The sequence below is a fragment of the Nyctereutes procyonoides genome, unplaced genomic scaffold (assembly GCF_905146905.1).
Source record: "Nyctereutes procyonoides isolate TBG_1078 unplaced genomic scaffold, NYPRO_anot_genome, whole genome shotgun sequence".
In the NCBI taxonomy this organism is placed as follows: domain Eukaryota; kingdom Metazoa; phylum Chordata; class Mammalia; order Carnivora; family Canidae; genus Nyctereutes; species Nyctereutes procyonoides.
The window spans coordinates 79,033,123-79,105,211 of NW_026575140.1; the positions used below are offsets into that span (position 1 = coordinate 79,033,123).

Genomic DNA, 72,089 nt, shown 5'->3' on the forward strand with positions numbered 1-72,089 from the left:
TTATTTGGAAATTTGTAAGATCTGCAAATTTATGTACCATCTCAAAACCTAACTCATACCAATTGAGTCAGGATCTACATTTTGGCAAGATTGCCATAGGATCTGTGTGTATATTAAAGTGCGAGAAGCATTGTTTTAGGTTATTGTCTCCTGGAGCTGAAATCATCATTCTTCATTCTTCTTATCTTCCTCTGAACCTCTTTGTTTGCTTCTTCTCTGCACCAGAAAGTGTTCTGGGAAAGATGGGAAGCCCATCTTTGGAAACAGCTTCTCAAGAATAACTTTCTTGGATGGAAGATAAAACTGTATTTTGCATTTCAGTATTTTGCCACCTATATAGACTCAGAGACTTCAGACAGTGAAAGCTGCAGGTCTGATAGCTTATTTCAACAAATTGTATTATGCTTTTGTGTTTGCAGGAAAGAAATGTTATAAAGTCATACCTTAATCCACATAGACATGAACAATGCTAACAGTGTGTACATGTTAGCGTTGTTAACAACGTGAGCTCGCAATGCTAACATAGGCAAAAATAATAATAATAATAAAAAGAAGTATCTACTTTATCTAATCGTCCAGCAAATAGTAAGTTTTGGTTTTTAGGAGTTAAAACTTTTTAGGTTGTATTTGACCACTTTCCAAAATGATCTACTATACTGACTCAGACCTGATTCAGATCTCAAATACTTTCAGGAACTCAAAAGTAATTTAATAGCTTACAACGTGTTTTTAAACATGTGAATGCCCCACACAGTGCTGTTAAAACTATCACAATCAAAAGTATTTTACAGCTTGGGCAGCAGTGCCAGGTCAGCATTGCCCAGTAGGAATACATGCAGTCATATGGGTAATTGGAAATTTCAGAAGTCCCTTTTTTTAAAAAAGTGAAAACAAAGAGTTGAAGTCAGTTTTACTACTTCAGTTAACTTGATATATGTAAAATTTTCTCATTTCAACATGTAATGATATAAAAATTCCTTCTTTAAGGATCTATGTATTATGTTATAAAATTCTAATGAACTATTTTATCTTCTTTTTTGGTACAGACCTTTGAAGTTCTTAATGTGTTTTATACTTACAGCACTTCTAAAATCACACTAGCCACATTTGAAATGCTCAGTAGCCACATGTGGCTAGAGGCTACAGCATTGGGCATCACAGATCCAGAATTTTTTTTCTTAGTCTGACTTGTCAAATTTCCGTGACCCCTTTTTAACTAAGGAAATCATTAGCCAGAGTTGGCAAAAAGAGCACTGAGCTATGAGTATAAGATTTAGTTCAACCACTGCCCTGAGACTTATGGTGTAATATTTGACTCATAAATTCTCTTACAGTTTCATATTTTAATCTGTAAAAAATAAGTGATACTTTTAAAATTGTGCAAATTAAATAAGACATAAGGGTAAATACATTCTGTGCCCTGTTAGGAGTATAAATTTATAAAACTCATATTTTAGATGCTGGTGATTTCACAGATTAATTCACAGATTAGAAACAAGTCTTCTTAGATGAGGTAGGTGAGGAGGCAATGCACAGCTTCTGCCCATGAAGCCCATGGCTTCTGCCCTTTGTTCCTGGGCTCAGTGGCATGCAAACATCAGAACCTTTAGAGCTCCTGAGGATAATCAACAGTCGATGTTAGAACATGTTTTAGTACCTATGCATTTGAACATTATAACTGTGAAACTCACTCTCCTCCTCTGAAGCCTCGTGCTGAGTGCCTCTTCTTTTTCCTATCCTTTTATGTTAGGGATAGAGATGGGATAATTATACCTTTTTCTCCTTAAGTGTGTAAACAGCCACAGCAAACAAAGAGCAGGTTTAAATGAATTTGTGACTTCTAGTCTCAGTTCAAGTATTATATGTCTGGAAAGATAAAGTAATCCTCTTGGGTTTCTTACCTCCTGAGGTTCAGCATATTTGTCTGTTTGTAAGAACTGTCTCTGCACTGGCCTATCATCCTCTTTTCACATAAGTAAACTTAGCCATTTGATGTGGTCTAGGGTAATGCAATTAGTATGGCCCAACATTAGGAATTATTTAGAATATAATGCTAAAGAAATGGAATAGATTTTTTAAAAAGGTTATTTTCTCACAGAAATTCTTTTAATAGAAATATATACAGAAGTAGACTTTTAGTTTATATATATATATATGTGTGTGTGTCATATATAAAAGATTTATTTAACTGAGAGAGAGTGCTTATGAGTGGGGGAAGGGGTGCAGAGAGAGACTCTTTCAAGCCGACTCCCCGCTGAACACAGAGCCCAATGTGTGGCTCTATTTCATGACCCATGAGATCACCACCCAAGTCAAAACCAAGAGTTGGACGCTTAACCAGCTGAACCACTCAGGTGCCCCTGGAACTGTATTTTAAGCATAGCACTTTAAGTGCTGTAAAGATACCTGTTAACAGCCCATGAATCATCCATATTGTGAATGTTTAGTAAAATAAATCTCAGATAATCCTATTATGATGTGCTGTGTGTGGAGAGAGAGAGAGAGAGAGAGAGAGAGAGAGAGAGAGAGGGAGAGGGAGAGACTGCCTCATCATGAAAGTAGTTTATTTTTGGAAAAAAAAAACTATTTGTTGAGCACCTAGCTGGTTGATGCAACTCTTGATCTTAGAGTTGTAAGTTTGAGCCCCATGTTGAGTGTAGAGATTACTTAAAAATAAAATCTTTAAAAAAAAGCTATTTGTAACTTGTTATACAAATATGTGGAGATGCCTGATTGCAAAATGCGCATGAATAAACATAACCCAAAGGCAAAGAGAAATGTTCAGATTATCTGCTATTCTTCCTTGTAATGTGGATAAGTCAAAGCTGACTCAGGAAAAGCAGTGTTTTTATAGTTATAGCAGGAGTCCCTTCCAATGTGGAATGTGATCATCTAGGTGATTAACTGTGTGTTCTACTTTTTCACTGTTGAATCAAAGCTGAGCTGAGGCCTTATATATAACCAACCGTTATTTGACTTAGAGTAATCATTCCTGATTCATCAACTTCTTTCTCTGATGAGCCCAGCAAATCATTGATCCTCATTTCCATACACGTAATTATATTATTTATTTTCCATCATTGCATGTGGAATCAACTGGAAAGATGCTACTGGGTACAGGTTACCCTAGGAGAGCATTGTCTTTAATTCTTAGGCAAAGGATACAGGATTTGGGGTATTGGGATCAAGTAAAATAACTGATGTGATAACCAATTTAGATGCTCCTTTGGAGATAAAATTATAGATTTAGCTGACTGTGTACCCAATTACTCTTCCTTGCCTCCTCTGGGGAAGTTTCTATAATGAAATAAAACATGGAGATCAAGAAGCCACACAGAAATGTAAGTGTAAAGACAGAGAATGATTTGGATGCATTTCTATTCTTCCTTTTCTCACTCTCCTATCATTAAACACTAATATTCAGGGCGTTGTCACAACCCAGAGAAATGAGAAAATTATAAAGTCAGACGAGCTAGAATAAAGCCAGGACACTAGAGGTTGTTTTGTTACTTTTTGGTTTTGTTGTTGTATGATTTTTTGTTTCGCTTTTTAAACCCTTCTAAGCTAGAGTTCTTTTTTAAATGATTTTAAAAAGCATTTTATTTTATTTTTTTTAGAGGGATAGTGCATGTGGTGGGTAGCAGAGGGGGAGAGAGGAGCAGAGGGAGAATGAGAAAGAGAATCCCAAGCAGGCTCCATGCCCAGTCAAAGCCCTATGTGGGGCTCCAACTCACAACCCTGAGGATATAACCTGAGCCAAAATCAGGAGTTGGTGCTTAACTGACTAAGCCACTCAGGTGCCCTAAAGCTAGAGCCTTCTGAGGCATTTAGTTAGGGCACTTAGGTTAGGGCAGAACCACAGGACCCACTCACAGCCTTATACACTCTTGCTATCATTATCATTAGCACTAGAAATACCCTAATTGGGAGAGTTCCTGCCCCACCACTACCCAATAGTGGGAGCAGCCTCCACCAGGCATTGCTACGGAGTTAAGGTCAGGGGGTGAAGACGTATTTTAACACTTTGCACGTTGTACTTTGCCAGGTGTTGATCCAACAAATGCTAATGGTGCAGCAATGTCTCACAGAGAGCTGTACTAAAATTAGATTTTTGGGTTTTGCTCCCTCCGATATCATAAAAGGAGATGGCCCAGAGTCAAATTTCACTGACTGCTCCATACTTCAGATTTTATACCTCTCTGAGGGTGGATAGAGCTTATTTTACTGGGTCAAACTCATCAAATCAAGTTTGTGCTTTTTCTCCATTTGAATTCTTCAAGAATTCTTGGTCTTGATATAAATACAAACTAGAAGATGGCCCCCATTATATCATCTTATGCGTCCAGATGTGTCTGCACTGCCCATTGCCCACAGACATTTGATGCAAGTACACACACACACACACACACACACGCACACACACAGGAGGTGAAGATAAGGTGAATGGACTTGATATTTGTTGATTACTGATCCAGACATTTGGTAAACATTATCCCATTTGCTAGCAGTAAGTACTCAATGAACTCCATATTATCCTTGAGACTACAAAGCTCAGCATGATTGTGAAATTTGCTCAAGGCCACACAGCTGGTAAGTGGCAGATCCACAAAGAAGCAAATCCACAAAGCCTTATCCCAGAGCTCATGTCTAGAAGGTGGCTGCTTATATTTGGATTTAGATAAAGAGAACTTTTAGTGTCTCCTAGAGGATTTAGCCACATCATTGTACTCAAAAAGCAAACCAGAAAAAATAAGAAAGAAAAGCAAACCGATGTGGAGCAAAGATTTCCCTCAGTAATAAAGCTGGCACACGTGGCTAGAAAAATATCTGCTAATCTTTTTTCTCAATGACCTCTTTAAAAAATACACCAGACTCATTATCTGCATAAATATTCAGGCAATTCATGAAAAAGAAGCCCCAGAAGTAAAGCCCCTCTCATTTTAGGATTCCTGGACAGGTAGGTTTCTTGTACTCCATCTCAAAGACTCTGATCTCTGTGGAAAGGGGCCAGAAGGATAAGGAACACATCTGAAGACCAGGTACTGCAACATTCCCAGGCAGTCAGTGCTATGACTACAAGAAATTCTTAAATGTTAGTCTGTTGAAGAATCTTTCGGGAACTTGGCAAAATGGGTCCCCTCCCACCCCCCGTCTACACTTCTGATTCCATAGATCTGGGGTTGAAAAAAATAATCTTTGATTTCAATAAGCATTCCAGAGGGGCACAGAATCAAAAGATCCTGGGCTTTTTCTCCATTTGAAAATGTCAAAACGTCATCACCCACTTCTGTACTTCAGAGGATCCTGTCCTGGAAGCCCAGGCCCAAACCAACCTCAGGAGGACATCCCAGTGAAGAAGAGAATAGGGCAGCTGAGCGACAGGAAAAAATCATCTGAGTGGAAGTTTAGACACAGACCATAAACACGTGCTGTGTAGATAATATCTGCTCATAAACACCACAATCACTACCATCAGAGCCAACAGGTAGAAGGGGAAATCCCACTTTTATACATGTGCTCCAGGGTTTCATATGGATTCTTTATGTCTTTCTCTTTAGGAAGATGTCAGGAATTGCTGTTTCAGCACAGGGAATAGCATACAGTGTTGCCTTGAATACATGTTCCAAGGACAGGCATCAGACAAGCCAGGTCCTCAGGATATGAGGCCCGTTAGCATATGGTCTCTCAATTCCAAACTGCAGTATTTCTGGTGGAGTTCGGGGAAGTAGCCACCTTTCCCTTTAAAGTGAAGGAAAACTCTTTTTCCAGCTGAGAGTCCCAGAACAGTATAAAGAATTGCCCATTAATTCTTGGTCCTGGGAGACTGAGGCTCACAATGCTCTTGTTCTCGAAATTCTTGTTTGGATCATGGAGATGCCTAATCAAGCTAATAAGTGACATAGACACTGATTTAGATACATAGTTATTCCATTTTCCCTTATAGTCTCTGGAGTTCATTTTGTTTAGGAAAAGTTTTAATTGCCCCAGATGGGACTATGTTCAATTATTTACAAGTGAATACTGTAATCATGAATGCTACAATATTATACTTTCTACTTTCCAGGATACCTTCATGTGAGAGAACATTTGTGCACAGGTACACAGTCCCCAAAGGATTCCAATTTTTTAAATTATAACTGGACCTTACATTATTATCTGTCTTATGAGTGACATGATTCATGATTTGTGCCATATGTTTCTTTTGTGGATGCTTCTAATTTGATGGCTAATATGCATGGAGTGGATATTCAGAGAAAGAGAAAACTCACGTGGGCTCATTTTGAAGATATTTTAAGATCCATTCCTGTTATTGACTAGCTGCTATGTGGCCTTTGTGCAAGTTATCTAAGTAAGAGTTCTTATTGATAAGATAGACATAATTCTAATATGTTCTATCTGAATTTTAACTTTTTTTGAAGGTCGAATAAGTATACACAAAAATGTTTTATAAAATATAAAGAGATTATACTAATATATCTATTGAGTATTTTGGGAGAAATAAGGAGGGCAAGAAAGGCAACACTGTGCCAAAGGCAATCACGTGCATGATCCCCTAACTCCTCTGATTCCACCCATTTTTCAAGATGGCTGCCAGTATAATCCATGAAAACAAACTATTACAGGAGAATGTTATCACATACTTTTGTATATCAACACAGTGGACTACTGTGCATTCATTTAAATGATCATTTTACAGAGTTTCTAAGTGCTCATGCTATTAGCTGCATATGGTACATTTTGTTTGCAACCATTTAGAACCATGTTGAACATGCGTCATTTAACCAGAAACCAGAAGGTAACAAGCATAAGGAAATTAGTTTCTGTGGTAAGATAATAACATTTATGGATTTTTTCCATACATATTCTTTCACATGTTGCTCTTTTCTTTTTTGATTTCAATTTTTCCTTTCTTTTTAGTAATAATTCAAAATACTTTGTTTCTCATAATTTAGATGTCTTTGTCTTTAAAAAAATATTTATTTATTTGAAAGAGGAGGGAAGGGCCTGAGGGAGAGAGAGAGAGAGACAGGATCCTGAAGCAGATTGCCCATTGAGAGCAGAGCTTCACACCGGGCTGGATCTCAAGGACTCTAAGATTGTGACCTGAGCAGAAATCGAGAGTTGGCCTCTCACCTGACTGAGCCACTTAGATGCCCCTCTTTGCTTTTTTTTTTTTTTTTAAAAAAAACAAACTTCTTTTCTAAAGTTTCTAAGTTATCAGAGACTAAAAAGTTTTGCTTTTCCAAGATCTATGTTTTTAACTTGCTCTTGCAGTTAGAGAAGTAGAAGGGAATCGCACTTGATTGTCATACACATCCGTGGTTAGAGAGGATTCTTTCCCCATTGGGTCCTCTGATACATTTCATCTGCAGCAACAGTCTGCCAAAGAAAGACCAGTTTCTCATCCCTCAAGAGAACCAAATGATGGCAAAAAAATCACAGTGGAGGGGTTGAGATGGAGGAGAGAAGACAGTGGATGAACTGTGGAAGAAAGAATTTGTATTAACAACTGAGGGGAGAAAACATCTAATAGGTAAAACGTAAAAATGCACTGGTGATTATATAAATAGAAATCATGTATCTGGGGGTAGAGATGAAGAACATAAACAGCTAAGTCCTCCTTTTCCAATACATTTCTAACACCATAGGTCAGATCTTGGAGGTGCTGCTTCCCTTACTCACATGTCCCTCTCCCAGGACACTTCAGGGTGGAGAAAGGTGGAAGCTAGGGTATGTCTAATCAATGTCAGGGCATCATGAATTTCAGTGGAAATTCATCTCCCTGACAAATCTTGAATACTGTGTGACAGGTACTATTTCAAACACTGAGGATTCTATTAGTGACAAAAAAAAATATGTCTTATAGGAACTTATGGTCTAGGAAAAATACACATATATACAAAATATTTTAACATTATGTGACAAATAATTCCAAAAGTATTCACAGGGTGGAGCAGAAGTACAGAAAGGAGACATTAATTGTTATGTATAATATGTATTCAAAGGCTTATTTCTATTAAAAAAATGAGACCCGAATGTGAATGAATGATTGAATGAATGATAAGATTCCCTTCCAATACCAACACCACAAAGATATTGTCCAGTCTAGTGAGAAAGAAGGTACTTACCTACTCTTTGGTCAGATTTCAGCCATGCAAATCCTAATTACTGAATGAAGACACAGATCTTCTCATTTCCTTTCTCTACAGTTTTCATATCCCACACAGAGATTTACTATCCCAAACATGAAGGTTACTGCTTGAGACATGGAGCAAGAAGAAATAAAATCATCTCATTTAAACTTAAAGTTCAAAAGAAGAAAGTTAATTGCCCACTAAAAAAAAAAGGCCAGTTAACTGAGGGTTGCTGGAGGAGATGGAGGTGGGGGGATGGGGTAACTGGGTGATAGACATTAAAGAGGGCACATGATGGAATGGCCACTGGGTGTTATATAAGACTGATGAATCACTGACCTCTACCTCTGAAACCAATAATACATTATATTTAATTAATTGAATTTAAATAACATAAAATAGGGATGCCTGGGTGGCTCAGTGGATGAGTGTCTGCCTTTGGCTCAGGTCCCAGTCCCAGGGTCCTAGGATTGAGTGTCTCTTTGGGCTCCCTGCGGGGAGCCTGCTTCTCCCTCTGCTTGTGTCTCTGCCTCTTTTTCTGTGTCTCTCATGAATAAATAAATAAAATCTTAAAGAAAATAATATAAAAGATTAAATTAAAGAAAAAATGGTCAGGATACAGTGACCTTTCAAATAAATAAATAAATAAATGGCCCATTAGGGGCAGAATGGGAAGTAGAGTGCAGGTCTTTTTTTCCTGCTTTATAGCATCTTTTGCATTGATTCACACAGACTATTCAAGAGGTTCCTCTTTCATTCTTCTCCATAATTTACATATTGCAAAGAACTAATTCCATAGTGATGTAACAGAAAACTTGGTAGAATTTCTTTTAAAAAATATTTTATTTATTTATTCATAAGAGACAGAGAGAGGCAAAGACACAGGCAGAGAGAGAAGCAGGATCCATGCAGGGAGCCTGATGCGGGACTCGATCCCAGGACCCCGGGGTCATGCCCTGAGGTGAAGGCAGATGCTCAACCACTGAGCCCCCCAGGCATCCTCCTGGTAGAATTTCTAAAGTTTTTTCCTAAGAGAACAAAGGGAAGATATGCATGGAAAAGTTTTACATTTTTCATTACTATTCATAGATGTATCTTAGATGCTATTATATTTTCAAAGGCCCTAAAACTGCTTGAGCATTCAGAAACTGAATACAGGTAGTAACAAATCACCTTTGTTCCATAATTCTTCACTTTGAGAATGTTTCACACACTACATTGCTCAACATTTCTGTACTTTCTTCAATTTCTTGATGACAAATAAGTTTGACCTTTTATATATATATATATAAATATATATATTTAGTGACCATTTGGATATTCTCTTTGTGACGTGTCTGTTTCATATGTTTAACACATTTTCCTACTGGAAAACTTTTCTTTCTTATATTTATTTATAGCAGTTCCTTATGTATGCTGGATATTAGTCCCATGTCAGGGATGTGTATTTTCAAATGTCTTCCTTTATCCAGCAATAGGCTTTCTCTTTGATATGAATATAACTAAGGCTCTCTAGTGGAATGAGAGTATAAATGCTTCTGGAGGTCACGAAGGGAACTTCCTTAGTATAATAGCCCACAAATGCAGGAACAGAATTCTGCTGTGGTTTCTTGTCAGAAGGAAATAACAAAATAGCAGTCTAACAAAAAGTGAAATTACAAGGGTGGTGAGAAAAAGCCATATCACTCAAGTCTGAGTACTTAGATCCCTCTGAGCAGAAACTGAAAGAGGTATTGACAGGTCAAAAAGGAAAGACCACCACAAATGAGGCAAAATTCTGAGTCCAGGTCTCTGATTGTCACACGAAGTGGGGATTATAAATTCAATTTTGCAAATCTTTGCCTTCAGTCATCTCCTCACCAATTCTGAGAAGCCTGGTTTGAGGTCTTAGAGTAGGTTACATAGGGTCCAATGGACCTGGGGTCATTCAATGGATACACTTTTATATGCATGCTTCAAGTTTGGTAATACTTGCCTTTAATAACATTTTTTGCGGCTTATTGTAACATATTATAGCAATGGTAAAGCATACTGCCTTGTGATACTGGAGTTTCTTTGTCAGTAGTCAATCCTCTTGGAGAACATGAATGACAGTGGTTAGAGCTCCCCATTGGAAGGGAAGAAGCTCCTTTCTGTGTAGGCAATCCTGAGAAGAGGTCTGATGGAGGAAAAGTGATATGAGAATGTGAGAAACATAGCCAACAGTTAAGCCTTCTTTTGTCACATCCCTGTACAGGGATATGCACACCCATGTTTCAATGGTCATCCCCAGGCTGGTAACCCCTAATCTGTCTTCAAGTTCCAGAACTAAATTCTATCTATTTTATGTGCCATAGATTCCTTAAACTGAACCCAAACCAGTTTTTACTTACTAGTTTCTTCCTCACCAGACTTGTGCTTCCACCCACATTTTATACCTTACTTAACGGCATCATTGACTACTGTTGTCCCTAGCTGGGCACATTATTTCTTCTTTGATCTGTATCTCACAAATCCATCACATCTCACAAGTTTCTCTAATCTGGTTACATCTTTATATCTTTGTGTCGTTACCTATTAAAGTTTAAAAGAGATGTAAACCTTTCAGCCCAGAATCTGACTCATAAGGATCTATTGCATTGATATAAAAGCATCAATATGTAAGAATGCAATAATATAAATTATCATGGATGCCAGTAACCTTCTTGGTCTTTCTGCTACTGGCCCCCAAGGGTCAAAGGTCAACCCATAGGTGATTCCATGGCAGTTGGCAGCCCTAAAAGCAAGGTGGCCCTGATATAGGAGTGGGCAGGGATAGGAGCTTATTCCCATGCTCACCAGAAGTGATGGAACTGAGGCTTGCAGTTTCTGAGAGAAAGGAATCGTCCTGGACACAGAACGGAGATACCAGCCCAGGGACAGCCTGCATTGCATGGCAAACTGAGCTTTCTTGCTCCATTCGAGATGACTCCAGAAATCTGCTCCAGATCCAGAGCTCCTGTGGCGGTTGGCTAATGTTTCTTTTGTTGCAACTACATCTCAGTTCAAATTATGCTCAAATCTACTTCCCACAAACACTGGCAGGTGTGACTGCTAGGTATACTCCCCAATAAACTGTCTACACACAATTCTCTGCCTTAAGAGTTGCTGTCCCAGGGAGACTAAATTAATGCTATGGTAATTGCTTACATATCATTTGTCATGCCAAGAACTCTTCTTAAATGCTTTACATCTCTAAACTCCTATAATCTACAAACTTCTTATGTAGTAGGACAAATTATTATCTGTAAGATCACAAAACTGTTTGGTGGTAGAGCTAGGATTTAGATCTAGGATCGTGAGTCCATTTTCTGTTTTCTTTTCTTCTTTTTTTTTTTTTTTTTTTGAGAGAGAGAATGTGAGTGGAGGGGCAGAGGGAAAGAGAGAGAGAGAATTTCAAGTAGACTCACCTCTGAGCATGGAGGCTGATGAGAAGCTCCATCTCACAACCCTGAGATCATGATGTGAGCTGAAATCAAGAGTTTGCTGCTCATCCAACTAAGCCACTCAGGTGAGCCTTGAGTCCATTTTCTTAACTACAAAGTGTCCCTTGTAAAATTAAGTATATTGAGCATTGTTTCTAAAAAATTTAAATTAATTAAAAAATATACCAAGATATGTACAGAGGTCTAGAAGAAAGACAGCATAGCATGTTTGAGACAATGAAAAAAAGCCAGTTTGTAGACTGCAATAAGGTCAAATAGGCAAAGAGAGGCCATTAGGTATAACTTTTATCTTAGTTCAATAAAAAGCTTTTTTAGGGAGGATTTTAATATAAGTCTTTTGACTCTGAGATTACTGCATACCATGGTTTTCTACACAAGAAATCAGTAAATGTTTTCTCTGCCATGTTACAGATTAAATAGTCAAGAAATAATAGTCTGTGCCTTATAAATGATATTAGACTGCAATGCTTCAGTGTTCCAAGCCACTTCTTGTGGTTTTGAGGCACTGGTCTATTTCCCAGAAGCCCACCTAACTAGACTTCTTTAGGCTCTCCAAATGAGGACACGAGTTTCTCCAAAACATCCTAAGTTTTGAGTGGTCATTCCCTTTTGTGATGCTAGCTGGCTGATTACTCCTTCAATGATCTTGAATTCCTTCTGCTCTTCACTGATCCCTGGCTCTAAAACTGGGCCTCTTCAGCCAGGCATGTTTAACTTCTTTCAAGGCCTCTAGTTATCACCATATCTGGCAGCTCTGTCTAATATGTGATATTATATCTTGCTCTATAAAGGACAACTCACTCAGAACCTGTAGTCCCCTTGGTCTTTCCACTGTACTAGTCACCAGGGTCAAGGGTCAAGCCAATAGATGATTCCATGGCAGTTGGCTACCCTGACAGCAGCCTGGCCCAGATACAGGAGTAGTGGGAGTGGGATTTATCTTCTCTGTTTTATAGGCTACATCAGCTCCACCACTTCCAGTGCCTCAGCAATTACTAAGAGTTTAGACTTTGTTCTTCCCTTGTGAAGAAGTAATCAAATAAGAGAAGAGAGATGTGAGATATTGGTGGTGGTCTCAGCTTGAAATCCCCACTCGCAATGGCAAAAGTATCACCCAGAGGTATCCAGGCCACCAACATGTTCTTCTCCTCATGGGCCTTAATCTTCTTGACGCTAGGAAACCTCAGAGAAGAATGGGTTGAACTGACATTGGAAACAAAGAAAAATACAATAAGCCACAGTCCTTGGATATGTTGTACTACTCTTTGGCCAGAAGGTCAGAACTATCCTAGAAAGAGGTGGGTGGAATGGGAGGGTTCATCTTTCCTTGGCTTCCATTTGTCTCATCAGCTTACTCATTGTTCTCTGGGGCAAATTCCTCAGGGTACACTGTGGCCAGTTCCATAATCAACAGTTAAGACCAACTCCAAAATCTCACCATTTTGCATATTTTTGGGAAAAGTTTAGAAGTTCACAGACTTAATTGCTGGACATTTGAGAAGTGTTGGCAGTAGCAGCAGGGTGGGTCAGCACATCTAGGACATGAAGGCATAAAATAAAGGTAGCTGGCGACAAGGAAACTATCTTGTATTGCCACTAGAGGAGGACAGGATGAATTAACAAGAAATCTGTTCTGACAAAAGAATAGAAGGAAAAGAAGCTTATAGAGACAGCAAGATAGAGAGCAGTTTCCTCTGGTTCTCTCATTCAGTTTAAGGATCCTGCCTTTTAATTATTTCCCCTTGTCCCTCTTTTATATTTAATCAAATCTTTTTACCCCATTCCAATTTTTAACCTAGAAATTTGTGGTCCTCAGGTGGAAATGAGCCTAGAAGAAATGTCTGTCCTTCTCTCAACACAGCTTCTGCTTTCCAACAGATAGCCTGGAAGTGGTCAGGATCATGATGATTTTGTGTCTCAGCCTTTCCTTTGTCCATAACTTGTTCCTGGGTTTGGAATTTACCTATTTCATTCCTCAAACTAAATATGTCCTCTTCATCACTGTCTTCCTCAGTTTCTTCACAGGTAACTTCCTGGTTCCCCTAACACAGGCTTGGGGACAGACTTGGTTTATGGGTCCAGGCTGTAGTCTTCCTAGCTCTTTGGCTCAGATATGCAGCTTCTGAATTGGATCTACCACTGAATAGGGTTGGTTTTTGGACAAGGTGCTGGTGTACAGGGTGGAAGCTTGGAAGTCAGGCATATTTGGGGTTGAGATTTGAATAGAAGAGCCAAAGTTCTCAGAAGGGACTTTTTTTTTCTCCTTTTATGAAAGGTATCCTTTTGCTCTGTGCACTCATACTGTATCAGCTAAAGCTAAAGCAAGGTCAATCCGTGTACTACTCTACTTACAAGATCACCTGGATCGTTTTCACTACCTACTTAAGTGTTTCCTTCTTTATGGCCTCTGGTGAGTATATTCAGGGCCTCCGGTGGGTAATAAGAACCAGTCCATACCTGATAGAGAGGAGAGTCAAAAAGGATGGGCAAGGGGCATGGGGAAAAGGTGCCAACCTTGTGTTTTAAAGGGCTAAAGTTCAAGTGGACTCACTCTTTGGGGACAGTTCCTCCAAGGGTAGAGGTGGAGATTAGAGCTGTGTGGAATGTTCAATAAGTTTGCTCCTAGGGCAGCTCTAATTTCTGCTGTTTCTACTGTCTTTCACACCTTTCGCCCTTCGGGCAGAGATAATCATCAAAGTCAGGATGAAGGAGAGTGGCTGATACGGAATGTTTACTGATGTGGAGAGTGACAGGGTACCTTGGGTGTCCAGTGTGGTGCCAAGGCACTTTGAGGTCAGAGACAAGCAATTTTTGATGTTAAATGGCCATGTGCCAAGACTGGAGACCTTTCTTTTCTTCAAAAGTCTTTAAAATGTCATTTGGAAAGCATATACAAATTCAGAAGCATGTCTCCTTTCAACATGAGTCCTCGGTGCTGTTGACATGTACAGCATTTAAGCTCTTCTGCATACACTTCCCATCTCTTCTACTAACCACCCCACCCACCCCGCCCCATGGCTTGGGGCAGTTCAAAGGTACCCACTGGGCTTTGGCTTGGAGTCTTTCCGCTGACACAGAGGGAAATGTTTCTGTAACTTTCCATTGTTTCTTCATCACTCTCACTGGCTTCTCTTTTTCCCCAGGAATTCTCTCTCTCCTAGAGTGTAAAAAGTCCACCAGTGCTTGTGCCTGCGTGACCCTCATCCATACACCTGAAAGAGAAAGTGAGGACATAGAGGAATCTGAGAGTTCTGTAAAAATTGTTTCCTTACCAGAAAATGCAGCAGCGCCTCGTAGTATTGTTCATACAAGGGAAGGTTCTCCAAACAGACCACAACTGCAAACTCGTCGTGTAACCTGGGCTCTATGATTTGACAATTGATCTTTCAGTATATGCTTATCTTAATGGAAACAGCTTTGCTTGTTATGTGCTGTGTGTCTCTCTACAACTGTATTGTCTTTGTTTGCCATTATTTAATGACTATGCCTGGGTCAGGGTCTATGAGAAAATCCAGAAGGTGGCTTTAAAAAAAAAAAAACAGTTTCTTTTAATTGTTCACACGATTTAATAACATTTGTTATTCATATAATAATAAATATTATCCTATAACTGATACTTGCTGTATTATTAACTCTATACATCACAAGGATCTAAATAATGTAAAATATCTTTTGTACTTTATTTTATTGTGAAACATTTCAAACATTCAGAAAGAGTACAAAAAATATGACAAACACCTGCACATACATCACTCAACTTTACAAAATTTTGACATTATGCCCTATTTGCTTTAGATGTTTTCAAGTTAAATTTATAGATAAAAGTGATATTCAACTGAAAAAGTTCCCTAATCCCATTTCCCTCCCTTGCTCTTATTCACAAAATGATTTTAATGATGCATTGTTGGTCATTTTATTTTATTTTTTTAATTTATTTATGATAGTCACAGAGAGAGAGAGAGAGAGAGGTGGAGAGACATAGGCAGAGGGAGAAGCAGGCTCCATGCACTGGGAGCCCGACGTGGGATTCGATCCTGGGTTTCCAGGATCGCGCCCTGGGCCAAAGGCAGGGGCCAAACCGCTGTGCCACCCAGGGATCCCTGTTGGTCATTTTATACTCATGTTATTTTTACCACTGTATATATCTTTAAAAATTATATAGATTAGCTTTCCAAGTGTTCAGAGATTATTAAAAGTCAGACCGTACAGATCATTTTTTGCAACTTGCTTTTTCTTCACTCAACTGTATGTAGAGGTTTTGTGGTTCATTAAGTTTTGTTTTACTTCATTAAAACTACCGTTAAGCTTTCTATTGTAGAGATACAATGTACAATACTCATTCTCCAGTTGCTGAAAATCTAGGTTTTTCCTTTTTATTATTATTCTGTTAAATAGTGCTGCTATGAGCCTTCTTATACACACCTGTCCATGAGCTGGAGTTTCTCTAGGGTATTTATCTAGGACCAGAATAGCTGAATCAATAAGTGTCTTCATTTTCAACTTACCTAAATGTTGACAGGATGATGTCAAACATGGCTGTTAAAATTTATACTTCAGCCAGCAGTGTATGAGATGAGACTTCTAGTCTCTTTATGCTTTCCCAACACTTATGTAATTAGTCTTTTTTTTTTTTTTTTTTTTGGTCTCTATTTGAACTATCATGGAGTTTTCTCACCTTCTCATTTCATTATTGAACTTTTGGATTTCCTCTTCAATGAATTACTGTTTGATAATTTTTTACTTATTTTTTTTTAATTTTTATTTATTTTATGATAGTCACACAGAGAGAGAGAGAGAGAGCGAGAAAGAGGCAGAGACACAGGCAGAGGGAGAAGCAGGCTCCATGCACCGGGAGCCCGACGTGGGATTCGATCCCAGGTCTCCAGGATCGCGCCCTGGGCCAAAGGCAGGCGCCAAACCGCTGCGCCACCCAGGGATCCCTGTTTGATCATTTTTTTAAACGAATTGTCTATTTCTTACTGATTTGTAGTTCTTATATATTGGAAACTAATATTAACTTATTGTGCCTTGGCTTTTAATTTTGTTTACAATGTCTTTTTTGTTTTACAGAGGCATTCAAATGAAATATATCAACTTTTCCCTTTTAGTGGGTGCTTTATGGCATCTTATTTAAGAAATCCTTCTTTACTCTTTACTCTTGCTGGGAATAATATTTGTGAATGATATAGGGCATAGATCCAGTTTTATCTACTTTCCACATGCATAACTATTTATTTGGAACATTTTTATGGCTTAATTTCTTGTCTTACTGATTTGTAACATCAGTATATTCATACATTAGATATACACAGATGGGAGTCTGTTTCTGATCTCTACAGCATGTTCCATTGGTCTATTTTTATATCCCTGCATGGTACAACAATCTTAATCACAATTGGAAAAGAAAGTGTTGATATTTAATATGTCCAAGTCCTTGTTCTTGTTCTAAATAATAAAAAAAAAATTATCTCGATTTATATCTTGGCCTTTTGGTCTCCAAATAAATAGGATTAGCTTGTATAGTTCCACAAAAATCCTACTTATGATTTGATTCAGAATTATATTAATTTATTAACTAATTTGGGAAGAATTAACAATGCTAATAATATTTATCCATCTAATCCAAAAATATGGTAATATTTATGTAGGGCTTCTTTCATGTCCTTCAACAATGTTCCGTGATTTTTTTTTTCCACAGAGATCTTTTTATAGGTAACTAGCAGTTTTGTGCTTTTGTGAGTTGAAATATTTTATAATATTTTCTAGTTGCCTCTTATTGGTGTAAAGTTGCTGATTTTGTATCTAGAAACCTTACTAAATCCTTATTTTAATTCTTATAATTTATCTATATACACTTTCATGTTATCCTTGGAGGAAAACACAGTGGCTGTGGAAAAGATGTTTATTTCCTTCCAATACTTATATCACTTATTTCTTTTTTATTGTGTTGTCTCATTCATTGGCACAGACTTCCAAGATAAGGTTCAATGGGAAGAAGATTATAAGCATCCTTTCTGTATCCTTTATCTTAATCAAAATGCCTCTCTAATCCTAATAGTTGTTATTATATGCACTGTAGAATTTGGCATATTTGCCTCATCAAATTAAAGGACTTCTTATATACCAAATTTGCAGAGTGACTTTACCAAAAGTAAATTTATTGAAATTTTATGCATCTATTGAAATATCAGTTGAATTTTTTTTATTCCAAAAATAGGATGTACTTTTATGTAAATTATAATTTTTGGAAAATTTTATTTTATGTCTTTTATTGTGAAATATTTCAAACATACAGAACAAAGTAGAAAACAATGTAACAACCACCTTTGTCTTATTGCCTGGACTTATAAAACCTTAACGTTATGCCCCATTTGTTTTGGATTGTTTTAAATTTTTTTTTTATTGCTTTAAATTAAATTTGCAGACTCATCTGATATTCCCGTATAAATTTTCCCAAACTAATTTTCTTCTCCTTCTCATTACTAAATGCTTTGCATGCCTGGGAAAGTCCCTTTTTAGTCATGTTACATTTGTTTTAATAAACCGCTGAAATAAATTTTCTTATTAAGAATTCTTGAATCTGTCTTTATTTTTTATTTATTTATTTATTTTGGTTGAATCTGTCTTTATAAGGAAAATTTGGCTATAATTTCTCTTTTTGTGCTCTCCTTGCCCAGTTTGTTTTATTTCTATGTGTTATCTTGTTACTTTTGCTTTGTTTTATTTTGGAGGATAGTTTGAATAACCTTTTTTGAAGTATAACACGCATACACAAAAGATCAGAAATGAGAAGTGTGTATATAGCTCTTTAAATGTTCACAAAGAGAACAGGCCTGTGTAATGAGCACTCAAAGAAACAATATTAACAGCACTCTAATGTCTCCCTGATGCTATCTGAATACAATATTTCACATTATCATAAATTTTTATTATAAATATATTTTAAACTTCACAAAATAACCATCACAGAAGAAAACACAGGAGAAAGTCTTTATAACTTTGGAGACAGTCATGATTTCTTAGTTATGACACCAAAAGTATAGGAAACAACAGAAAAAATAACAGACTTCATCAAAATTAAAAACTTTTATAGTCAAAGAACACGATCATGGATACTGTGTGTAAGCTACTATTTTAAGTGCTGGAATATTATGACTAAGTAGATATACAGGTCTCTACTTTTGGTGGGTAGGGAGTGGCAGGTAATAACAGAAACAATTAAAAGAACAAACATGATAATTCCAGGTATAGACACATGCTTAGAAAAGGCAAAGGGACTAATAACTTAAAGAGAATTAAATGACATAAGACTTTGCCGACACAACTTGTAGATCAAGTCATGAAGCAACATTTTAAAAAAGGGTGAAAAAAAAGCTAAAATGATGACTTTATATCCAGCCAAGCATTCCTTCAAAACTCAAGGCTATTAAAAACAGTTTTAAGCATGTGACATGCTCAAGGAATTCTACATAAACTCTTTTTGGGACATATACTACAATATGAACTTTCATCTTGGATAACATTTAAAAAACAAAAGAAGCGGTCTTTACACAATAAATAATAGATATTTAAACAGTTTATATAATAATAAATACACAAATAATATTTAAATATTAACATTTAAATGCATGGCTACCTACTTACATATAAATGTACATGCTTGTGAACGTGCATATGAATATGGAAATGAGTGCTTATTTATATGTAGCTACAGCTTCTCAAGAAGTAATGCAAAAATAAGATAAAGTTGGGATAGCCCCAGTGGCGCAGCGGTTTAGCGCCGCCTGCAGCCCAGGGCGTGATCCTGGAGACCTGGGATCGAGTCCCACGTCAGGCTCTCTGCAAGGGGCATGCCTCTCTTTCTGTGTGTGTCTCTATGAATAAATAAATTAAAAAAAAAAAAAGATAAAGACTACAAAAACAAATAATGCATGGGAAGTCTGGGCAAGGAACAGAAAAGATACTAATATCAACTTGAAAGCTTGGAGAGATTTTGAAAAAACAAAAAAAATATTTATCTTCCGGGCAGCTTGGGTGGCTCAGCAATTTAGCGCTGCCTTCAGCCCAAAACATGATCCTGGAGACCAGGGATCGAGTCCCACATCAAGCTCCCTGCAGGGAGTCTGCTTCTCCCTCTACCTGGGTCTCTGCCTCTCTCTCTGTGTCTCTCATGAATAAATAAATAAAATATTTTAAAAATTTATTTTCAATAATAAGTTATGTTTTTAGGAAATTCTACCAAATATGACATAAAAATGGATTATATCTATTGATGGCAAGAATGTGGTGTGACTGGATCTCACATAACTGAATTGGAATAAATTTTCTGGAAATCAATATTCAACAGGCATTCTGTACACTGAGTATCTCTGAGGGATATATTCTAAGGTGTCAACAAATTGAGAATTTTGTGTAGTATATAATTTTCCACATGAATATATATACAAGTATTATCAAATATATAAACGATCTTTTTTAAAAAAAGATTTTATTTATTTGAGAGACAGAGTAAGAGAGTGTGACGAGTGTACAGGAGCGGGGGCAGAGGAAGAAAGAGAAGCAGACTCTCCACTGAGCAGGGAACCCAATATGGGGCTCGAGCCCAGGACTCTGGGATCATGACCTTAGTAGAAGGCAGACACTTAACAGAGTGAGCCACCCAGGGGGCCACTGTAAGTGATCTTTTAAATCTTTAACAAGAATAATTGTGCAAAAAGCAGTTAGTAGAGGATAATAAAGTCAGGTTGAAGTACAGGTCCAAGGTGGTTTTCCCAACTCTTACTTTCTCAGTGAACTTTTCATTAGTTTACTTTTTTGCATTTAAATCTTTGATCTGGGGATGCCCGGGTGGCTCAGCGGTTGAGTGTCTGCCTTAGGTCAGGGCATGATCCCAGGGTCCTGGGATCAAGTCCTGCATTGAGCTCCCTGCAGGGGGCCTGCTTCTCCCTCTGCTGATGTCTCTGCCTCTCTGTCTGTGTCTCTCATGAATAAAATAAATAATTTAAATCTTTGATCTGTATAGTACTGCGGCATGGCTGTAAAACAGGATGCAAGATGAAGATGGGAAAAGGGAATTTTGGAGATGAATATTTACAAATTTGATCTTTGAATTGTGGGGCTGGGATTACGATATAGAAACATCTCCAAACTAGAGGGAGAGCAGTTAATTTATCCTATAGGGATGGTTTACTTGAGTCATTGCCCTTCTCAAGCTCTGGTCCTTTATGTGTCCCACGTGACATTTGGCTTGGGAGAGCACCTAGCAGGTTTGCCTACCCCACACCTGGTATTTACCTCCTGCTCTGTCAATAATCCCTTTGCACTAAAACTAGCAACTTCCATTCCCCAAAGCCCTGTCAGAGGCCTGACGGAATCTTCTGTAGTCTTAAATATTTTGACCTGAATTTATATATTGATGATTACTATAGGGATATCCTAAATGGAAAGCTCCAGGTAAGTGCATCATGGCTATGCTCATGTATTTCTTAGGCTTTTCTTCAATCATTTGGGGATGGTTAATCCTGAAATTGTCCATTGGAGAAACATGGCACCGAGATTAGTTCATGATTCTGCTACTTGCTAACATTGAGAACTCGGCAAATTATTTCACCTCTCGGGGTCTCTAATTTGAATGACTTGGTGTTAAAATCTAAGACCATTTTTCCTGCTGTGGTCTCTCCACTTTCAGAATGAGGAATAAGATTTAAAATTAGATTAAGTGGTTCCTATTTATTTATTTTAAAACACAACTTTTTTTTTCTTTCTTTTTTTTTTTTTTTTTAATTCATGAGAGACACACAGAGAGAGGCAGAGACACAGGCAGAGGCAGAAGCAGGCTCCATGCAGGGAGCCTGACGTGGGACTCGATTCCTGGTCTCTAGGATCAGGCCCTGGGCTGAAGGCAGACGCTAAAACCGCTGAGCCACCCGGGCTGCCCAAGTGGTTCCTTTTTAAAAAGCAACACGTGTTCACTTAAATAGCATAACTGAACAAAGAGTTTAAGCCTCTGTGATTCTCTTAGCTAGAGAGAATTCACAAACCTTAAATCATTCCTTAAATTGGATGCTGGAATGGCACAGCTGGATAGTAATAGGGCCTACATTTGATTTCCTCACTCCCCTGTTCATAAACTTGAAAAAAGGAACTCTTTAACCTGACATTTACCTGAAGGTGTCGTCACAGTCAGCCTTCTATCTACTTTTCCGATATTATCTCTTACCACTATGTCTAGTTCAAGCTAGACATTTTCACTTTACCCAGACATTCCCTTCACTGTCTTTTCTCCACATATTTTCTTCATCTGTCTCTTAGCTCTGAAATGTGTCATTTCTCTTCCACCCTATTTCTGACAGTTAAAAATCCTTTCCAAATTTCATGATACAGCTACCATTTATTTATATGTAAGATAGGGCTACCTAGGACCCTTCTGTTCATTGAGCTAAAAGGTTTCTATACATGATCTCATTTCATACTTAACCCAAAACTCTACAGGTTAAGTGTCATTATGCTCATTTTACAACATAGAAAACTGCAAGGTAGGCATCGTTGCCCACATTATACAGAATAGATTTAGAACAAGTAGGAGTTGCCTGGGTGCTCACAGTTCATGGGTGCCAAAGCCAGGGTCTATGCAGAGGTGCTAGGTACCTGCCATCTCCTTTGTCAAAGTTTGTTGGTATAGTGTTAGCAAATGTGAAAGTTACTGAGCACCTGTTTGGTGCCTGTGAGTACAGATCCTCAAATGAATGAAACATACTCTTTTTTTTTTTTAAGATTATAAAAAACTTCTTCTTTAATCAAGCCTTTTAAACATGGAACAGATTCCTTGAATAAAATGAAAAGTCTCCAATATATTGAAACATAAACCACCATACATACAACACCTGGCAGGAAAAAAAAAAACCTGCAAGTTTACACAATCCCTGTGACAGCCATCACAATCCCTGTGACGATCAGCCTATCGTCAGATGCTTCCTCTATGTACCAAGTGATGAAACATACTCCTGCCCTTAGCATATCAGTTCTTCGGTCTTCCAAACAGAAGGAATATTTTCCTCCCAATATTTCCTCCCAATATAATCTTTTAGGACATTTATCACATTTTAAATTTATTCTAAATTTTTAATTTATTCTTAAGTAAACTCTATGCCACACATAGGACTGGAACTCACAACCTCGAGATCAAGAGTCTCATGCTCTACCCACTGAGCCAGCCAAGCACCCCAAATTTATTCTTAATTTAAAAAGTGATTATTTCCTTGTCTTTTCATCTAAAATAATATACACAACATATACATAATAATAAATAACATTATAATAAATAACTAATGCACTATGTTTTAGTTGCTGATACTCTCTGCTTCAAACAAAAAATTCTGAGAGTAAATCATCACTGAATTGGATGGAAGAGAAAACTCATACTTGTATGTACAGAATTATACCTAACAATGTGTGTTGGAGACTGACTATGCCAGTTAAAAATCTGAAATCTACATTTACATTTTTAGCTATAAGATCTATTGCAGTGAAGATCCCATAAAATATAAGGAAGGTTTCATATGTGATGATGAACTGGAGTAAAATCTTCCCCATCTTGGCTCATCTGTAGCAGTACGTCTGCTTAAAATTAGTTTGGAAAAAAAATCATATCTTCTTTAGGATATTAATCATACCTTATTTAAATATGATATTTTTATATCATACTTAGAATGCCTCACTGAGGCAAATTTGGCATATTTTTATCATTTTCATTTTACTGACAAACTAAAGTTGAGAGACGTTAACTTTGCCAAGATCACATACATATATTAGTGCAAAACTAGAATTAGAATCTAGACTCTCTGATATGGTTTCCATAAGAGTACAGGCTTTTGTCAGGCTGTTCAAAGGATCTTGGATTCAAACTAGTGTATTCTCTATTGGTCCAAACAGAACATCTTGTCTAATTCTTTAAGGTTTTGTGGCTAGTCTTACAAAATATTTCATATCAGGAACGAGATTTTTTTGAAGTTATTGCTTACATCACAATTTCCTAAATAGCTGTTGAGTGTGTGGGAGATATTGATAGAGAATTCAAAAGTGGCACCAAATCATTGTAACACAATTAACCTTGAAAGTTATTGCTTGATTTTCATTAATGTCATTAATGAAAGTTATTTAAAGGTCAAAATGGAGCTTTTTTTTTTCTTTCTCGTTTTCTTTCTTTGTAAGTACTGTTCACCAGAACTTTCTGTGATGATAGAAATATTCTAATCTGTATTCTTCAATATGTTAGCCCTTAGCCACATGGAGCTATTGAGAGTGCTAGAAATGTGGCTGGTAAAATTTAAAAACTGACCTTTCAATTTAAATTAATTTAATTTGGACAGCCTGGGTGGCTTAGCAGTTTAGCGCCGCCTTCAGGCCATAGTGTGATCCTGGAGACCTAGGATTGAGTCCCATGTCGGGCTCCCTGCATGGAGCCAGCTTCTCCCTCTGCCTGTATCTCTGCACCCCCACTCTGTCTCTCATGAATAAATAAATAAAATCTTTAAAGAAAAAAATTAATTAATTTAATTTTAAGTTGTCACATGTGGCCAAGGGCTACTATATTGGGCAGCACAAATTTAGATTATTCTCATTGGAGCTGAAGTGTTTCAGAAAGGTAGGAATTTGAGTAAACAATAAAAGGCTTTCCAGCTATTTTTTTCCTAGGTTTTCTGTCTATCCTGCATTTTTCTGGTGTTTTGTTTTATCCTTTTATTATAATATTTCTTTTAATTTTTTTCAGGCATCACTGAAGTACACTTACAAAAAAAAAAAAAAAAAAAAACAAAAACCATGTAATAGAGAGCACAGTTTTGTATAAAGTAGGCACTCAGGTTGTTGGATATGGTGTTATCTTTAGACTCAGGCCACAAGGACTCTTGCCCAGGACCACTTACCCTCAGAGGGGCAAAGCAGCAGAGGTATCAAGGTGAAGTGCTCAGGGGTCCAGTTTACCCTTCCCTACCATGCTTTCCATACTTAGGACTTTGTCTAAATGGTCCTAATCCCACTTCCAGTTTTTTTGAGGATTGCATTCCCAAGGATAGGCTGTGACAGGAGTACACATCTCCCTATGCCTGAGAGATTGTCTGGGGGTGACTACTGTATTACTGGTGGTGGGGCAGGTGCACACACACACACATGATGAGGGCCTCTCCCGTGTGGGATGGAGCCATTCTGAAGACAAAGCAAGCAGGCTGGAGTTGTCTTTTCCCATCCTGTCACATTTCAGAGCAGAATTCCTATGTGACCAAGACTTCCAAATTCAGACCTGGATTTCTGGACCTTACAAAGGTATATTCAACAAGTGAGCAAGAATATATTTCATTTAACAGTTTACTAGCTTTAGTTGTAACTTTAAATAACTGGACATTGATCACAGGTCTCCATTCGTACTCTCACTATGGCAGGCAGTGGGGGCAAACGACCCCACAGGCACTTCACCTTGGCCCCTCTAATGTCTTGCCCCTGTGAAGGTAAGTGGTCCTGGGCAAGAGTATTCTTAGCCTGGATCTAAAGGTAATGCTGCTGCATCCAACAAATAGTTTCTACTTTATACAAGATGGTGCTCTCTATTATTTAACCCTACTATCTAAACAGGTACTGTGATGTTAGGGGTCACCTGAAGAGAATACCCCCAAAATGCTTCCTGGTGGCCAGTCACCAGTCATTCTACCCTCCCCTCTTTTCTTCCCTCCTTTCTTCAATCTCTCCCACCCTCCCTTTCTTCCTTCCTTTTCTTCTTCCTTTAACAAATATATGTTGATTTTTCTATTAGGTATCAAGCCCCATTAATATTCTAGGTTAGGAAGATCCATAAGGCACAGTCTCTGTCTTTATGGTCTTATAGGCTCATAGGAGAGGCAGGTGCTTGGGTAATGATTTCATACAGAATGAAGCTATGCGGAGATATTATGTGGTAATGGTTCATGCACCAGTTTGAATTAGTAGCCATTGCAGTTATGAATTGTGTAGGCAATTGGAGAGGGGATGTGGTGCATATAAAATACACTGCCTGTACTTGACCTTTACTCTGATCTGACTCCATTTAGGCTAAGTTTATAGGGCTGAATATTTAGCCAAGAAAGGCTGTGCTTCCTGGGGTCAAAAAGTCATGCATGAAGACTCTATAATTTGGGGTGCCTGGGTGGCTCAGTCAGTTAAACCTCTGCCCTTGGCTCAGGTCATGATCTTAGGGTCCTGGGATCGAGCCCTGCATCAGACTCCCTGCTCAGCTGGGAGTCTGCTTCTCCCTCTCCCTTTGCCTTTCCCCTTACTACCCCCCCCCACCCTCGCTTGTGCTCTCTCTGTTGAATAAATATTTTTTTTTTAATCTTAAAAAGAAAATAAAAGAAAGAAACTGCAATTTACTTGGCAGATATGTTGGGCAAAACCTTTCCATGATATGCTCCTTAGGGAGAGAGGAAAAGTTAGACTGGACACCTGAGATTTTTTTTAAAAAAGGCAATAAATCAGAGGTGATCGGAAATGAAGATTGGTCCTAGAGTAAGATATCTGCTGAAGCCATGAACAGAGGAATTTCATTTGGGCACATGCAGAGACTGGTAGGAAGCAAAGCAAGCAGAACAAAAAGATAAAATATTTTATACTAGGTGGGGCTCGATTTCACAACCCTGAGTCCATGACCAGAGCTGAAATATAGGGTCAGAAGCTCAACTGACTGAGCCACCCAGTATCTCCAGCACATTCCTTTTATAGATGAATTTCAAAATATCCTGTTAAATTCCTTAAAAATTTCTGGTGACATTTTGGCTAAAATTACTTAATATTATAAATTTGAAGGGGAAATGTTAAAAATTTAAAATATATTGTAGCTTCTTATCCTTCAAACATGGCATATGTTTAAGGTTAGTCAATAAATAAATTAGTCAGATTTTAGATTTTTTTTTATATGGGTCATACATATGTCTCATAAGGCTTAATTTAGGTAGTTTTGTAGCATTTGGGTTTATTGGAAATGAGAGTATAATCTATTTTTCTTTTTTTTTTCTCCAGAACTCTTTCAGGAAGACAAAAAATGTCATTGTCTTTAGAATTTAACTTTCTACTATGATATTCAGAATTTATTATTTTTTTTATTTTTAAAGATTTTATTTATTTATTCATGAGAGACACAGAGAGAGAGGCAGAGACACAAGCAGAGGGAGAAGCAGGCTCCACGCAGGGAGCCTCCACCCAGGTCTCCAGGATCACAGCCTGGGCCAAAGGCAGGTGCTGAACCGCTGAGCCACCTGGGCTGCCCTGATACTCTGAATTTAAACCTATGTTGTGTTTAGGTTAATTTATAGTTACCTCTTTGTTGGATATATGAGTTTTTTCTGAGTGTGGGAATAGAATTACATTAGCATTATCAAAAGAATAAGGAGGGTCATCGTTTTTGTGGTTACTAACAGTTAATAGAACTTTTATTCATTCAGCAATGATGGATTGAGCTTCTGGTTTATCATGTGCCTGAAATTGTTTTAAGTTCTGGACATATAGTAGCATGTGGGATAATCTGTATCTTGATGGTTTGGTAGATCCTCTCTACAAAAGATTTTGCCTTTCAGGAAGAATCTTTGACTAATCTTACAATTGATTTTATTATTATTTACACAGTCATGTTTCCCCTTTAAATAAATTGGTTAGTTTATTTATATTTTTTAATTCATTTCACTAGATTTTAAAATTTATTTGTATAATTTCACATAGACATAATTTGGCAGTTCTTACTGCTGTGTATGTATAAGTAGTGTTTTCTTTTTGGACTTGTTCAAACTTTCCATAGTTTTGTCTCTAGCTTATTATTTTATTCAAAGAAAGCTTTTGATTTTATTATTATGCCTATAGTTTTCTTTCAGGGTGGTGCTGGAGTGGGAGGGATATCCTTCCTTTTTGATTCTCAATATTTTTCCTTTTTATAGTGTCTTCTGTTAGATTTTTAATTCATATGTTTTCTTATTTTTAATATTCAAATATAGAAAATTATGGTTATAATTTTTCTTCTTACTACTTTGCCAACCATCTACAAATTTTTTGTAGTACTCTCATTATTATTTTCTAAATATATTTAGTTTACATTTGAATTCTTAAATGAAAGATTTAATGAAAAGATATAGTATAGGGGCCCCTGGATGGCTCAGTCTGTTAAGCATCTGCCTTTGGCTCAGGTCATAATCTCAGGGTCCTGGGATCCAGCCTATCATTGGGCTTCCTGCTCAGTGGCAAGTCTGCTTCTCCCTCTCTCTCTCCCTCTGTGATATCTTATTCTTGCTCTCTCAAATAAATAAAATCTTAAAAAAAATAAAATATTAATTATTATTAATATTAAAAATACATATACATATAATTTACAAGCTATTTTATTTTATTTTTTTAAATTTTTATTTATTTATGATAGTCACAGAGAGAGAGAGAGAAAGAGAGGCAGAGACATAGGCAGAGGGAGAAGCAGGCTCCATGCACCGGGAGCCCGACATGGGATTCGATCATGGGTCTCCAGGATCGCGCCCTGGGCCAAAGGCAGGCGCTAAACCGCTGCGCCTCCCAGGGATCCCAATTTACAAGATATTTCAAAATTTCTTAGGGGATTATTTGTTTTGCCTACTTTTCCATTAATTTCTTTCTTTCTTTTTTTTTTTAAAGATTTATTTATTTATTTATGATAGACACAGAGGAGAGAGAGAGAGAGAGAGAGAGGCCGAGGGAGAAGCAGGCTCCATGGTGGGAGCCTGACGCGGGATTCGATTCCGGGACTCCAGGATTGCGCCCTGGGCTAAAGGCAGGCGCCAAACCACTGAGCCACCCAGGGATCCCCTTTCCACTAATTTCTAATAATATAGCATAAATTCTGTCATTAAGAATTTATTGAATTCTTGAATTTTTTTCTATGATATAATATTTAGACAATTTGGGGGAAAACACATAGGTATTTGAAAAGAATGTCACTTTCTCTCTTGGGGAGTACACTGCTTTATAAATTTATTAGTTTAAGCTGATTAGGTGATGTCATTCAAATTCTCTGTAGCATTATATATATTTTGCTTACATAATTTGGCAGTTTCTCACATCTGGACTTACTATTTACTTTTTTTTTGTAATTATAACATGTTTTTCTTAGATATTTTGAAACTATATTGTTAGATGAATAAATCTCAAAGTGGTTTTTTTTAAAGTATATTTTTAAAGCATTTTTCTTATAATGGTTTTTTAAAATTTGTAAATTTTTTTAGGATTTTCTCCATGAACAATTATGTCGTTTGTGAACAGGGACAATTTGACTTCTTTCCTTCCAGTCTTTTTTTTTTTTTTTTAAAGATTGTATTTATTCACAAGAGACAGAGAGAGAGAGACAGAGACAGAGACAGAGACACAGGCAGAGGGAGAAGCAGGCTCCATGCAGGGAGCCCGATGTGGGACTTGACCCCAGGACCTCAGGATCATACCCTGGGCCAAAGTTGGCGCTAAACCACTGAGCCACCAGGGCTGCCCCCTTCCACTCTCTATGTTTTTCATTTGTTTTATACTGATAAAAGGGGCCAACTTTCCTTTGTTCTTGACCTAGATGAAAGTAGTCAAGATTTCAGCATAGATTGTTTGTAAGAATCTTTTATGAGGTTGAAAATATGTCTGTTTCTAATAGTTATGAACAGATGTCAAAGTTTGCCAAATGCTTTTTTCCATATCAGTTGAAATGATCGTATCATTTTTTCTTTTATCCTATTAATATGATAATTCACAGTGTCTGCTTTGTAAATGTTAAACCATCATTACTTTTCTGAAATAGATCGTACTTTGTTATGACATCCTATCATGTATGTGATATAAATGTCACAAATATTAAGAAAACATATCAACATAACTTCACTGTTGATGTCACTATAAAAGTGTTTTTCAGCTTTTCTCCATTTGAAACTATTTTTTTCTCACTTTCATACCTTGATAGTGACTCACTGTGTGTAATTTACACTTAAGGAGTTTACCTCCTTGAGGATAAAGAATCTACCTAAATTATTTAGAATTCTTCTCTCAGGCAGGTGTGTTTATTCTCCCTCATTTATTTATTCAATCATATATTTATAATATGGATATTTATCTTATGCCTTAGATTATAATCCAATGCTACCTTATTTTGTTGCAGGAATTGTTTCAGCTTTGGCCACTGAGAGTTTGTTTATTTTACTCCTGTGTCCTTTTCACATATTTCATCAACTTTTTTGAGTGCTTTGATACTTTCTTTTACTAGTGTTCCAGGCTCCTCTTGCATTTTCCTTCCCTAGTCCCAGAATCCACTATTTCTCTAAGAAGTCCTGGTTCCTTTTAATAGTGACTGCAATAGAAACCAAGATGTGAGTGCTATGCGTGCTTTCGCTATGGGATGTCATCCCTTTCAGGTATTTTATGCTCACAGACCAAGGATATATATATGTGTTTACTTACCCGTGTATGTATGTATATATATATATATATATATATATATATATATATATATATATATATAAATATTTTGATATGTAACCATCTTAATCTTTATTAGATAAGCATGAGTTTTACTGATGCCTGATGCCTCCAACTCTAGTCCATTATAACATGGGTCATTCTAGGCTTTTTTTTTTTCTTGCCTATCTGTAAGTTTATACTCCAACAGTGAGAAACTTGGCTTTTTGCATTGTCATTCATTTGCTTAGTTGTTCAGCTCCTATATACATGTATAGTGCTACCAGAATTGTCATCCTTATCTCCATGGAAAACTACTCTTATCACCTAGAGTACAATGCTCTTTAGCCCTACTGACTGTACCTGTCTCCAAAATCACTTAGATCAGTACTTTTTTCTCTCACCCTCCTCAGTGAGGTTGTTTCATACATTTGCAATACAATTAGATTGTCTTGTAACATTGTGCTTTTCACCCTGGGATCCCATGACCTCCTAAAAAAATTTTTTTTTTTTAAAGATTACATTTTTCTTTCTTCTTCTTTTTTTTTTTTATAAATATTTTATTTATTTATGATAGTCACACACAGAGAGAGAGAGAGAGGCAGAGACACAGGCAGAGGGAGAAGCAGGCTCCATGCACCGGGAGCCCGACGTGGGACTCTATCCGGGGTCTCCAGGATCGCGCCCTGGGCCAAAGGCAGGCGCCAAACCGCTGCGCCACCCAGGGATCCCCCTCCTAAAATTTTTTAAAAAAATATTCGCATACATTAAGGTTCATTTTTTATAATCTAAAGTTTATGGGTTTTAACAAATGCAGAGTATTCTGTATCCACTAACACATATCAAACAGTGGATTCACTGCCCCCCTGTACTTCACCTATTCAACATCCTCTCCCCACAAGCATGGCAACTACTGAGCATTTTATCATCTCTATCTATAGTTTTACCTTTTCCAGATTGTTATATAATTGGAATCATAATCTCTGTTTTTTTCAGACCAGATTTTTTCACTTAGTAACATGCACTTCGGATTCATCCTTTCTTTTTTTTTGGGTGGTTTGACAGCTCCTTTCCTCTTATCAATGAATAATAATATTTCATGATACAGATGCAACTTGGTTTGTTTATCTGTTCATTCCTTGAAGGAGAACTCCTTTGCTTCCAGATTTTGGTGATTTTGAATACAGCTGCTATAGATATTTATCTGTGGATATAAATTTTCTAATCAGTTGGATAAATACCAAAGAGTTCAACCCTTGAATTGTATGGCAAGACAATGTTTAGCTTTGGAAGAAAATGCCAAACTGCCTTCCTAAATAGCTGTGTCTTTTTGCATTCCTACCAGCGACACATGGGATCTCCTGTTGCTCTGCATTGTAAACAGCGTTTGATATTATCAACTTAAAAAAAATAGTGATTTTAGTAGATGTGTGTAGGTGTATTTTTTGGTTATTGTTTTAATTTGTAATTTCCTAATGACCAATGATGGTTAGCATCTTTTAATATGCTTTTATGCAACCTGTATATCTTCTTTGGTGAGACAGCTGTTCAGATCTTTTGCCCATTTCATTGGATTGTTTACTTTCCTATTGTTCACTATATGAGCTCTGTGTATATTTTGGGTTCGGATCTTTTACCAGATACATGTTTTGCAAATATTTTATTCCAGCTAGAGCTTGTCTTCTGATTTTCTTCACAGTGTCTTTTGTAGAGCAGAAGTCTTTAATTTTAAGAAAGTCTAATTTATAATTTTTTTCTTTTATGGATTATATTTTTGCTGTTGCATGTAAAAACTGATCACCAAACTCAAAATTAAGTAAATTTCCTTTTTTGGAAGGTAGAAATATTACAGCGTGAATTTTACATTTAGGCCTATGTCTCATTTTGAGTTAATTTTCATGAAAGGTATGAAATCTGTGTACAATTTCATTGTGTATATGGATGCACAATTATTCCAGCATCATTTATTGCAAAGACAACCTTTTCCCCACTGAGTTTCCTTTGCTTCTTTGACAAATATCAGTTGTCTATTTTTTTCTGGACAATCATAATCTATTGACCTATATTTCTATTTTTCTCTATATTTAATATCATAATGCCTTGATTATGGTAACTTTATAGTAAGTATCGAGATCAGTAGTGTCAGTCATGCAACATTATTTTTCTTCAATATTCTGTTGGTTGTTCTAAGCTTTTTGCTTTTCACATAAATTTTAGAATCAGCTTGTTGATATCTATAAAATAGCTTGCCAGGATGTTGGTTGAGATTGTGTTGCATCTATAGGTCAGAGTGCTGTGGCGCCACTGTGGAAATGGTCAAGAAAGAATTCCTGAGACCTTTTCAATGCAAAAAGGTGTTTTTACTAAAGCATAAGGACAGGACCAGGGGGCAGAAACAGCTGCACTGTGATTGTGAGTAGTGATTGATTATATATTTTTATGTTGGGGGTGGTGGTAGTGGCAGTAGAGATAAGGAAGTTTTTATTTATTTATTTATTTATTTATTTATTTATTTATTTAAATAAGGACGTTTTTAAAGGGATTTTCTTTTCTTTTTTTTAAAAAAAGCTTTTATTTATTTATTCATGAGAGACACAGAGAGAGGTAGAGACATAGGCAGAGGGAGAAGCAGGCTCCCTGCAGGGAGCCTTATGCAGAACTTGATCCCAGCCCTCCCCCCCCAATTGTGACCTGAGCCAAAGGCCTACACTCAACCACTGAGCCACCTGGGTGCCCTCTAAAGGGATTTTCACATGCTAAAAAAGGATTTACAGTATCCTGGAGATTTGGCTATTGTCAAGCTAAGGTTGCTTTGTGCCTCTAGCAAGGTATTACCATTAAGGCAGCAATGAGTTTCTGGAGGAATATCACACTCTGCATATCTCGGGAATTTATCAGTGGGATGCAGGATTTGAGGAAATTCAATTTTATCTACATTTCTTTTGCCTTTGTCCTTCTCATCAAGAGTATTCCCAATTCCTCTCTCTCAGTTTGGATTGTATTTTTCACCCCTTCTCCCCATTCTATGTTAAAGTTCTAACCCTTAATGTCTCAGATGTGACTGTATTTTAACACAGCTCCTTTACAGAGGAAATCAACCTAAAATGAGATCTTTAGGACTGACCTTATTGCAATGACTGGTGTTTTTTTGTAAGGGAAAATCTGAAGCACACACTTGCAGAGAATGGAGTGTGAAGATGAAGGCAGGGATGTAGGTGATGGTTCTACAAGCTAAGGTATACCAAAGATTGCCAGCAATCCACCAGAAGTGAGGTGAGAAGCAAGAAACAGATTCTTCCTCACGTCTTTCAGAATGAACCAATCCTGCCAATAGCTTGATCTTGAAACTTCATCCTCCAGAACTGAGACAATACATTTTTGCTGTTTAAGACACTTAATTTGGGGTGCTTTGTTATAGCAGCCCTAGCGAGTGAACACAATCCCATCTCTTATGACATTGATACCATTCCTTTTACTAACTCCTAACTTTAGTTATCCGTCACCCAATGCATTCTTAGTTTTCCCTTAAGAATAAGAAGAATTTTAAAAAGTTATTTTATCTTCATTTATTCTTTCTCTAACACTCTTCCTTTTTTTTATGTCTACTCTACGCAAGTGTCCGATCAACATCATTTTCATTCTCCCTAAAGAACTTCTTTTTAACATTTCTTGTCAGGCAGGTCTGCTAATGATGAATTCTTTCAGCTGGAATTTGCTGGAGGAACGTCTGTATTTCTTTAATGCTTAACGGATAATTTTGCTGGATTTAGAATTCTAGGCTGGTGCTCTTTTTGTCTCTTTCAATACTTGTTTAGATGTATCAATCAGCCTACTTATTTCCTGCTTTCTTGGTTTCTGACAAGGCTTGCACTCTAATTCTTAATTTTTGTTCCTCTCTTGTTGAGAAATTTTTCCTTCTGACTGCTTTCAAGATTTTTCTCCTTGTCTTTGGTTTTCTGTTGTTGACTATGATGTACCTGATGTGGGAAACAAAGGCAAAAGAAAAATTAAATTTCCTTACAACCTATAGTCAATTTATAAGTCAATTATAAGTCCTCGAAACAGGCAAAGTGACCTTCCTCTAGGGACTCAACTGCTTGATGTTCATACTTTGCTAAGGGCAAAAGACAATCTTAGCCCAACCCCCAGGATCCTGTGAGTCTGTCTACTTTAACACATAAAAATTCCTTTGGAAACTTCCTTTATCTCTACCTTCTCAAGATACATGTTGGCAATCATTCCCCAAGCATATGACCCACTGATATGCATATGAAAGGTTTCATACTAAAATTTGATTAGACAGTAATAAATGACCTCTTCCCAACAATAGCTAGTCCCCTTACGGTCCTGGACACCGTGCTTCCAAAATTTTTTAGAGACTTACCCTCTCCATGACCCCCTCCCAACTTGAAAGTATATAATGGGCCACTCCTCATGACCCTGGTTTAGCTCTTTCTGCCCTCCGGTCCATCCCTGTGCTTTAATAAAACCACCTTTTTGCACCAAAGACATTTCAAGAATTCTTTCTGGGCCATTGGCTTCAAACCCTAATATCTTTCCTACATCATATGTAGGTATAGTTTTAAAAATTTTTGGTATTCTGTTTGGTGTGCTGTGACCTCCCTGGATCTGTGGCTTCGTATATATCATGATTTTTAGAATATTCTCACCCATTTTTATTTCGGGGACTTCTTATACTTCATTTTGTTGTTCCTTGTGGTATTTTAATTGTGTGTATATTGCACCGTTTAGAACTATATCCCAAAGTTCTTGGATGCTCTGTTCTGTTTATCTCTGCCATTTCAATCATTTGCATTTCTGCTTGCATTTCAGCTGACCTATCTTTAAGCTTGCTTGTATTTTCCTTGGCTGTGTCCCTCCTACTGATGAACCCATCACAGCCATTCTTTATTCTGTTACAGTGTTTTGGACTTCCAGAATTTCACTCTCATAATTTTATAAAATTTCCATCACTCTCCTTACATAACCAACATGTTCTTGCAGGTAGCTCACTCTCTCTGTTGGGGCCTGTAACATATTAATCATAACTGTTTCAACTTCTTTACTCAGTAATTCTACTATCTGTGAGTCTAGTGCTTACTTTGTCACTTCAGACTGTGCTTTTGCTTGCCTTTTACATGCCTTGTGACTTTTTTGTTGAAAACCAAGCATGGAATGTAGGAATAATAATAATAGGAAATGAGGTAAAGAAATCTTAATATGAGAATTTATGTGAATCTGGCTAGTAGATGCAGGAGTCAAGGTTTCAAGTTACTCTGTGGTCTTCCGCATTGCCTTTAGGCATCCTTAAGTACTTGTTCTTAGAGAGTCTGTACCTTGTGGCTGCTTTAGCTGTAACCCACTGTTATCACATTGATGTAGTTTTGGAACGCAGGTGAGATTTGGTGGGATAAGGTCCGGGGTCCATGACCAAGAAAGACTTCTTGAGATGTCTTTGGCACAAAGAGATGGTTTTATTAAAGCACAGAGACAGGACCTGTGGGCAGAAGGGTTGCTGTGCTAGGGTTGTGGGGGTGACTGATTATATATTTGGGGGAGGTAACGAAAACAGAGGTTTCAGAAGGATTTTCATATGTTAAAGAAGACTCACAGGAGACCAGCCTTGCCATTGTCAAATTAAGGTTGTTTTGTGCTCTAGCAAGGCATTAACATTAAGACAGTTGGGAGCTTCCTGGAGGAATGCCACCTCACTATCCCATCCAGGAATTGGGGTGGGGGTGAAGGTTGCAGGTGTCAGCCTGTGCTTTGTCTTCAGCTTGCCTTCTGCTCCCCTCATCAGCACTGGAGCCCAGTTGACATGGAGGTGAGGTCCCCGAGGGAGGGAAGCATTCTATAATCTTGTGATTAAACTTCAGTCTTTAGTGGGCTTGTGTCCTACACTCACACCCTTAGGTTGACACTGAAGCAAGAGAGCTAGGTTCTTGTTTCATGGAGTTGAAAAATGAATCTTGTAGACAAATGAGAGTAAAGCGATGGAAGATTATTAAGCCAGGATACAAGAAAAGCTCTCAGAAGTGGGAAGGCTCCCCACAGCGTTGCCTATAGGAGCTCCACTGGCAGTCTTTTATTTAGAATTGACCAGGGAGCTTGTGGCCTCATCATTCTTGTGATAATCTTGTTTTGAGTAAGGACTAGGTGATAACATCTATCTTTTTGGAGTCTGGTTATCCTTTGTTGGTCACAGGGGACTGTCATAAAAAAAAGACACCTTCCTCCTCCCACACACACCTAGGCCAAGGTGGTCTGGTGTGTTCCCTCATCTCTGGTTTCCTTCACCTCCACATTTTTGGAATTTCTGTGAGCCTGATCACATAGCCCCTATCTATCTCTCCCTACCTAGCCCTGCCTGTCACTTACTCAACACAGCAAGGCTATAGGGTGCTGAAGTGGGAGAAATGTCCTTTTCCCAGGTGGGAGATGGCTCTAGTAATATCTTCTATCCTAGAGAATAGGTATTTTTTTAAAAGATTTTATTTATTTATTTGACAGAGAGAGAGCACAAGCAGGGAGAGCAGCAGAGGGAGAGGGAGAAGCAGACTCCCTGCTGAGCAGGGAGCTGGACCTGGGGCTCCATCCCAGGACCCTAGGATCATGACTGGAGCCAAAGGCAGACGCTTTGAGCAATTGTGCCACCTAGGCACCCCAAGAATAAGTATTTTTTATGGAAAATCACCTAGGCCAGTTCCACACTGCTAGTGCCAGGAGAGTATCTCTTTTCACTCTTCACTGTGGAGATAGAGTCCTTGAAAGTGTGAGGTTTCCCTATGAATGCAGCTCCCAGGAGTCTTGGGCTACTATGCTAGTCTATACTCAGATTCCCACAATTTGTCAAAATTGCTATTTAAGGGCTCTTGCCAGTGTTTGACTCCAGCGGTCCTGCATCAGATAGGCGGGTCTTTGCTATGATTCTCCCTTGCTTCCCTTGTGTCTCCAGGCTTTGAGGGAGTGTTTTGCCTTGTGACCTTCTGTTCTCTAATGGCTCCGAGAAGAGTCATCGCCTTTCATTTTTCTTGGCTTTTTCTTGCTTCAAGGGTAAGAATATTGATTTCCAAGTTCTTCACATGTTTTAGGTACAACCGGAAATCCCAACTTTGTGTATTTGAGACATTTCATTAACATGAGGATGAGACAAAATGATGATCAAATCAATAAAAATAAGATAAGATAAAATCATTACAATTAAGATAAAATAAAAAGATTTCATTAAAATAAGATAAAGTGGAGATTAATAAAGAAGATCAGGGAAGCATGGGGTGAACCTGGCAAGTTTGAGTAACTTGAAGTAGCTCGGTGTGCTAGATCATAGTGTGTGTGTGGGGGTGCTACATACAAAATGACAAAACGGGGGGTGGGGGGTGGGCAGGTGTCAGGGTGAAGGTCCTATGCAGAGTATGACACATTAGATCACTTGTGTCTTATTTTTTTAAATCCTTAGTGTTTAATGTAGTGCTTAGTAAATAGAAGATGCTTAATAAAAGCATATTGAATGAAGAAAGAACTAAGGAAGGAAAATATAATTGAAAAGTCATACTTAAAATTAAGTGTGGAATGATTTCACATTTCTCTTAAACAGTATGAAGAGATTAATTATAGAATTCTTACAAATAGCCAGCTTTCTCAGTATCTTTGAAAAAATATTTAACTCTATAAAAACATCCTTTCTATTTTTAAGGTTTCAAAGGTTGAGGCAGGTTTTGCATTTAACTAGTGATTTTTTTACCTTCAGTTAATATTTATGGCCTTCTCTTGCTGCTTCTCATATGAATAAGAAATTAGTCTTTGGATGATATACCCCAAATTAGCAGTGACATGCAAACTTTTCAGGGGGGGTTCAATATTTTAGTTGCCCTTCCCTGTATTTCCCTGGGGACCGTAGTTTCTTTGGGTTTCTTGCAGCCCCTGGATACGAAGCTCCTTGTACCACATGTTTTCTTATCTGGCTTTAGAGAAACAGTAGTTCACAACCCTTATTATGTCCAAATATTTGGCCAGTGGGATTTTTTTGGGTTTTCTTAATAAAGGTCACCTATAGTTATAAAATATTAGACTACAGGAGACCTTGCAGGCATTTTAGCTAATGTACATCCTAGATGAGGGAAATGAGTATGAGTCTTAGAGAATTTTCAAAGATTGTCCCTGTTTGTGCAGCTGGCTACTGGGAGAAGTGAGAGTCACTCCCAGGGTAGAAGTTTTGTTTGTTTTGTTTTCTCTGCATATCAGTTCTCCACTTTTGAGGACTATTTTTGATTTACATGAATTATAAATAGTATCAGTGTTACTCTGAGTTTTATATACTTGGATTTTGATTGCACCAGTATATGATGTCCAAGTACTTGGTTTCCTATAGAATTACTTAAAACATTTGTCTTATACTAAATGAGATGGGGAGAATTTCCCAGACAGGGTAGGGGAAATTATTGCAGAGAAGCTGATGGATCCCACGATGAATATGTCTGCTTTCCTCAGCAGGTCCACTTACCAGGTCATATCAAGCAGATGAATCCAGCAAATCATACCCAGGTGACAGACTTTGTCCTCCTGGGGCTCTCTCAGGTATGGGAGCTCCGGTTCTTCTTCTTCATTGTCTTCTCAGCTGTGTATCTTATGACTGTAATGGGAAATCTCCTTATTGTGGCCATAGTGACCTCTGACCCACGCCTCCACACAACCATGTATTTTCTCTTAGGCAATCTTTCTTTCCTAGACTTTTGCTACTCTACCATCACGGCACCTAGGATGCTGGTTGACTTGCTCTCAGGCAACCCCATCATTTCCTTTGGTAGCTGCCTGACTCAGCTCTTTTTCTTCCATTTCATTGGGGGCATCAAGATCTTCCTGCTGACTGTGATGGCGTTTGACCGCTATATTGCCATCTCCCAGCCCTTGCGCTACAGGATTATTATGAATAGGACAGTCTGTGGGCTCCTCATGGTAGCCTCCTGGGTGGGGGGCTTCATCCACTCCATTGTACAGGTTGGACTGACTATCCAGCTGCCATTCTGTGGGCCTGACAAGCTGGACAACTTTTACTGTGATGTGCCTCAGCTGATCAAATTGGCCTGTACAGATACCTTTGTCTTAGAGCTTCTGATGGTGTCTAACAATGGCCTGGTGACCCTGATGTGTTTTCTGGTGCTCCTGGGATCCTACACGGCACTGCTGGTCATGCTCCGAGGCCACTCCTGGGAGGGCCGCAGCAAAGCCCTATCCACTTGTGCTTCTCATATTGCCGTAGTGACCTTAATCTTTGTGCCTTGTGTCTACATCTATGCAAGACCATTTCGCACCTTCCCTATGGACAAGGTGGTCTCTGTGCTGTACACGATGGTCACTCCCATGCTGAATCCTGCCATCTATACCCTGAGAAACAAGGAAGCGATCATGGCCATGAAGAAGCTGTGGAGAAGGCAAAAAGACCTTCTGGGTCCCCTGGAGCACTGACCTCCCTGCCCCCCCAGATTAGCAGGGGCAGAGCCTGAGAATCTGAGAGCTGCTTCAGTGTAGCAGCCTGATTAAGAAGACCTACAAAGTAGCCCAAACTACTTGTCTATTCTAATACTTGCTCTACTACTTGCTTCTCTATTGTTCTCAACCTCAGTCAAGTTCTGGTGACCTGAACTTTTAACACAGAAAATGAAATGAGCAGGGGATTCCTGGGTGGCTCAGTGACTTAGCGCCTGCCTTCAGCCCAAGGCATGATCCTGGAGATCCAGGATCGAGTCCCACATCTGGCTCCCTGAATGGAGCCTGCTTCTCCCTCTGCCTGTGTCTCTGCCTCTCCCTCTATCCATGTGTCTCTCATGAATAAATAAATAAAATCTTTAAAAAAAAAATAAAAAGAAAATGAAATGAGTATCCTAGAACTTCTCCCAAGTGTCTCTTAGAGAAAAGGTCTTAGGTGCTATGCAGAAATGGTGTTTGGCTTAGGTGGCCCTTGCCCATGTGATGATGTTGGCCCTACTAAGAAAGTTCCAGCTGCAGCATGCATGGAGATGGTACATCTGGTGTTTCTTTTCTGATATTTCTTCTTGGACACAAAATATATATGAGGAGCTCAAAACAACTATAAACTTCCTGGAGATCGGAGTGATCTGGAGGTTAATCTAAATGTGGGACACTGAGTTCTGATTTTGAAAGGCTGATTGAATTTAATGTCAACAAAGAGAAATGGACTTGTTTTGGGAAAATTACTTCCTTCTTGTAATTTCTTAAGGCAGTCACCATCATCATGATCTTTTTTTTTTTTAAATTTTATTTATTTATTCATGAGAGACACACAGAGAGAGACAGAGACAGAGGCAGAGGGAGCCTGTTGGGAGCCTGATGCAGAATTCGATCCCAGGACCTGGGGGCATGTCCTGGAGCCAAAGGCAGACACTCAACCACTGAGCCACCCTGGCATCCCACCATCATCAAGATCTAAATAATATTTGTTAAGAGCTTACCATGTACCAGGCATTGTCCCAAGTCATTTACATTTACTATTTATTTTAATTCTCTCAACATTCTTACAAGGTAGGTATCATCTTCATTTTAATGATGAATCAGTGGCAACTGAGAGACATTAAATTATTTACGTCTTTAGAGCTTGTTTCTGGAATCCAACCCAGATCTGTTTAACTTTAGAAGGCAAGTTCTTGGTCATATCTAAAATTCCTTGAAGCTACTAAGGGTCACTCTGTTTTTGTGAGTTTGTGCAAGTTAAACTGGCATCATGGGTAGAGATAATACATCCTAACTTGGTCTTGGTCTAGTGTAGTCGAGAGAGTGAAATGGACTGGATTTTGGAATGTGGGGAGATGGAGTAAAAAGATAATTTGTTGACAACTGAACCCAATGGAAAAAGGCATAATTTTTTTTTTAAGATTTTATTTATTTATTCATGAGAGACATACAGAGAGAGAGAGAGAGAGAGAGAGAGAGAGAGAGGCAGAGACAGGGAGCCCAATTCAGGACTCAATCCCAGGACTCGATCCCAGGACTCCAGGACCACACCCTGGGCTGAAGGCAGGCACTAAACTGCTGAGCCATCCAGGGATCCCCCCAGAATTGGGTTTTAATGTGGAAAAATAGATTACTTGCCGGCCCCTGAATAAGGAGTGTTACAACTGCCACAAATACCTGAAGTGGTAACATCAGTATCCCTAGAAGCTCTCCTGCAATTTAAGAGGGAATGGAGAGATGCTCATGGTCTTTTCTTACATCGTCTCTCTAATACTCCCTCACAGTTTAACTCTCTGATCCACATTCCTGCGTCTCCTACCACCAAGTCAACCATTTGGCTTCTTATTTTTATCATAGGACCTGCACCTTTTTTTATCTTCACTCTCATACCTAAGAATCTATTTTAAAATAAAAACAAAGCAATGTTTTGTTTATTTATATTAAATGTTATTTAATCAATCGGTGATCCCTACCATGGATGTGGGATGGAAAGAAGATGATATTTAACAAATGTATTTGCAATCTTAGCATTAAGTCATTACTCATCACTTATATCTTAGTAAGTAAGTTAGTATAAGTGAAGTTCCTTTCCATAATAGTAGCCGGTTGAGAGGGAATGTGTAGTATACAGGGCCTAGAGCGTGGGTCAAACTGGAAAGAGGAAAGGTTTAGGTTTAGGGAAAAGGGAGCTGGAAGGTTTTGGAAGAGCAGATAGGACAGCATAGAGGAAACATGTAAGCTATTTGAAAAGAGTATATTTTAGTGGAAAGATAATTTTGGAATCAGAAGAATTAAGTTGGGGTTCTCTTTCCGTGTGGTTTGGTTTAGTAGCAAGAGTGTAATTCTCTAGCCACTATACTTTGGACTTGTAGAAGGGAAGCATGTTTATTTATACAAGTCATAGTGCAAATACACTGAAGAGGACATACATGTGCAAATAATATGCAGCTTCTTTATTTTTCAATAACCCAAATGATTTTCTTCTAATTGCCATATTGCTGGATAGGAAGAGAAAAGAGCTCAAGTTTAGGCAGATGTAGTACACTTACTTTTTTTTTTTTTTTGAGATTTTTATTTATTTATTCATGAGAGACACACAGAGAGAGGCAGAGACATAGGCAGAGGGAGAAGCAGGCTCCATGTCGGGAGCCTGATGTGGGACTCGATTCCAGGACCATGTCCTGAGTCAAAGACAGATGCTCAACCACTGAGTCACCCAGATACCCCTAGTACACTTACTTCTATGCGGAAAAATGCACATAGTCCCCTTATGTAGGTCGTCATTCCCTTCAGAAAATACCACAGTCTCCCTTAGGAGTCTGCTGTTTCCCTCTTTCTAGCTTGACCCTTTACTAGCCTGGCTCTTTCCTAGGCTGTAAGATCTATGTGGGTAGGTAGAGGGTTCGTCTTATCAAGCTTGTTTCCAAACTACGTATTGTCCATTTTTCTCAGCCTCCACTGCCAGTTGTAAAGTCATAACTAGCACATCTGTCCCCTAGGCCATGCAGTAGCTTCCTACTTGATCCTTTAAAATCCACTCCTCTTTCTAACCAGTTGTCCCCACAACAGCTGATTGATTTTTAAAAATACAATTAGATCATTTCCTCACTTAAAACCCTTCAAAATCTTTACATTGCCTTTACAAAGGAAGAAAGGTCCACATAAAGCTTATAGATAAGGTCCTGTCTGAACCGACCTCAGCCCACCTCTCCACTTCCAGGCCTCTTGTACATTTGTTTCTCCCAGTCCATCTTGTCTTACTCTGGGACCTGGCAAATGCTACTTGCTCTTTCTGGAATGCTCCTCCTCTACTTTTTGCCTGGATAACTGCTCCTCAGTCCGAGGCCTCAATTTAAAGCTCATTTCTCCAGAGGTATGTTCCTGAGTCTTTAATCTAAATTATTTTTCCTTATTAGCAACTCTAACAAAACTCAACTCTTTTCTCAAAAACATTTATCACAAATTGCAGCTACATACTAAGATGTGTATTTAGGTTTTCTTGTTTGTTTTTTTGTTGGTTTGGTTTTTTGGGGCACCAATCCCAACTATAATATAAGTAGGATACTCTAAAAGTGAGGGCTATGTCGACTTTGTTTACTACTAGACTAGTAGATTCACAAGCAACAAAAGAGCAGCCTCGGGTGTAGAATTGAGGAGGCATTCACTCCCAGGTTTGTGCATAGCCCTACCCTGCTCTTGCATGACCAAGAACGTGACCAAGAGGGTGTACGTCTCTTTAAAATTTGTGCCCCCCACATCTCCATTGGCCCAAGACATTACCCTAGTCTCATCCCTGCCTGGCTCAGTGCCTTAAACATACTAGGTATTTAATAATATTTCTTAAAGGAATGATTGAATAATTGTCCTTGTATTTAGACTTGGGAATTTGGGATATCCAAATATTTTGATGGTCACAGCATTCTTCCTTTATGCGATCCCTATTGGAGCTGCAAGTCACATAAAGAGCAATAGCAATTGAAAATCCAAGAACCATATATTACCACAGCCAAAATTTAATTTTCTGTATACAGGGTCTGGTTAATCTTGTTTGTAATACTCAGTCTAGGTGGAAGGCTGCAGAAAGCTTCTTACTCCTTCCCCTGTAAGCTCCTGATCTGAATCTCCATGTTTTAGCATCTGCTGGTTGGCTTCATGATATAGGATCCTGAAGCTGTAATAAGTGTGCTGAACACAGGTGAGGAAGAAGAGTAGCGGTCTCCCTGCATAAAGGCCACATCCTTACCTGCCCCAAAGTAAATGTGTCCTAACCAGAATTCTGAAACTTGACCAATTGGATCAGCCTTCTCTAGGAGGGAGCGAGAAGGGGAGGCATCAGGAAGATAGGAGGAAGGAAAATGAAGGCTTGCTCCCTATTTTATATTGTATATTTATGAAGACTTTTTTTAGATTTTATTTGTTTTAGAGAGAGAGAGAGCACACGTGCATGTATGCAGGAGGGGCAGAAGAAAGAGAGAGAATTCTGAGCAGACTCCTTGCACAGCCTGACTTGGGGCTCAATCCTACCATCCCAAGATCATGACCTGAGCTGAAATCAAGAGTCAGATGCCTAACGGACTGAGCCACCGGGGTGCTCCATATGAAGACTATTTTTTAATTGTCTGACAAAAGTACAGGGTGTTGCTTGAGTGATTTGAACTTCAAACCCAGTCTTAAAAATTGCATAAATGGGGACATCTGCGCGGCTCAGTGGTTTAACACCTGCCTTCAGCCCAGGGTGTGATCTTGGAGACCCAAGATCGAGTCCCACATCGGGGTCCCTGCATGAAGCCTGCTTCTCCCTCTGTCTGTGTTTCTGCTTCTCTCTCTGTGTGTCTCTCATGAATAAATACACAAAATCTTAAAAAAAATGCATAAATCTTTAATCTCCTAATCTAATATATATATATATATATATATATATATATATTTTTTTTTTTTTTTACTTATGATCCTCATAGTCTCTCATTGCCATGATTCTGTGCCACCTCAGGGCATCTCTCAGGGCCTGCTTCACCTTATCATTGCGGAGACTGAAGATGAATGGGTTCAGGAGGGGTGTGATGATACAGCTCAGGACTGAGGCACCTTTGTTGAGCAGTGAGGACTGAGCCTCTGACACACGGATGTAGAGAAAAATGGAGCTGCCATAGACGATGACCACCACAGTAAGATGTGAGGCACAAGTGGAGAATGCCTTCTTCCGCTCGGCAGCTGTGGGGGCCCTGAAAACTGTGGCAAGAATGCAGGCATAGGAAACCAAGGTCACTGCCAGTGACCCCAGTAACACTGCCGTGGAGAGCACAAATGCCACCAGCTCCAGTAGGCGGGTGTCTCCACAAGAGAGCCTCAGCAAAGGCCAACTGTCACAGAAAAAGTGGTCAATACCACGGGGGCCACAGAAAGGTAGGCTGGCCATGAGGATGGTGGGACAGAGCACCCAGACGAATCCAGCGAGCCAGGAGGCCAGAACTAATTGGTAACAGACGCGACCGCTCATCAGAGTCTCATAGTGGAGGGGGCGGCAGATTGCCAAGTAACGATCCAGAGACATGACAGCTAAGAGGAAGAAGTCGGTGGTGCCAAGGAGGAAGTAGAGGTAGGATTGGAGGATGCAACTGGCAAATGAGATGGAGTGATCCCCTGTGAGAATGATGACAAGCATTTTCGGAACCACAACAGACACAAGCAACAGCTCCAGAAAGGACAGGTTCCTCAGGAAGAAGTACATCTGTGTGTGTAGGGTCTGCTCACCCAGCTGAGCACAATAATGAGTAGGTTGCCTGAGGCCGTTACAATGTAGGTCACCATCAACCCCAGGAACAGCAGGGACTGTAGGATATGGCTTCTGGGGAAACCCAAAAGGACAAACTCTGTCACCTGAGTCCAGTTTTCCAGACTCATCTCCAGTGACCTGGAGGAGAAATGAAACAGAATTTTGTAACTGGTTCCATAGCCATAAATCATCATTTAATGGCTCAACAGAATAATAAGCACCTGGTGCTTCCTTACATCCTGAGATTATATTCATCTTTCTGCTTAGGAGTGACTTACAAAAAAGAGAAATAAGATATGATAGCAAGCTGTATAGCAATAATAACATGGATGATATTATGATATTGAACATTAATTATGTATTAGGAAATTTGGATGCAGTATCTCCTCTCACAGTGGCTCTTAAAGATAAATATAACTATTCTCTCTTCTAGGTCAAGAAAGGATGACTGAAGAAGTTTAAGGAACTTTTCAATGATCAAATAGGGAGCAGGTGGTAGAGGCAGGATTTCAAACCAGATTTCTGGGGCTCCCATGCACATACTTCTTTCCGTTTCACTTAGGTTGGGTATCACATGAGTGGGGTCCAGAAGAGTGGAGGGGTCAGAGAAGACTTTACAGAATAAATGAACTATGAGCAAAATCTTATTGGGATCATGAACTCTCAGTGCTTGTGGTCCTTCTATGTCCTGGCTTAACACAAGATAACAATAAAAATCAGGGCTTTCAGTGTCTTTAGAGATTTTATTTTTCTTAATCAGCCAGAGTGTCACAGGTGATGAAACTGTGGAGAGTCCGAGTCCTTTCTGGTTTGTTGTTTTTACCAACTCTTCCTTCTCTGGGTTATGGGAAATCCCTCTTCCAGGTGTAACATTGACTAGCCTCCTCTCATCCTCAGCTCTCCCAACGTGTTTGTGGCATAAGGTGAAGAGGGGGAGGGAAGCTTACCCAAGGAGATAGGTTGTAGCAATTTGCCTCTTCAACTATTACCTTCATTTGGAGATATGTTCATCTTGTCTTTAGAACTTTCGAACTTATGAAATTTATCCATAAGTTTTGCAGGGTTGAGTTTCACTAGGCATCTTGGTTCTAGGATCCTTTTGTCACATCCAGCACCAAATACGCAGAATTTCATAGATTTTGCCTGTCAATTTCATTGCCTGAAAATGTTGGAAAACATTCTAAGACAGAAAGAATGCAAATTACCATCAAGTTGTTTAATTGATGAAGAATGAAGTGTTGAGAGTTTTGCAAAGTTTAATCCAGGAACATCTATTACTCCAGACTTCCAGCATTAAAGATGGGGAACATAAATATTTTCTCAAGTCTGTCTGGAGAAGTCTTAAGAAAAATTATCAGCTGAGGCAGAGAATCTTGGTTCCAAGGCTGAAAGAAAGACCTTCAGGGCAAGTTCTGGTTATGTCAGTAAGAAATAAATCCTGGGATTAAGTAGCTAGCAAATAGTAAAGCTTTATACCTCCAAAGTCAATTAAATACCTCAATAAAACTCAGAGAAGGATGTTAGAGTATTTAGGGATGACATAATCATTTCAGATAAGGAAAATGTGTTAACTATGGCTTTTCCCAAAGTATTGGGTAAATATTGTGTTTAAAAATAGCTTATAAAGCCTAGCTGGCAAATTTTTAATATTAGCTTTTATCTACTATTATAAAACACATACGCTAAAGTCTGTTATACAGCATTCCATTGGCAGTTAACTTACTGGCTACTTGCAAGTTTCTGAGTAATTTCCAGTTGGCTGGCTGTCGTTCTTATTATTCCACATAATAAAAATATAATCCCTATATATATGTTAATCCCTATATATATTATATATATATAATCCATATATATATATATATATATATTTTGTCATTTTGGGGATGCTGGGTGGCTCAGTCAGTTGTGTCTGACTTTGGCTCAGGTCGTGTTCCCAGGGTCTTGGTATCCAGCCCCATTTCAGGCTCTGCACTCAGCTGGGAGTCTGCTTCCCCCTCTCCACCACTCATACTCTCTGTCTCAAATAAATAAATAAAATCTTAATTTTTTTTTCTCATTTTGAACCTCCAAATAATGTTGTTGGTTAGTTAGCCTAATGTCTAAGAAGTCTTGCATAAACTCATAGTTAGAAGTTGTTAAAGTTATTATTGGAAATGATTTCTTGTTCCCATCTACTTCATACTAAAAATAGTGTTTGGCAAGGTGAGAGCCAATGGAGGGAATTAGAGCTATGAGGGACACACATGTACACACATTTTCAATTCTATCTGCATTATAACTTAATCTACACAATTAGGGAGCTACTGTTGTTGTCCACTTTATAACTGAGCAAATTGGAGCACATCAGGCTAAAAAAACTTCAGAGGTAGAGCTAAGATGAACATTTAAGATGATCCAACCCTGATGTCAGACCAGTAGCACTACTACTTGAAATTTGAACCTGCCAGATGGAAAAAGGACATTGATTTGGAGTGCTGCAATATAATAATGCCTCATAATAATAACAGCATTTACTGAGTAGCTGTAATATATTAGGAAAGGAATTTTTCATTCATTTCATTGTTCAATGTCTCAGCAACCGGGCAAGCTAAGCATTACTTCCATTCTACAGGCAAAGGAATTATGTAGAAAGTAAGGACCCATATCTAGTGAGTAGAAAAGTTAGGGACTGGAATTTTAGGAAGTTTGACTTTAGAGACTGCACTTGTAACTGCTCAGCCATAATATCTTAGGCGGGAGAGAGTTCGTGACTATAAATTTGATTTGACGTCAACTTCCAATTGTTACCTTGCTTCATTTGTGGGTTAATGATAAGAATTGTGCATATGGAAATTAGTTATTGTAGTTTAAAGCTTTGGTCCTAAAAAAATAAAACTATCCCTCAGAATGTGTGCTAGACTGAGCCTTATCTCAAAGGCTTTCAGCTTCTACAGAGAAGTGAGACTGGGTGTTCTGGCCCCAATCACTACTCTCCATCCCCAGAAGGACTCTCTTACCTGAGTATATCCTAGAAACTTGTCCTCCTTGTCTTTCAAGTTCTATCACAGGGTATGCTGGATCTATATCATGTAGAAAGCAGAGCATTCTGCTTGGGTTGCTTATAAATCTAGAATCACATACAGGTACTTAGCTACTTTCCCATTCCCAATAAGGACTCCTTCATGGCATTACACATTTGGCTTATTATTCTAAATATGGTTGGAATCATCAAAACTCTCCTATCTCCCTTCTGAAATATAGGACCCTCCTGCCAGAATTTACCATAAACTTAGGCTATGAGACTTTTTCTTTTTTTTTTTTTTTCTCTTTGTCTTTAGAGAGAGAAAGCATGTGAGCTGTAGGGGGTGGGTAGGGGCAGACAGAGAGGGGCAGAGAGAATCTTAAGCAGGATCCACACTCAGTGTGGAGCCCAAATTGAGGCTGTATCTTATGAGCCTGAGATCATGATGTGAGCTGAAATCAAGAGTTAAATGCTTGAGCCACCCTGGTGTCCCTGAGATCCTTTCTCAATCCTTTCACCCACATGGACCATTTGGTCTTGCAAATTTCCCATTTCCAGGATATATGTCCACGTCTCTGTTTAGTCCTCCGGCAATCCATTCAGAGCTCCTCTCCTGTTTCCCTTAGCCAAATCCTTCTCATTTCCACTGGCAACACATTTGCATAGCTAGTTTTCTTTTTTTCCTCTTTAGGTATACTCCTGGTATCTTGAGGTTTGAATACATTTTATATTTTATTAGTCAAGGGAGAATCTAGGTTTATTGAATTATTTCCTCAGAGCATGGAAAACTTGTGCCAGAATCATCTAGTTTGTTGATTAAAAATACTGATTTCTAGGCTCTACCTGTAAAAATGCAATCATCCTCTGGGGATTGGGCCCAGGAATACAGATTTTTAACAATTTATCTGGGTTATTCTTATTTACCTTAGAGTTTGAGAAATGCTGGATTTAGAGAGAAAGAAGAGAGTTGGGCTTTTTGAGCAAGGTTAGGAAAAAGGGCTGAGATATTAAGAGGAGACTAAGTAGTAGGTACGGAATAGAAGAGCCCAGAAATGAGAGGCCTAGTTTTCTAAACTAAAACCATCACCAATGTGGTGGAAAGCTAACTTTACAGATGACCCAGAGAAGCCATAAATCCAGGCTATTAATTCTTACAACACTTCAGATGGCTAACCCATGCTCCAGTGTGCCCACAAATATGCAGGGATTATTCCTTTCAGGCCTGGGCTAACCAAGTACCCCATACGAGTACCCCCATACATATGAGACTAGATACAACCTTGAACACTTTGTGCCAGGTATTTTATCAGGTACTGGAGATAAAAGTTGAATTGCTATGGAGCCATAGTGTAGTAAGGGTTAGATATATTGATTGCAAATTGTAAATTGCATTAGAATTCATTTAAGGCTGTGATAAAAGTAAAATCAAAGTCATGTAGGGGCAGAGAAAAGAAAGGAACAAATTTTGTGTATGGGGCAGCATGGAATACTTATAAGGTTAATAACATTTAACCAAACACTTAAGGAGGAATTGTAGATCCAGAAAGGATATGAGTCTTCCAGGTTTAAAGTAACCCAAAATACCAACTTTTGAGTTTTTCAATAGGAAAATGAGATTATAAAGATTATTCATTTTTTATTATTAAACTATGGTTTAAAATACACTTATAATTATTATGTAAGTATATTTATTCTTAAAAATAGCAAGACCAGGGCATACTATTTCTTGGATGAAGAATGACTCAAACCTGATGGACTTAAAGGCTCTAGGAGCATAAACTGGTTCTTGAGACAGATAAAATTTAATTGGATCCTTCCCATCTCTGCTAGTAGGCCTTTATATACTTATTACACAGTATTCTTGCTTTTAGGTAATTATCAAATAATCATTAATGTGTTAATTTAAAAAGAAATGTGACTATTTTGGGTTACTTCTTTTTTTAAAAAAAGATTTTATTTATTTATTCATGAGAGACACACAGAAGAGAGGCAAAGACATAGGCAGAGGGAGAAGCAGCCTCCCTGTGGGGAGCCCATCTTGGAACTTGATCCCAGGACCCCAGGATCACGCCTTGAGTTGAAGGCAGATGCTCAACCACTGACCCATCCGGGTGTCCTCAGTTACTTCTTGATAGAAATAATTTAGTTCTTAAAGGTTTGAAGTTAGAATGACTAACACAGTAACTGTTGAATGAAAAATTTCCCGGAAATTATGCTATGTTGGGCAGGGTACTTTGTCTTGTGCTATCCTACATACGATAGGTTACCCATTACTTCTCTACATGCAAAACTTGATCTTTACATGAGACTTCAGTGAGAAGAATAAGGACAAAGTTTTCCAAAAGCTGGAGGTATGGTGTTTGAGGCCTTAATAAAAGAGAAAGTTGTTAGTCTAATTAACTCGTTATTCAAAACACAAATATCAAAGCTTCCCATAGTACCTTACTTTATTGGCTATGTGTGTAGAACTCAACAGCCAAAAGTAGCGATGGAGAGTTCTCATTCCTATCTTCCTTCAGAGAAACAAATTGTTTTACTGTGTGCAATGAAATATGCCATATTTGTAGTACTCTAAAACTATCAGCCTTAACTTCTGTATACACAAGACTTAATTCTAACAAGCTCCTTTCTAAGTCAGAGTAAGAATAAATTCTCAGCATACAAAGTTGCCTGAGAGAAGAGGCTGATATAAATTGGCTTGTACCTGTTCTAGTACTGCACGTCTTAGGCTTCTTCTCCTGGCCAATTTGAAGAATGTAAAGTCAGAGGATCTACAGGGCTCCTGTTCATGGTCAATGAAACACACAGAAGGCTTCTTGTATTGACACCTGTTTGCTCCAAGTGATACTAAGCAAAACTCCACTGTGGTGTTGAAAGAAAAGTTCCTTTAACTTCGCATGATTAATTCTTGCCATAACTGATCAATTAAAATTTACTTTAACTTGCTTTAAACTTGCTTTGAAACCCCAAAAGGGAACAACTTTGACCCAACTTTGTTAAAAATAAACAATGTAATTAGTCCTTTGAGGCTTCGGGGAGTAAGTTGTTTGAGTTTTGTCATAGAGTGGCAGCCATACTTCTTTAAAAAGAAAAATAAAGCTATTTCTTGAGTACAGGGTAGAAGAAAATTTGCCACTATATTCAAACTTCAGGAAATACTTTTGAACTTGGTAGTGACTCAGTGAGGTCTTGGCTATCTTAATAATGTAATGAAATTATAAAAATTAAATATCTTTATATTATCAGCACTAATAACAAAATAAACCTATTTTTAATAAATACTAGATATCGACTCACATACTAGTTGTGACACAATTTGTGGCATGAACTTGAATATGTTATTAAATTCTCTGAGTGTCCATTTCCTCACCTGGAAAATGAGTTACACAGAACTTTCAAGGGAATGGGTTGTATATAATTTGCACTAAGATAATTAATAAAGATTAGAAAAATCACTTAAATTTTTTTAAAGAGTTCAGTTATTTTATTTACGAGAGAGAGAGAGACAGAGACAGAGACAGAGACCCAGGCAGAGGGAGAAGCAGGCTCCAAGCAGGGAGCCTGACATGGGACTCGATCCGGAGTCTCCAGGATTATGCCCTGGGTTGAAGGTGGTGCTAAACTGCTGAGCCCCCGGGCCTGCCCAAATCACTTGAATTTTTTTTTTTAATTTTTATTTATTTATGATAGTCACACAGGGAGAGAGAGAGAGGCAGAGACATAGGCAGAGGGAGAAGCAGGCTCCATGCACCGGGAGCCCGACGTGGGATTCGATCCCGGGTCTCCAGGATCGCGCCCTGGGCCAAAGGCAGGCGCCAAACCGCTGCGCCACCCAGGGATCCCCTGAATTTTTATCTCATTATCCAGCAGAATAAAAATTCTCTTGTCATTTATATAATTTCTATAAGCTCAGAGTATCCGTTCTTCTCTGCTTACTCTACCCCCATCCCCTGAATAAATGTTGAACTTCAAGTCCCTTAAAATGACACTGTGAACTGTCATCAAGAGCTTGCCTCTTTTTAGATGTTGTTCTATTGAAAAATTTTGCACACTGGAGCACGAAGTGAATTGTGAATACTATTGGTTTAGCAGAGATATGATAAAATCAAAAGAACATATTTAAAAATTCTATGATGGTTGTCCAACCTTGGTTGGAATTAGGAAATATAGTCATGTCAGACTGTACATTGGGGATTTTTTTTAAAGATTTTATTCATTTATTCATGAGAGACACACACACAGAGAGAGAGAGAGAGAGAAGCAGAGACACAGACAGAAGGAGAAGCAGGCTCCATGCAGGCAGCCCGATGTGGGACTCCATCCCGGGACTCCAGGATCATGCCCTGGGCCGAAGGCAGGCGCTAAACTGCTGAGCCACCCAGGGATCCTCTCGGGATTTTTATTTGTAGCTAATTGTGTTTTTTTTTTTTTTCTCTCTCTTCTTGAAAATGGGAAGATATTCTATGATACTCTTAGGGATTCACAGGCTAAATAAAATATAGTTTAAAATACACAATGGATAAAAGATAATTTGGCACTGATCAGAGTTGTCTGTCTAGAGAAAAGTTTTCAAACATTCCAAGATTGTCAAATCTTGTCCTTTTAAATCAGATAGAATGGTGAAGTCAGTAAAAGCTATCTAGTTTTTTTATTTTTATTTTTTTAAAGATCTTATTTGTTTATTAGAGAGGGATAGAGCACAAGCAGGGGGAGAGACAGAGAGAGAGAGAAGCAGACTTCCCACTGACCAGGAAGCCTGAAGCAGGGCTGGATCCCAGGATCTCAAGATCATGACCAGAGGCAAAAGCAGACACTTAACTGGTGGAGGCACCAGGTGCCCCTATAAAGCCATCTAGTTTTGCTATGGGAAAGTGAGGAGCCAGGCTTGCTTTGATTTTCAAGAATCAGAGGAAGTGTGCTTGAGTGTTGAATGCCATGGTGGTTACTGTGGGTGAGCGGTTCCCACCTTCATTCTAATCTCCTCAGTGGGTTGGATCTGGATCTGCAGAGAACTAGGAGTCCATCCTGGAATCCCAGTCTAGGATCCATTTCCTAAGCACAGCTGATGATTTTGTAAGCACTTAATTCCCTTTAATCCTCTTTGCTTAAAAATCCTTGAATAGTTTGTTTCCTTCACTGAAACTTAACTGTTAGAAATTCTAATTAGAGTGGGACTTCTATAAAGCTTGGCAGATAATCACCTTCCTCCAAGGGTGTTTGTGCCCTACTTGACCCCAAAGCCATGTGTCATAAGAACAGGCCAAGAAACAAGAAATGAATCCAAGTGGGTTGTTCAGTAACACACCTGGTGATATCTATGTTCATTCTGAGAAAAAAAAAGTCCTTATGATAATATTTCATCTTAGAATAACGATGGAATATTATTCTGAGGGGAGATTACATAACTGCTATCTTTTCCCCCAAAATGGGCATGTCCTCTTCTCTTTTCTTTTTTTTCTCCCTTATACCTGCTTACTCTGGTGAATCAATGCAAATGATTAGGGAAAATTGAAATGTCTATTGGCTGAGTTAGCTCAGAAACTACTCCATAATAACATTAAATTATATGAGAAATTGCCCAAGTTGAAAATATGTGTGAAGTATGTGAAGGTTGTCTTTGATACTTTCCAAATCCTTTTCTGGAATCTGATCGTCTTCCTCCTCAACAAAATCTTTTATTAGCTATTTGAATACTCTTGTAGGGGTACTTTTTGTCCTTTGCCATACAAATTTACCCTCACTTGTTATCTTAGTAAAGCGTATGCGAGAAAGATATATATATATATATGTACACGAGAGCAGTGGATTACTGACTGCGCTATTTCAATTCCAGAGTTACTAGCATAAAAAAAAATTCAGAGATTAGCCTAAAAGAGTACCAGATTGGTGAAGTTTCAGGCAGCTTCAAAAATGAATGAAAGAACATCCTACACTGTGGGGATATCTGTGTGGTGACTGGGTTGTGCCTCAAGACCAACAACTCAAACGATAAATATTTTAACTTACTAATAAAATTTTAATTTAATTACAAGTAGAAACTGAGAGAGACTTAATTTGAATTCAGGGACAATATGTCATCTAGAGATGAATTGTGCTTTTATATTTTGAGGAAAACAGGAAGGTAATACATAGAATAATAATTTAATAACAATAATATTAGGAATATTGATATTAATTGTTAACCTATTATTATTAATATAATAGTAATAACATTATTATTATGCCAGTGCATATTTATCTAAGTTTCAGTAAGTATGCTAAATTATTTATATTCATTAACATACTCCAATCTCCCAACAGCTCAATACAGTAATAATGACATTTGAGTCCTTTCTTTGTAAACCAAGTACTTTGCCAGCAGAATCTTATTTAATCCTCAACACTGCTATGAGGCAGGAACTACTTTGTCCTATTTTATAGATTAGGAAATTGAGTTGTAGAGAAAGCTGCTTGCCTAAGGTTAGCCAGCTAACAAGACAACAGAAGATTTAAATATGGTCATTTGCTCCAAGATCCAGGCTCCTACCCACTTTATTACACGTGTGATTATTTCACAAATACCAGATGGATATAATCTGATGGCAGCATCCGTCACTGATATTTATGGAGCACCCAGTCTGTGACAGACCCTGTTTCCTACCACTTCAGAAATATTTATTCTTTCCTCTCACATTTCCATGGAGGAAAGGACTTCTTTTTTCTCCACATTCTGGAAATCTTGAATTTTTCCCATTTTACCTGATTTCCTAACAGAAGAGGAGCCTTTCATCTGGAGTCTAAAATTCTTTGGGCCACACCTTTACCAGTAGGTGGAGCTATCATGCTTCAAAAGCAAGAAGGCAACTCCATCCTTTTCTTTGGACCAGTTCATTTATTAATAGAAAAATGACTCTTTTTGGCACCATCTCGTCACCCTCACTCCTGCAAAGTAAATAGACTGATACATAGAATAGCTTTTCTGCTGGTGAGGAATGTCCACAATTTTCCTTTTGTTGATTCAGGGCCAGAGAGAATAAGTTAGGAAGCCTCATTTGGCTTTAAAATTAAAGATTTTTCCAATCTAATATTTACTAGAGAGTTCTGCTTTCTACAGATAATGACCCCCTTGCCATTGCTACAGCTGGTTTGTATCTTATTTGACCAGAGGCCTTTGTTCATATTCTTTATTGATTAGAACTTAGAGAAGAAGAATTAATCTTAGGATGAACTAACTTCTAAAAAAAATTGCTTATGATTTTTAGTCAGCCTTGTAAAAAAAGAAAGAAAATTCTGCATTTGGGACAACCTAGGTGGACTTGGAGGACAGTATGCTAAGTGAAATAGGGCAGACATAAAAAGACCAATACTGCATGATTTCACTTATATATATAATCTAAACACGTCAAACTCATGAAAGCCTAGGGTAGAATGATGGTTGTCAAGGGCTGGGGAGTGAGCAAAAGGAGATGCTTTCTAAGGGGAAAAATGTTACAGTTCTGCAAGATGCATAAGTTATGGAAATTTGATGTACAACATTGTAACTATAATTAATAATACTTTAATATATCCTTGAAATTTGGTAAGAGTTGATTGTAAGTGTTCTCATCACAGAGAATTCACAATTATGTGAGGTAATGAATATGTTAAATAGCTTGATTGTGATGATCATTTTACAATGTATGCATATCTCAAAACATCAGGCCCCGGGTTAAAATACATGATTTCTTGCATCTTTAGAAAATATAGCATCACATAAAGCTTTAATTACCACTGACTTTGACAAGTTAGAATATATTGAGCTTGAGTTACTTAACAGGAGTGAGGTGGGGTACCTGGGGGGCTCAGTGGTTGAGCATCTGCATTTGACTCATGTCCTGATCCCTGGGGTCCTGGGATCATGTCCCACAGCCTGCTTCTCCCTCTGCCTGTGTTTCTGCCTCTCTCTGTGTCTCTCATGAATATATAAATAAAATCTTTTTTTTTTTAAATTTTTTATTTATTTATGATAGTCACACACACAGAGAGAGAGGCAGAGACACAGGCAGAGGGAGAAGCAATCTCCATGCACCGGGAGCCCGACGTGGGATTCAATCCTGGGTTTCCAGGATCTCGCCCTGGGCCAAAGGCAGGTGCTAAACTGCTGCGCCACCCAGGGATCCCCAGCATCTGACTCTTGATTTCATCTCAGGTCATGATCTCAGGGTCATGAGCTCTAGCCCCACATTGTGCTCTGTCTCTCTAAAAAAAAAAAAAAAAAAAAAAATCTCAGAAAAAGAAAACACATTTTATGGACCCTCCCAGGTACTCATCACTGTTGTAGCCTAAGGAATGTCTATCCAGTTGGGACACTATTCAAATTTGGCCTGAGGCATTCTTAGCAGCCTAGTAATTTTGAGGGGTCTGAGAAAAATAATTGGGATTCATTTCAGTAATGGTTTGGTTTAAAATTTTCTTAAATATAAAATCCACAATTGAAAGATTTCTCAAATTCTTTTCTTGCCCTTCTGCTCTTTTTTTCTCTTTCTTTTCTCTCCCTGAGTTTACCTAATCCCATGGCTTTAGCCTCAAAGGAAACGATGCCCAAATCTCTTTTGCATGTACTGACCTTCCTCCTTATATTTATTTAGCCTTCATTGGACATTTTCCTAATGTGTACTTCTGCTTGGATGTCCTGCAACAATCTCATCATTTTCAACACTGAATGTATACTTCTCTTTTTTTTTTTTTAAAGATTTTATTTATTTATGATAGTCACAGAGGGAGAGAGGCAGAGACACAGGCAGAGGGAGAAGCAGGCTCCATGCAGAGAGCCCGACGTGGGACTCAATCCTGGGTCTCCAGGATCGTGCCCTGGGCCAAAGGCAGGCACCAAACCGCTGCGCCACCCAGGGATCCCTGAATGTATACTTCTCATAAATATTTCCAATCTTTTCGAGTTCCTTCTGTTTGTAGTAACAGCATAAGTTATCAAAACACCTAGGCTAGTATCCTTTGGAATTTTTTTTTTTTTGTCTATTTCTTTCTATCTTCTTTGTTAGAAGTCCTGCTGAATCTTCCTTTGCAATGTCTCTTGAATATATTTGTTTCTTGGAATTACTCACAGCAGCACTATTATTTCAGGGCATTTAAAAATCATCCACAGTCAGTGGATGTTGTGATTGCCTCCCAAAGCTTGACCCTGCCTCCACTCCATCTTATACCAGTCCATCTTGCTGGTGTGCACCATGTTAATATTCCTGAGTCTGCGTTTTGATTATTTCAATCCTGTGCCAAAAAAAACAATAAAAACCCTGAATGGTTCCCGTTGGTCTCCCATGGTGAGCTGACCTGGAGTTGGGCATTTTAGTGCTTCCTAAACTAGATCCAAATCTGTCTTTTGATCTGAGTCTGTGCTGCAGTCCCTGGAGGGAGACATTGGGCCCTCTGAGTGCCTGTGGAAGTCCTCAATGTGACACTGAGAGAGGAGGAAAATGATATTCTTTCTTTGAGTTCAGTAACTTTGATCTGAAGTGCTCCTCCATGGCTACCAGGAGTTCAGCAGTGGCCTTCACATACTTCACTGGTATTTTTTTTTTTTTTTTTGTTCCACACTCAGATGTGTGAAGAAAAACATTGACACTACGCAAGGCTTTGCCTATAGAACAAGACCTCTGTTGCATTTAGTAACTAGTATAGGTCCCAGGAAAGATGGGAAAAGGGATTCTCATTCATTTATCTAATTAAAAAAATATCTAGTCAGTACTGACTGTATATGTGTCAAGTTACGAAGCTGCTACAGAAATAGTGCTGAAGAAAACAGACATAATTTGTGTCCCTTTAGAACTTAAATTCAAATGTACGTGAGTGTATTAATGTGTGTGTATGTGTTGTGGGAAGACACAATGAACAAACAATGTATAGTATTTCGTATGGCAGTGGGTGCTATGGATGCAGGAAAGATCATCTGCTTTTCTGTTTGGGGATGTTGCCTTATTTGACAACACACCAAAAGGTGTTAAAATGGTATTTTCCAGTACGTCACTGTTACTATAATGAACTAGGCTATAAATGCAGAGTAGGTAATTTATTTTTGCTATAAAGCCTGATCTCTGGGGAAAACACTGGGAGAACAGGTCTTCCAGTTTTTAATCAGGTCCCTAGTATTTCCTAACTCATGAAAACCCCTGGGATCATATTAGCATGGGGGCTCTTTTGGCACCAGAAGATGATATTTACTACCTACCCCCTAGTCTGGAGAAAAACACTTTTGGCAAAGCCACTATCAGAAATCATGTTCCGCAAGTCGTGGCTCCTCAGAGGTCTGTGCTCTGGTTCCCTTGGTCCAAAACTCACTCAAAACAAAAACTGTAATGAAGAAGAAGAATATCTGTTCTTGGCTGCTCCCCTCTAAAATTCATCACAGCCACTTGTGCCTCTGAGAAGGGAGAAAAATGAGCAAGGCCCAGTATTGAAGTCCCAGTGCAGAAGGGTGAGTATTGAATTTTATCTGTCCTGTTCTTCTTCCTCCCAACCCTGAGGAAGCTGAAGATCTGGAGTGGCATTATTATCTCCTCTCTGCTGAGACAACCATTAGTCATCAAATGGGGCTGGTAGACCGTCAAAGCAGAAGTGGAGCAGAAATAATGTCATCTTGATTGGCCACAGGATAACTCAGTCTTACCCTAACAGCACTAGCCTGTTACTGTTTTTGATATACATCTTTAAACAGTCGCTCAGCCTTTATACAGTGGAGGTGACAAAGGCACACAGCAGGGTGGGTTTGAGTTCATTCTTTCATTCTGGGTCTCAGTCTCATTATGGAGGAATTAGGGAGAGACAGCTGGGTACTCATTTTAATGTCACCGTTTGTCCTGTTCTCACAGATACGCCCTAGGGAAGAATGGCCATAGGAAATGACTCTTCAGTGACCGAGTTTATCCTGCTGGGTTTAACACAACAGCCGGAACTCCAGCTGCCTCTCTTCTTCATTTTCTTAGGATTCTATGTGGTCACCATGGTGGGGAACATGGGCTTGATTCTTCTGATTGGTCTGAACTCTCACCTGCACACTCCCATGTACTACTTTCTCTTCAACCTTTCCTTCATTGATTTCTGCTACTCGTCTGTCATAATCCCTAGAATGCTGATGGGTTTTGTAAAGGAGAACATCATCTCTTATGCAGAGTGCATGACACAGCTCTGTTTCTTCTCTTTCTTTGTTATCGATGAGTGCTATGTTTTGACATCAATGGCCTATGACCGGTATGTGGCCATCTGTAAGCCCCTGCTTTACAAGGTCACCATGTCCCATCAGGTCTGCCTCATGCTGATGGTGGGAACATATGTGATGGGGTTTGTGGGTGCCATTGCCCACACCGGATGTATGCTGAGACTCAGCTTCTGTGATGGCAACATCATCAATCATTACATGTGTGACATACCTCCTCTTCTCCAGCTCTCTTGCACGAGCACCTACATCAATGAGGTGGTGGTTTTCATTGTGGTGGGCATCAATGTAATAGTGCCCAGTCTCACTATCTCCATTTCTTACACCTTGATCCTCTCCAACATATTCCATATCCGTTCTACAGAGGGCAGGTCCAAAGCCTTCAGTACCTGCAGCTCTCACGTAGTTACTGTTTCTCTCTTCTTTGGAGCATCGGCATTCATGTACCTTAAGCCTTCTCCTGCTGGGTCTCTGGATCGAGATAAAGTATCCACAATTTTTTATACCATCGTGGGGCCAATGATGAATCCTTTTATTTATAGTCTAAGGAACAAAGATGTTAAAATTGCACTGAGTAAGACTTTGAAGAAAAGGGTATTCTCATAAATGGAAACTGTTTTAGTTCCAGATTCCAAATCCTAGCAAGGGCATACAGTGTATGAAGCTATGGAGAGAACAGTAAGAAGTCAAAATAGAAATGCAAATGATTCAAATAATAGGGTAAATTATTTATAAATCACTGCACACAAACAATATAAAGAAGAAGAGGGATCAGTCCTTTATCTTTTCATAGAAGGTAAAAAGGAGTTCACTTGTCATTCTTCTGCTTATTTTCAGAAGTTATTAAGTTTTAAGTATAAAGGGTTGTATGTTGGTAAATCCAGAAATGGTAAATTGTGAGATTTTTGGCTGAGGCATGCTTGGAATTCCTGTGAAGCTTTGTCATGGATATATGGACTTTGGTGGACTTGAGATTTGGTTTTTATTCATTCATTCAATAAACCTTCATTGGGGGTGAAAAAAAAGGCTGTGGAGTGAGAGTTGTCTATTAGACTGCTGTAGGACATTTTGTTTAGGGAGATTCTTTTGTTTCCCCAAAGAAGATAAAAATAGAAAGATTCCCTTTTTCCTCTGGTCTCTGGTCTCAAGGAAGCGTGGTAAAGGGAGATTTCCTTCTGATCCTAGATCCTAAGGAAAAGAAATTAAGATAACCTTTTAGAGCTATCAGGAATAAAAGGAACACTGGGTTTTGCCTCTTGGGATTTCAGGGCAGGAAATATAGATAATGGGAGAGGCTGTATTAGTAGAATAATTTTTGTCCTTTTCACAAATAGTCCTAAAAATTTTAAATCCTTTTAGCAATCGGCATTTTCCCTTTATTATTTCCACTGTCCCTTTTGTCTCAGAAGTTTAATGGCACAAACAATACAGTAATTTCATCAACAAATAGATTCTGAGCACCTATCCTAGACCAAGCTCTGTTGTTAAACATCGTGGATATAGTGGTAAGTAAGACATGCAATGTCTGTGCTCTCACAGGGCAGATAGAGTTGTTTTCTCAGTCTTGAGTTTTGAGATTTCTTGATATATTCTGAATGCAAAGTATATCAGACATGTGGTTTAAATATTTTCTCCTAACTTATCTTGTCTTTTCATTCTCTTTTTTTTAAAAAAAGATTTTGCTTATTTATTCATGAGAGACATGAGAGAGGGGCAGAGACATTCGCAGAGGGAGAAGCAGGCTCCCTGTGGGGAACCTGATGCGAGACTAGATTCCAGGACCCCAGGATCTTGACCTGAGCTGAAAGCAGGTGCTCAACCACTGAGTCACCCAGGTGTTCCTCTTTTCATTCTCTTAATATTATCTTTCAAAAAGCAGAAAATCTTAATTTTGATGAATTCTAATATCTCAATTTTTATTATGGCTTGAACGTTTGGGGTCATATTTAACAGGTCTTTTGCTTATCCTAGAGTTCCAAGGATTTCTCTGTTATGTTTACTTCTCTAAGTAGTATGGCATTTAAGTCCATGATCTGTTTTGAATTACTTTTTCTATACGGTGTGGGTTGTTGATCGGAGTAAATGTTTTTGCATATGGATATCTAATTATCCCAGCATCCTTAGTTGAAAAATAGTTCAGACTCAAGTCAACAAAGATATTTGGATCCAGAGGTAGTAGTGGAGAAGGGGAAATGTGTGGCTCTCGTGCTGCTAGGTACTGATGAATGCGTTTGTGCTTCTGAGTGAGTTAAATAAAAGTTTGGGAAGGGAATTACTGGGCGAATGGAAAGTCTATGTTTAATTTTTTATGGAACTACTCAACTGTTTTTAAAAGAGACTCTACTATTATATTCCCACTAGCAATATTTGACAATTTTTTCCATATTTTTTGCCAACACTTGGTAATGTCTGTCTTCTTAATCATAGCCGTCCTGGTGGTGCAGTAATATTTCATTTTTTAAAAAATATCATTTATTTATTCATGAAACACGGAGAGAGAGAGAGAGAGAGAGAGAGAGAGAGAGAGAGAGAGAGGCAGAGCCACAGGTAGAGGGAGAAGCAGGCCCCATGTTGGCAACCTGTCGCAGGACTGGATCCTGAGACTTCGGGATCTCATCCTGGGCTGAAGGCGGCGCTAAACTGCTGAGCCACCACGGCTGCCCTCATTTTGGTTTTAATTTGCACATCCTTAATGAATAACACTGAGCATTTTTTCATATGCTTATTAGCCAATTGTATACCTTCTTTGAAATATCAGTTTAAATATTGTGTCTATTTTCTTTTTTCTAATTGAAATGTAGGTGATATAGAGTTTTATATTAATTTTAGGCATACAATGTAGTGAATTGATAATTCTATGTATGATGTAATGATCATCATGGTAAATATAGGTACCATCTGCAACCATACAATGTTGTTAACAATATTATTGACTATATCCCCTATGCTATTCTTTTCATGTCTGTGACTTTTTTTCTGATTAGGTTATTTCTCTATTCAATATTAAATTGTAAGACACAGTTAAGAAAATGAAAAGTCAAATCATAAACCAAGGATGTATATATTTGATAATGGACTTGTGTTAAGAAAATATAAACAACTCTTATTAGTTCTTATGGTTTATTATTTTTCATTCTTTTACTTTCAACCTACTTTCATTGTTATATTTGAAGCAAGTTTCTTTTAGGTAGCATGTAGTTGAGTTTTTAAATGAGCCTTGAAAATCTCTGCTTTTTAATTGGCCTCTCCATTTAATTTGTTTAGACTATTACTGAACTCTTGATGTCTGAGGGCTGACTCTAATATTGCATTATTTTCTCTTTGTTTCCACTGTTTCTTGTTTCTCCGCTTCTTTTCTTGCCTTCCTATCAATTATTTGACCTCTCTTAGAATTCAACTTTGATTTATACTTAGTGATTGGAGGAAGTGTCTCTGTCTATATACTCTAGATAGCACAGTATACATATGTAACTTATATGGTCTAGTGGTATTGACATTTTATGACCTGGAATAAAGTGTAGAAAACTTGCTTCTATTTACTTCCCTTTACTCTTTTCCATTAAAAATAACTGTCTTTAGGGCAGCCCTGGTGGTGCAGCGGTTTAGCGCTGCCTGCAGCCTGGGGTGTGATCCTGGGAGCCCGGGATCGAGTCCTGTGTCAGGCTCCCTGCTTCTCCCTCTGCCTGTGTCTCTGCCTCTCTCTCTCCCTCTGAATTAATAAATAAATAAATCTTTAAAAAAATTGTCTTTAGTATTTTTTTCTACATACATTGAGTGTCACGTCAGATGGTGTAATTACTTTAGCTTCAAATGTCAAAAAAATTGTTCTAAAAAATCATGAAAATCAGTCTTATTTATCTCTATTTTTCCATAGTCAATAGTTCTTCCTTCCTGGAGTTTCAGGCTTCATCCTGAGATCATTCCTTTCTGTTTCATATACTTTTTAACCATTCTGAAAGGGTCAGTATCTTGACAAATTATGTTAGATTTCCTTCATCTGCATATGTATTTATTTTCCCTTTATTCCTGAAGGATATTGTTAGTGGATATAGAATTCAATATTGATGTTGAGTTTGAGAAATTCTTTGTAGATTTTGGATACTAACCCTTTATTAGATAGGTCATTTGCAAATATCTTCTCCCATTCCAAAAGTTGTCTTTAGGCTATGTTGGTTGTTTCCTTCACTGTGCAGAAGCTTTTTATCTTGATGAAGTCCCAATAGCTCATTTTTGCTTGTTTTCCCTGCCTCAGGATATATATCTAGTAAGAAGTTGCTCTGGCTGAGATCAAGAAGTTGCTGCCTGTGTTATCCTCTAGGATTTTGTTAATTTCCTGCCTCACATTTAGGTCTTTCATCCATTTTGAATTTGTTTTTGTGTATGGTATAAGAAAGTGGTCCAATTTCATTCTTTTGCATATTGCTGTGCAGTTTTCCCAACATCATTTGTTGAAGAGACTTTTTTTCATTGAATATTCTTTTATGAAACTCAACTTATAAAACTTATAAAGCTCAACACTTGGGGTGCCTGGGTCGCTCAATCAGTTAACCATTTCCAACACTTGATTTTGGCTCAGGTCAGAATCTCAAGGTCCTGAGATCTAGCCTGGCCTTGGGGTCTGAGCTGGGTGCGGAGCTTGCTTGGGATTTTCTTTCTCCCTCTGCACCTACCTCTGCTCAAATGTACACACTATCTCTCTCTCTCAAAACAAAAACAAAAACTCAACACCAAAAAACAATCCAGTTTAAAAATGGGCAGAAGACATGAATAAACATTTCTCTAAAGAGGACATACAGATGACTAACAGACACATTAAAGACGCTCAACATCATTCATCATCTGGGAAATGCAAGTCAAAACTAGAGTGAAATATTACCTCACGCCAGTCAGAATGGCTAAAATTAACAACACAGGAAACAACGGATGTTGACAAGGATGTGGAGGAAGGGGAACCCTCTTGCACTGTTGGTTGGAAATGCAAACTGGTACAGACAGTCTGGAAAAGAGTATGGAGGTTCCTCAAAAAGATAAAAATAGACTACCCTACAATCCAGCAATTGCACTAATAGCTATTAACCTAAAAGATACAAAAACACTGATTTAAAGGGATATGCACACACCCTGATGTTTATAGCAGCATTATCAACAATAGACAAATTATGGAAAGAGCCTAAATGCCCATCAACTGATGAATGAATAAAGAATATGTAATTAATATATATATATATAGTGAAATATTACTCTCTATATATTCACTACATATAGTGAAATATAGTGAAATACTACTCAGCCATAAAAAGAATAAATTCTTGCCATTTGCAGTGATGTGGGTAAGCTAGAGTATATTATGTGAAACAAAATAAACCAGAGAAAGACAAAAGCCATATGATCTCTCTCATATGTGGAACTCATTGTAGATACAAAACAATGAACATAGTGGGGAAAAAAAAGAGAGGCAAATCAGAAAACAGACTCTAAACTATAGAGAATAAACTGAGAGTTTCTGGAGGGGAGGTGAATGGTGGAAGAGGTGAAATGGGTAATGGGGAGTAAGAAGGGCACTTGTGATGAGCACTTAGTGTTGTATGTAAGTGTTGAATCACTAAATTCTGCACCTGAAAATAATATTACACTGTATGCTAACTGGAATTTAAATAAAAACTTGAAAAAAAAAGAATTCAAAATTGGTAGTTCCTTTATGCTGAAACCCCATTCTTCTTCATTATTTTGGTTGGCTGTCATCTTAATCATTATATCTCTGTAGGTTATTTGTCACTTCTCTCTACCTTCATGGAAGATTTTGTTTTGTTTTCAGTTTTTAAAAATTTGGCTATGATGAGCCATGACACGGATTTCTTTGGATTTCTTCTAAGGTTTGCACAGCTCTTGAACTTCTGCTGATTTTGAGAAAATTTTAGCCACTATGTCTGTTTATTTTTGTTTATTTGTTTCAAGTTTTTATTTAAATTCTAGTTAGTTAACATATAGTGTAAAATTGGTTTCAGGAGTAGAATTTAGTGATTCACCACTTACATATAACACCTAGTGCCCATCACAACAAGTGCCCTCCGTAATCTCCATCACCCATTAATCCATCGCCCCCCCCCCACTTCTTCTCCAGCAACCCTTAGTTTGTTCTCTGTAGTTAAGAGTCTGTTTTATGGTTTGCCTCTCTCTTTTCACCCTATGTTCATTTGTTTTGTTTCTTAAATTGCCCATATGAGTGAAATCACATGGTATTTGTCTTTCTCTGATTGACTTATTTCACTTAGCATAATACATTCTAGCTCCAACCATGTCATTGCAAATGGCAAGATACTCTTTTTGATTGCTGAGTAATATCCCATTGTATATGTAAACACTGAGGTGCATGTGCCCTTTCAAATTAATATTCTTGTACCCTTTGGGTAAGCCACTATGTCTTTGTTTTTTTTTGTTTTGTTTTTTTTTAATTTTTTTAAATTTTTTATTTATTTATGATAGTCAGAGAGAGAGAGAGGCAGAGACACAGGCAGAGGGAGAAGCAGGCTCCATGCACCGGGAGCCCGATGTGGGATTCGATCCAGGGTCTCCAGGTCTCCAGGATCGCGCTCCGGGCCAAAGGCAGGCGCCAAACCGCTGCGCCACCCAGGGATCCCCACTATGTCTTTGAATATTGTTTTCTGTGTTACTCTCCACTGCTTTTCGTTCCGTGACTCCAAAGACAACAATATTTGTTATTGTTCCATAGGTCCCTGAGGCTCTGCTTACTTTTGTCTAGTCTATTTTTTTTCTGTTATTCACATCATATAATAGCTCTTGAATCACATTTGAGTCCACTGTTTCTTTCCTCTGTTGCCTTTAATCTACTCTGAAGTCCATTCTGTGAGTTTTTTATTTCATTTATTGTTAATTTTAGTAAAATTTCTCATCTTTTTAAAATAAAATATAATTTGTTTTTAAAGAAGCAATTCAGATATATCAAGTTCAAAACATTAGTGACACTAGCTGACATTTATTAGGTTAAGATATATATTTTTTAAGATTTTATTTATTTATTTATTCGAGAGAGAGACAGATACAGAGACAGAGATACAGGCAGAGGAAGAAGCAGCCTGATGTGGGACTCGATCCCGGGTCTCCAGGATCACACCCCAGGCTGAAGGCAGTGCTATACCACTGAGCCACCCGGGCTGCCCTAGGTTAACATATTTAATCAGCTGTTTTATTTTTTAATTTTTTAAAAGTTTATTTATGTATTTTAGAGAGAGAGAAGGCATGGGTAAGGAGGGGCAGAGGGAGGGAAAGTCTTAAGCAGACTCTGTGCTGAGTGCAGAGCTAACCGGGCCTCCATCTCATGACCCTGAAAGCATGACTGAAACCAAGAGTCTCACACTCAACCAACTGTGCCACCCAGGTGCCCCTAATCAACTGTATTAAATATGATATTGATACATAACTGGAATTACAGTCCTTTTTTCCCCCCTCAGTCTTTTTTGATTAAAGTTTTTATTTTGATATGATTATAAATCCATATGCAACTGTAAGAAGTAATAAAGAGAGGTCCGATATATCATCTCCCCAGTTTCCTCCCCATGGTAACATCTTGCAAAACAGCATTACATATCACAACTAGGATCTTAACATTACCTTTCTATAGTTATACTCACTTCTCTCTCAATCTCCCCTCTTTCTCGACACCTATCGATCATGAATTTGTTTGTTATTTATACAATTTTGTCATTTCCAGAATGTTACATAAGTGGAATCATATAGTAGGTAACCTTTGGACGTTATTTTTTTCACTCCTTGTAGTTTTCTGAATATCATCCAAATTGTTGCAAGTATTAATAGTTTGCCTCTTTATTACGGGGTAGTATTCCATAATATGTAAACACAATAATTTGACCATTCACACTGGAAAGGAAATCCCAGCTGTTTCCAGTTTTTGGCTGTTATGGATAAAGATGCTATAACATTTGTGCACCAGTTGTTGTATGGACATTTCTAGGATAAATGCTCAGGAGTGCAATTGCTGGGTTGAGTGTTAGTTGCATGTTTAAGCACTTTGAGAAAGAAAAAAATTTGGCAATTTTGACATAGATGGACCTTGAGGGCATCATGCTAAGTGAGACAAATCAGAGAAAGACAAACACCACGTGACATGACTTTTATGTAGAATCTAAAAAAGCCAAGCTAATAAAAACAGAGTAAAATGGTGGTTACCAGGGCCTAAGGGATGGAGGAATTGGGCAGACATTGTTTAAGGGCACAAACTTCCAACTAATAAATAAATCTTGGAGAGCTAATGCACAGCATAGTGATTATAGTCAGCAATTCTATTATAAACTCCAAAGTTGCTAAGAGGTTAGATTTTTTTAAAAAGATTTTACTTATTTATTCATGGGAAACACAGAGAGGAGAGAGGGAGAGACGGAAAGACACAGGCAGAGGGAGAAGGCTCCATGCAGGGAGCCTGACATGGGACTCGATCCCGGGTCTCCAGGATCAGGCCCTGGGCTGAAGGCGGCGCTAAACCTCTGAGCCACCCGGGCTGCCCAAGACATTAGATTTTAATGAATCTCATCACACACATCAAAAGAATTATGTGATATGACAGAGGTGTTTGCTAATGCTATGGTGGTAATCATATCACAATTATAAATGTACCAAATTAACACATTATACACTTAAAAACTTTCACAATGTTATATGTTAGCTGTATCTTAATTAAAAAAAAAGAAAAGAAAATGAATTACCATTTTTACATTCCCTCCATCAATATATGAATGATCCAGTTTTTCCACACCTTTGTCATCATTTCATCACTATATATTATTTTGGTCATTCTGATGGATGTGAAATGATATCTCATTGTGGTTTTAATTTTTATTACTTTCATTCCTGATGATATTGAACATATTTTCATGTGACCATAATACCTCCAGTGACCCGCCTCTTCATACCTTTTGCCCATTTTCTAAAAGGACTGTTTTGTTGTTGTTGTTTTTACCAGTTTTGAGAATTTATTCTTTCTTTCTTTCTTTCTTTCTTTCTTTCTTTCTTTCTTTCTTTCTTTCTTTCTTCTTTCTTTCTTTCTTTCTTTCTTTCTCTCTTTCTTTCTTTCTTCTTTCTTTCTCTCTCTCTTTCTCTCTTTCTTTTTTTCTTTCTCTCTTTCTCTCTTTCTTTCTTTCTTTCTTTCTTTCTTTCTTTCTTTCTTTCTTCCTTCCTTCCTTCCTTCCTTCCTTCCTTCCTTCCTTCCTTCCTTCCTTCCTGTTGGGTTTTATTTATTTATTTATTTATTTATTTATTTATTTATGACACATAGAAAGGCAGAGAGCCAGACAGAGGGAGAAGCAGGCTCCTCGCAAGGAGTCTGATGTGGGACTCAGTCCCCAGGTCGGGATCGTGCCCTAAACTGAACGAAGGCAGATGCTCAACCACTAAGCCACTCAGATGTCCCTCTTTCTCTTTTTAAAAATACATTCTAGATGCATTCCAGGAAGTCCTTTGTTGGGTGTGTGGATTACAAATATTGTCTATGGTTTATATATTTTTGCTCTTATCTTTGTTATTTCTTTTTTTCAAGATTTTATTTATTTATTCGTGAGAGACACAGAGAGAGAGGCAGAGACGCAGGCAGAGGGAGAAGCAGGCTTCCTGCAAGGAGCCTGATATGATACTTGTGATCCCTGGGATCACGCCCTGAGCCAAAAGCAGATGCTCAACTGCTGAGCCACCCAAGCATCCCTTTTTTTTTCTTTTTAAGATTTTATTTATTTATTCATGAGAGACACAGAGACAGAGATAGAGACATAGGCAGAGGGAGAAGCAGACTCCATGCAGAGAGCCCAATGTGGGACTTGATCCTGGTACTCTTGGATCATGCCCTGAGCGGAAGGCAGATGCTCAACCACTGAGCTACCCAGACATCTCTTTTTTTAAAGATTTTATTTATTTATTCATGAGACACACACACACACACAGACACACACAGAAGGAGAGAGGCAGGTTTTTTTTTTCCTCTGTTTTCTTTGGACTTCTGCAACAAGGATTTGTCCATTCTCCTTATTTATTTTTTTATTAATTCATTCCATCATTCATTTATATCATGATGGATGATGGACATTTATTTTGTATTTTATTATTTTTATATATTTTTTTATTTTGTATTTTAAATTATAATCAATTACTGCTTTAATTCTTTCGTTACTCAAATTATTCAAGTTTTGGCATTGAGAACCCTTCAAATTGGCTTTTCTGTTTCTTTCTTTCTTTCTTTCTTTCTTTCTTTCTTTCTTTCTTTCTTTCTCTCTCTCTCTCTCTTTCTTTCTTTCTTTTTCTTTTTTTTTAAAGATTTATTTATTTGAGAGAAGAGAGGGAGGGAGCAGAGGAAGAGAATCTCAAGCAGACTCCCAGGTGGGTGTGGAGCCCCACACAGGGCTCGATTCCATGACCCTGAGATCATGACCTGAGCCAAAATCAAGAGTCAGACACTTAACCCACTGAGCCACCCAGGTGCCCCAGCTCTTGTGTCTTTTTGATATAACCCTGTGTGTGTGTGTGTGTGTGTGTGTGTGTGTGTGTGTGTAATTCAGCACTTCTTTGCCTCTGGCACCACAAGATGCTTCAGGCTTAGCTTTCCTGTCCAAGTTCTTTTCCTAGCTTCTTTCAATTGATAACATCATGAGAAACCAACATCTGGGCATGTAGTATATTTGGTGCTTCTAGGGTATCATTGTTTCTGGGCCCTCTAAGCTGACAGAATAAGGAAATAATGTATATACACATATTTATAAATATCTTCATATGCAATAATCTGTAGCTATATTAAGTCAAACATGAATCCATACTGATGACTCCAATTCTAATCCATTACCACTTGCTTTCTCTCCTTGCTTGTTTGTAAGCTGCCAATTTTCATAGCAAGATACCTGATTCCTACCATCTGCCATTGATTTACCCAAGAGTTTAAGAAATATTGGTATTAATTTTTCTTAAAATGTTTGGTAGAATTAATCTGTAAAGACTTCTGGTCCTGGCTTTTCTTTGTTGGGAGGATTTTGAGTACTTATTTTATCTGCATATTTGTTAATAGATGTATTCAGATTTTCTACTTCTTCATGATTCAGTCTTGGTAAGTTTTATGTTTCTTGGAATTTATCCATTTATTCTACATTGCAAAATTTGTGAATCTATTTTGTTCATAATAGTTCCTCATGATCTTTCTTATTTCTGGCCATCAGTTTTAAAGTCTATTATTCTATTTCTGATTCTATTTCTTTGAGTATTCTCTATCTTTTTTCCCTTAGTCTAGCTAGGGGTTTGTCAAATTTGTTTATCTTTAAAAAAAAAACTGTTAGTTTTGTAGATTTTTTCCTATTGTTTCCCTGTTTTCTATTTCATTTATTTCTACTCCAATTTTTATTATATCCTTACTTCTGCTAACTTTGGAATTCGTTTGTTCTATTATTTGCTCTATTATTACTAGATGTATGAGGGAACAGAATATAAAGAACAATAGGTAAATTATTTGGAAGTAATGTTTCCTGAGGGATTCTTGGGGATGATACTATACCCATGTTAGTGGCAGTGACCTTGTATATAGATTGTGTTCTGTTAATTCTTTTCTATGCAACAAAACATTACAAAATTTAGTATCTTAAAACAGCAATCATTGATTTGGTCACAAGTCTGGAATTTGTGCCAGATATGGTGAGAAAGGCTCATCTCTTCTTCACTGGTATTCTCCAGTGAAGTTAGATGCCTGAAGTTAGATGGCTCAGTCATATGGCTGGTAAGCCCATACTCATGGTTGTCTCTGAAAACTTACCTGCCCAGGGCCCAGGGCTTAACATCTCTTCATGTGGGCCTTTCCCCACATGGTCCATGGCTGTCTACCCATCCTCAGAGAACCGTGAGTAGTTCCAAGAGTAAATGCCTTCGAAAGCCAGGGTGAGATTGCATTGCCTACAGTGATCCAGCCTGCGAAGTCATCTAGCATCTTCCAAATTCAGAGGGGAGAGGAATGAATGGACGTACTACCTCTTGATGGGAAAGTGTTACCATTTCTTTTCAGGAAGGACATTTGGAATGGATAATGCTGTTGTGGTCATCTTTGGAAAAATACAGTCTGCCCCAATATGTTAGAATTTAGTAAACCTTTGTTGAAAGGTTTGGGGGAGAAAAAGAGAGAGAAGCTGAGAGAGAGAGAGAGAGGGAGAGAGAGAATGAGAGAAAATGATCTAAGTTTAAGGAATGCTACTCAAACTTTGGGTAATCCTTATCTCAAAGTGAACTCCCCTTAATTAAGTGGTAAAACCAGTTCTTGAACATCTGACTCCTAGGCTTACACATTTCTACAACATTCTGGGCAAACATTACCTTGTCATAGCTTCTCTAAGTCTGTGCTCCCCCATTTTAATATTTTCAGATATTTACCCTATTACATAGCAGAACTTTTAGCAATCATTAAAATGGGAAGTGGATATAAACTTGGCAATAAATAAAATAAAATAAGTAACAAACTATTTTGAAAGAAATGTTATTTTTTAAAAATTTTTTTTTAAATTCATGATAGACATAGAGAGAGAGAGGCAGAGACACAGGCAGAGGGAGAAGCAGG

The 72,089-nt window shown here is 38.2% G+C and overlaps 4 protein-coding genes across 4 annotated transcripts; 3 read left to right on the plus strand and 1 right to left on the minus strand.

Annotated features, from left to right (window-relative positions):
- The first annotated feature begins 12,697 nt into the window (after window positions 1–12,697).
- On the plus strand, window positions 12,698–14,969 carry TMEM225 (transmembrane protein 225). The gene is made up of 4 exons (XM_055305291.1): window positions 12,698–12,875; window positions 13,478–13,624; window positions 13,875–14,009; window positions 14,743–14,969. Exons 1-4 carry the CDS (start codon window positions 12,698–12,700, stop codon window positions 14,967–14,969), a joined length of 687 nt encoding a protein of 228 aa, XP_055161266.1.
- A 23,609-nt stretch (window positions 14,970–38,578) lies between these two features.
- On the plus strand, window positions 38,579–39,523 carry LOC129497855 (olfactory receptor 4D5). The gene has a single exon (XM_055307051.1). It carries the CDS (start codon window positions 38,579–38,581, stop codon window positions 39,521–39,523), a length of 945 nt encoding a protein of 314 aa, XP_055163026.1.
- Window positions 39,524–44,465: 4,942 nt separating this feature from the next.
- On the minus strand, window positions 44,466–45,427 carry LOC129496946 (olfactory receptor 6T1). Its single transcript, XM_055305293.1, is given in 2 exon segments — window positions 44,466–45,274; window positions 45,277–45,427. Coding segments are annotated over 2 exon segments (960 nt in total).
- Window positions 45,428–55,707: 10,280 nt separating this feature from the next.
- Window positions 55,708–60,091, plus strand: LOC129497661 (olfactory receptor 8B3-like). The gene is made up of 2 exons (XM_055306683.1): window positions 55,708–55,716; window positions 59,153–60,091. Exons 1-2 carry the CDS (start codon window positions 55,708–55,710, stop codon window positions 60,089–60,091), a joined length of 948 nt encoding a protein of 315 aa, XP_055162658.1.
- Window positions 60,092–72,089: the final 11,998 nt, after the last annotated feature.

Excerpts from the sequence above, each read along its gene's own strand:
- TMEM225 (XM_055305291.1), top strand. The coding sequence starts at position 12,698 with ATGGCAAAAGTATCACCCAGAGGTATCCAGGCCACCAACATGTTCTTC. Across the intron at positions 12,876-13,477 it reads TACTACTCTTTGGCCAGAAG|ATAGCCTGGAAGTGGTCAGG; the intron begins GTCAGAACTATC and ends GCTTTCCAACAG. Across the intron at positions 13,625-13,874 it reads CTTCCTCAGTTTCTTCACAG|GTATCCTTTTGCTCTGTGCA; the intron begins GTAACTTCCTGG and ends CTTTTATGAAAG.
- LOC129497855 (XM_055307051.1), top strand. The coding sequence starts at position 38,579 with ATGAATCCAGCAAATCATACCCAGGTGACAGACTTTGTCCTCCTGGGG.